The sequence below is a fragment of the Tachypleus tridentatus genome, unplaced genomic scaffold (assembly GCF_004210375.1).
Source record: "Tachypleus tridentatus isolate NWPU-2018 unplaced genomic scaffold, ASM421037v1 Hic_cluster_2, whole genome shotgun sequence".
Classification (NCBI taxonomy): domain Eukaryota; kingdom Metazoa; phylum Arthropoda; class Merostomata; order Xiphosura; family Limulidae; genus Tachypleus; species Tachypleus tridentatus.
In genome coordinates, this window is record NW_027467782.1 from 50156131 (window position 1) to 50219970 (window position 63840).

General features: G+C 32.8%; 3 protein-coding genes and 1 long non-coding RNA gene across 11 annotated transcripts; 3 read left to right on the forward strand and 1 right to left on the reverse strand.

Annotated features, from left to right (window-relative positions):
* Positions 1-1718: 1718 nt before the first annotated feature.
* LOC143242861 (glucose-6-phosphatase 2-like) lies at positions 1719-11936 on the forward strand. Of its 2 annotated transcripts, none has more exons than XM_076486456.1 (7): positions 1719-1848; positions 2604-2708; positions 3586-3750; positions 4747-4862; positions 6381-6474; positions 8826-8947; positions 9103-11936. In XM_076486456.1, the coding sequence occupies exons 2-7, from the start codon at positions 2656-2658 to the stop codon at positions 9621-9623; spliced, it is 1071 nt and encodes a 356-aa protein (XP_076342571.1). In that variant the 5' UTR covers positions 1719-1848; positions 2604-2655; the 3' UTR covers positions 9624-11936. The 2 variants fall into 2 exon arrangements, with proteins under 2 accessions (XP_076342571.1, XP_076342572.1); XM_076486457.1 differs by having other exon boundaries at positions 1776-1848; positions 2531-2708.
* A 4692-nt stretch (positions 11937-16628) lies between these two features.
* LOC143242931 (neuropeptide SIFamide-like) lies at positions 16629-30244 on the forward strand. Of its 6 annotated transcripts, none has more exons than XM_076486545.1 (5): positions 16629-16740; positions 26659-26786; positions 27751-27786; positions 29269-29406; positions 29820-29946. In XM_076486545.1, exons 2-4 carry the CDS (start codon positions 26666-26668, stop codon positions 29370-29372), a joined length of 261 nt encoding a protein of 86 aa, XP_076342660.1. In that variant the 5' UTR covers positions 16629-16740; positions 26659-26665; the 3' UTR covers positions 29373-29406; positions 29820-29946. The 6 variants fall into 6 exon arrangements, with proteins under 6 accessions (XP_076342660.1, XP_076342659.1, XP_076342661.1 ...); XM_076486544.1 differs by lacking the exon at positions 16629-16740 and adding an exon at positions 17988-18226; XM_076486546.1 differs by lacking the exon at positions 16629-16740 and adding an exon at positions 17988-18218.
* Positions 20653-29071, reverse strand: LOC143242934 (uncharacterized). Its single transcript, XR_013023471.1, has 2 exons — positions 28862-29071; positions 20653-20957 (listed from the first exon to the last, which is right to left on the reverse strand). It is a non-coding gene; the product is annotated as an uncharacterized LOC143242934 (long non-coding RNA).
* Positions 30245-37792: 7548 nt separating the features above from the next.
* Positions 37793-51478, forward strand: LOC143242627 (short neuropeptide F-like). Of its 2 annotated transcripts, none has more exons than XM_076486103.1 (3): positions 37793-37918; positions 42486-42607; positions 50739-51305. In XM_076486103.1, exons 2-3 carry the CDS (start codon positions 42502-42504, stop codon positions 50921-50923), a joined length of 291 nt encoding a protein of 96 aa, XP_076342218.1. In that variant the 5' UTR covers positions 37793-37918; positions 42486-42501; the 3' UTR covers positions 50924-51305. The 2 variants fall into 2 exon arrangements, with proteins under 2 accessions (XP_076342218.1, XP_076342219.1); XM_076486104.1 differs by lacking the exon at positions 37793-37918 and adding an exon at positions 41395-41460 and having other exon boundaries at positions 50739-51478.
* The last annotated feature ends 12362 nt before the right edge of the window (positions 51479-63840 follow it).

The window sequence follows — 63840 nt, forward strand, 5'->3', positions numbered from 1 at the left end:
GTAATGTGCCAGTGAAATCACCTTCTGTTGTGTCTCTGTCTACGTGGTGACACAGTAATGTTCCAGTAAAACCACCTTCTCTTGTGTCTCTGTCTTCGTTGTGACATAGTAATGTGCAAGTAAAACAACCTTCTGTTGTGTCTCTGTTTACGGTGTGACACAGTAATGTGCCAGTAAAACCGCCTTTTCTTGTGTCTCTGTCTACGTTGTGACACAGTAATGTGCCAGTAAAACCACCTTTTCTTGTGTCTCTGTCTATGTTGTGACACAGTAATATGTAAGTAATACCACCTTTTGTTCTGTCTGTGTCTACGGTGTGACAAAGTAATGTGCCAGTCTAAAAGTTAGTGATGTTGACTTTCCTTTAGTATATTGTTTGTTTTAAACTATTAGGGACAACTATCTCAGATATACGTCGAGTAGCTGTCCCACCATTCATTGATAAAGAGAGTCTAAAAGTTAGTGATGTTGACTTTCCTTTAGTATATTGTTTTGTTTTTTTTAAACAATTAGGGACGTATATCGCAAATACACGTCAAGTAGCTGTCCCACTAGTCATTGGTAAAGAGAGTCTTAGTGTATTTTTTTAAAACAATTAATGACAACTACCTTAGATATACGTCGAGTAGCTGTCCCACTATTTGTTGTTAAAAAGAGTCTAAAAGTTAGTGATGTTGACTTTCCTTTATATATTGTTTTTTTAAACAATTAGAGACAACTACCTCAGATATTCGTCGAGTAGCTGTCCCACTATTTGTTGGTAAAGAGAGTCTAAAAGTTAGTGATGTTGACTTTCCTTTAGTATATTGTTTTTTAAACAATTAGGGACAACTATCACAGATATACGTCGAGTAGCTGTCCCATTATTCATTGGTAAAGAGAGTCTAAAATTAGTGGTGTTGACTTTCCTTTAGTATATTGTTTTTTAAACAATTAGGGACAACTACCTCAGATATACGTCGAGTAGCTGTCCCACTATTCATTGGTAAAGAGAGTCTAAAAGTTAGTGATGTTGACTTTCCTTTAGTATATATTTTTTTAAACAATTAGGGACAACTACCTCAGATATACGTCGAGTAGCTGTCCCACTATTCATTGGTAAAGAGAGTCTAAAAGTTAGTGATGTTGACTTTCCTTTAGTATATTATTTTTCGAACAATTAGGGAAAACAATCTCAGATATACGTCGAGTAGCTGTCCCAGTATTCAATGGTAAAGAGAGTCTAAAAGTTAGTGACGTTGACTTTCCTTTAGTATATTATTTTTTGAACAATTAGGGTCATCTATCACAGATATACGTCGAGCAGCTTTTGAGGGAAACTCAAGAAGCAAACAATGACCAACCATGAAAATACACTGGTGGAGCACGTGATGAAAGACATTCATTTATCACGCCAGCACGTTTTAACATGTCACAAATCATTGTATGTCAATAAGGTTGATTATGCTCTTTTTGATTAACAATGAACCACTTTATTGTATGCGCATGTATGTGACCTTGTAACCACAATTGATTTTCATTCATTCAAATCCCCTAGTTGAAAATGACTAGATAATTATCAGCCGAATCTATTCAATTTTTGGACGTACAAAGATCATATTATAAATCCTATTTCTAAAAGACAGTTTTAATTAACACATTAATTTGTTAATTAAACTAAAATGATCATGTCTAACAACCTTTCTTAGGCTTTTCAACATCCCTGCACCAGATGTTACGTCATCATGTCGTATGAGTTTGGACCAATAACCGAAAATGTTGGACGAACAAAAAAGTGTTTATTCAAGTCAAGAGTCACCACAGAGCAAGTTCAAGTGAATAGGATAGGACCTGGATCTCGGCTCATGGGTGTGTAGTATATCTTTTAACATATAGAAGTGTTTTAGTTGTTTTCAATGTTGCTTTGTTATTTGTTCAGTTCACTCTTCTATTGACAGAATTAACTTTGATATTACATAGAAGTGCTTATTTATCTTCATATTACTTTGTTATTTGTTCAGTTTACTCTTCTGTTGACAGATTAAACTTTGATATTACATAAAAGTGTTTATTTATCTTCATATTACTTTGTTATTTCTTCAGTTTACTCTTCTGTTGACAGAATAAACTGACAAATAGAAGTGTTTATTTATCTTCAATGTTGCTTTGTTATTTGTTCAATTTACTCGTCTGTTGACAGATTAAAGATGTTCCTGAACTTGGAAGGATGTAATATATTTGAGGTTATTCGTAGCTCAATGTTCACAAGGAAATCATTATATCATTGTATGAAAAGTTTATTATTACTGTTTAATATTTTATTATTTTTGTTGGTTGTAAAGAATGTGGAAAAATGAATAAAACACGTTGGTTTTAATCTGATGTATTAATTTTTCACTTCATTTAAGTGTGTATATTTATACTTTTACGACATTTCGCTTTCTTAAAGAAATTATAAACACACTTTTGTGGCTTTCCGCCTCAAGATCGTGAGTAAGTAAAGCAAATCTAAGTTTTAGCAAACTCATCACTGTCTTATCTGTAATTACAGGTTGAATACAGAATGTCACTCAAGTTAGACATATAAAAATTCTATATTTATAATCTGAACTGTGACTCTACAGGTAATTGCTATTCACCGCTCTGTTTGTGACCAACTCAGTACCAGCGAATGAAATGGATTTTTTGCACAAAAATAGCATTTCTGCAATCGAGATGCTCCAAACAAGGTTAGTTAATTTTTCACAGGTTAAAGAGCAACCCAGAAGGTGGTATTATTAAACCCAATCATGCTATTCATGGTACTACTCCTAAACAAGGTTAGTTAATTTTTCACAGGTTAAAGAGTAACCCAGAAGGTGTTATTATTAGACCCAATCATGCTATTCATGATGCTACTCTTAAATAAGGTTAGTTAATTTTTCACAGGTTAAAGAGTAACCCAGAAGGTGTTATTATTATCCCAATCATGCTATTCATGATACTACTCTTCAGATATTTTTCAGGCTGGTTTTAAACTGTGAGAACGTTTCAATACGATTTTCAAACTAAAGAATAACAATTTAAATATATAAATCCTGAACATGTATAGCAAATGGAGAGATAGAAAGGACTAATTAACTCAATTTAATACTAAATTGTTCGAACAGTATGGTCTCAAAGATGAGGCTGGAAACGTTAATTATCGATTGTAAAATTATTAGAACACCAATATATAACTTGCAACATTTGGTTCAACAGTATTATTCTTATTATTACAAACTTAATAAAGGTTTTGAAATATTTTTATATCAGCAGTCATTCGTAATAGTTAAATATTGTGTGTGTTTTCAAAAAATCATCTGATTAAGGCAATCCACCGTCAATATAGGAAATGTACTCCAGTTTGCTTCACTTTAGAAGTATCAGAACAAACTTTACTCATTTAGGCCCGGTAGTCAGTAATTATTATATATATATTCTAGATTAAAGAAACGGTGCTTACCAAACGACAAATTTTAGAGAATACATAATAGCTACCCTTAAATTTTATCTTGCCAAAGATCGTGAAATAAATAGCGTTTTACAGGGCATGTAATTTGAAACTAGTATCTTTACTGTTTCTAGGTTTCAGCAACAACAAAACGCATTTTTCACCATCTCCAACCTGGCCGATCCTAGATACGCTTTCCTCATCTATGCACCCCTAGTTTTCTCCTTCGACTGGAAGATTGGAAAACAGTTGATATGGGTTATCATCACCGCTGAGTGGTCCAATCAACTCTTAAAGTGGTAGAAATAACACATACATAAATTTCTTTCTCAACTTAAACAAGTTTATAGCATTAAATACCTAAGTATGAATATATTAAAATGGTGTAAAACAAACATTATTACAATATTATTAATATTTTTGTATCGAAGAAAATAAAACAATATTCTCTAAGTAATAGATATATTGTTAGATGTAAACACTGATATCTTCACAACACAGTTATAATAACAGGTACAACTATGAACCCTGCACAGAAATATCCACTCTCCATACAAGTTTAACTGCAAGTTTCTGCTGATAGCTGTTGGGCCTGATGCCTTTTCTGGAATTGTTTCACAGTTCTAGGACAGTATAATCACACTTGACATTCAATATTGTTCACCAAAATGAGCTATCATTAAAAGCACTTTTAGTTATCTTTTAAAACACTTTGCTTTTCTGTTGCAACACTCATGACATTTTCACTAAAGAAAAACAAAATAAGATGACGTTTGGTTTTTGATTATTTTATATTTGAAACTAACTCTTTGTGTGAAACTTTTATTGATTTAAATGTCATACATTGATAGTTCCATCATAATAAGATAGCACCCATATTATTATATATAAATATAAATCACTATATACAATATAAAATCGTGTTATGTTGTACGAAACCTAGTATTTTGTCTGTATCAAACATTTTACTACATAAAATTGTGTTATTGGGTAATTCATTCTCTAACAAACCAAATGCTGTATAATATTCTATTAATTGCTATTTTGTCTGAGCCAAACCTATTAATATATAGAATTGTATTAGCTGGCATTTTGAGTAACGTGACGTAAATTCACAAGAAATAAATTACACAATAAATGATTTGTAAACAATTGCGTAAGCTAACCTGTGATAAATAATCTCTTCTAAAATAATTAACATTAAATCTAAGAGTATTGAAACCAGGCCTATTATTTGGTAATTTGTCCTGTACTAGTACTATATTTTAGGATGTTTTATTATATTTCTAAACCAGGATATTACACGGTGAACGTCCTTACTGGTGGGTCCACGATACTGATGTTTACAACAAGACTGGCGCTATCACTCCAGTTCTTCAGCAATACTTCATGACTTGCGAAACAGGACCAGGTTTGTACGTCAACTAGTACTAAAAACTAGTTGTAACAGTTGTTAAATTAATGTGTGTTTTTTTCATATTCAGAAACAATGACAGTAACTCTATAATTTTGAAGGAGGTATTAGCCTTGTAATCTAATAAATCATATTGTTTTTTCTCTATCCTACAGTGTGAAAAGACAAACTAGTTCTATAAGTTAAATATCTTACAGTGTTGAAAGTTGGTTGGTTGGTTGGTTTAGTGTTTTATGGCACAAAGCAGCTAGGCTATCTGCACCAATTGCAGTGTGGAAAGATAAACCAGTTTTATAAGTTGGTTATTTATTACCCGTCATTTAATGTCTTGAGAAACCAAGCATTTGATGATTGACCTTAAACGAACAAATAGTATACATAACCTTACATCATTTTACTTTAATATTCAGTGAGGTCACTAACTATGAACAACCTAACACCAATGATGTATGCTTAAAGTCAGAGCTTTCGCTTTCAAGGCCTTTCTAAACCGCTGGGGATTCCATGAAAACTAACAGTATATTCATCGTTGTTCTTGCACTTCAACGATCCGTTACAGTTTAGTAAGAGGTTCATCGAAAATAATGTTTATCGAGCATCTGTAATGTCGTTTGGAAGGATGTATTCCATATACGTTGGGACTCAAGACAGGTGGGCCTGAAACTCACTCCGTTCGACAAATTGCTTTTCCTTCAAGAAACGTTTCGACTAGTTGATAAAGGTTATTTTGTATCAGGCTAAAGTTAGGCCTATTCAACTAACACAACATAGCTCAAATCGCCGAATGTGTAGGACTAATCTTCAGAATATTAGGGTTGGTATGATCTTCAGAATGTAAGGGCTGGTATGTTTACCAGGGCATAGTCCTGTCCAGACCATGCTACCAACACCTCCACGTTCTTGTATGAAAATGGGATTAGATCTGGTTCCAGCTTTTCTGAAAGAATATTTTCTATCTTCTGACGAGATCATCTGGAAAATAAATATTGCTTTAAATTTCATCGGTCTGTTAAACACTGTTCTAACTGTGTGTGAACTGACACGACAACCTGACCTAGTTCAAGATTGCAGACGATGGTGTGTGAAATATATTTATATGAAAAGAAAAGCTGTGTCAGGTACATATAGAATTAAAATGTTGGTAACCAAGAAGAGGGTTCATGAATATTATTTTGGCCTGGTGGTTAGGGCGTTCGACTCGTAATATGAGGGTCGCAGGTTCGAATTCCTCTTCCACGAAACATGCTCGTCCTTTCAGTCGTAAGGGCGATATAAGGCTCGATCAAATTCACTGTTCATTGGGACTGCTAGCGCGGAAAGCCCTCATATAGCTTTGCGCAAAATTCAAAACAAACAAACGTATATTATTTTATCATGTTTTACTTGCAACTAATAAGTGCCATTCGACATAATGCTATTAATCTTTCATGTGATACAATTTCAGAAACTATATTTCTAGTTATCGGCGCTTTAAATTTTATTTGTCTTTTAATTTCTTTGTGTTTATCACAAAAGGTAATCCATCTGGCCATGCTATGGTTACTGCTGCTGTTTGGTACATCCTCGTTAATATACTTCTTGAAAAGTCCGGAGGCGTTTCTACAAGTATGTGAGTGATAAAGACAAATCAAATACGTTGTTACATTTATTAATTACTTGGTTTTGATTTTGTAATTTCACAGGCAATATCAATTACTCTGTCTGATGAAAACTCTAAAAAAGAAAAATTACGTTCTTTGTTCGATTGTTTATTTCCTCTTGACTGGTTAGGTCCGATAACTGAAAAAAAAAGTTGTCTTAGTTTTATATTTTAGCGAAAATACACTCCTGGCCAAAATCTTAAGGCCAATAAGCATAAAGAAAAAATATGCATTTTGCGTTGATAGACTCAATCACTTATTTGAGTAAAGCTTCGAAAGATGAAAATAAGAAAAGGGAAAATAAAAATAAAAACTGTTTTAGCATTTAATAGGGAAAATGTGAATACTACGAAATTAGCCTAAATACTAGCTGGTCAAAAGTTTAAGACCATGCCAAAAAGAAGTCCTAAACAGGATAGGAAATGCCCAACAAGAGGTCTCAGTAGTGAGTTGCACGGCCGTCATTGCGAATAACTGCAAACATTTGCTTTGGCATGGTCGAGAAGCGCTTGCAGAAGGCTGGCTAGAATGCTATTCCACGTGGTGAAGATGGCTTCACGAAGATCATGCACTGTTTCTGATTGACGTTCATTTCTATGGACTTCCCTGGCCACCTACCCCCAAACATTTTCAATGGGGTTCAGAGTTCGGGCGAACACGCAGGATGGTCCAAAAGAATCACGTTATTCGCCATGGAAATTTCCTTTGTCCTGCGGGCATTGTGGATTGTAGCGTTGTCCTGCTGAAATATCCAGTCATTTCCACACAAGCGAGGGCCTTCAGTCAATAAGGATGCTCTCTCTAACATGCCAATGTAGCCAGCTGCTGCTTGACGTCCCTATATAACCTGAAGCTCCATTGTTCCATTGAGAAAGCACCCCAGATCATGATGGAACCTCCTCCACTGTGTCATCTAGAAAATGTCTTTGGTGGGATATCCTTATCGAACCAGTAACGTTGGAAGCCATCTGGACCATTCAGGTTAATTTTTTTCTCATAAGAGAACAAAATCTTTTTCTACTTTTCTACGTCCCATGTTTGGTGCTTCTCAGCAAAGTTTAACCGAGCTGTTTCGTGGTGTGAAAGGAGGCGTGGCCTTTGAAGACGTTTACGGCTTTTAAAGCTCTCGTAGATACCATCTGATTGTTCTTGAGCTGCATTCTTCGTCCGTGAGGGCCTTAATCTGGTTCAACGATCGGCTGGTGTCTTGCCGGACAACCCGTCGAATTCTCCTGCTCAACGCCGGCGAAATTTTATTGGGCTGGCCACTTGAAATTCTCGTTCTGTATCCCTTAGGGTCTTTTAAGAAATTTCAACAGCAGTTTTACTACGCCCAATCTCACCGGCGATGGCACGTCGAGAGAGAACTTCCTTTTGCAGCTCGCCAATTCTGCCACGTTCAAACTCTGCCAACTTTTTAGCCTTTGTCATGTTTTTACCCAATGTAACACAGGAGATATCGGTGGGAGATGTTGACAACGCTAATGCTTGAACATAAATGGCTAAATTTCGTTACGTGTTTACCAATTAACGCTTCGTTTCATTATGGTCTAAACATTTGACCAGCTAATATTTAGGCTAATTTCATAGTGTTCACATTTTCCCTATTAAATGCTAAAAAGTTTTTTATTTTTATTTTCCCTTTTCTTATTTTCATCTTTCGAAGCTCTACTCAAATAAGTGGTTGAGTCTAACAACGCAAAATGCATATTTTTTTTTTTTTATGTTCATTGGCCAGCAGTGTATATACCTGTTTCAGTATGTGGTTCATAAACAGAACTTTTGTTTAGCAAGAGGCATGTTGCTGGCCAGAATAAAGCTATTTGACTTTTTTGGTGTTAACGTTTTATTTAAGAACGAGCTCAGGAGCATGAAGATGGACTCCAGTAATAGACATATTGATGTAAAATCACATGAATGGTCAATGGTCACTTGGTATGTACACAAATAAACTAAAGGTATTCTTTCAGTTATTCAATAACAGTAATCATGTTTTTCATAACTGAAAGGCTACCAGCGGAAAATCGGTATGTCTGCGAACTCACGTCGCTAAAAAGCGGGTTTCGATATTCGTGGTGGGCAGAGCACAGATTGTCCATTGTGTAGCTTTGTTCTTAATTCTAAACAAACATAGTTGAAATATACAAAACTCTAAATATCAGTTAGTTTTCCAATAAGAACATATTAAGAACCCACTATAGATTTTAAGTTTTCAATAAAATCATTTTAGAATCTACTATCGATTTTAATTTTTTCACTAAGAATATATTAACTGGACAGTTCGATTCTCGCAGTGAACACAACCACTGATTTTTTTCAGTAAGAACCTGATAACATCTGTGTGCTGGACAGCCTACACCCTCCTCTTATGTGTAGTTAGCCTTTCCCGGGTCTACATTGCGGCCCATTTCCCTCATCAGTGTTTTCTAGGAATAATATTCGGTAAGGAAAAAGGGTACATTTTCTTTAATAATTGTTTATACGTAGTAACTGTTCAAGATCTTTCGCCGAGTTTAAAAGTTGAGAAGAGAGTTTCAACATTTCAGTATTTTGTAGTTATTGTATATCAAATAAGTAAAATTTTGTTTTATTTTCAGGGTTCTACCTTGCTTTAACGATGACAAAGATTTCGTTGGATGGTCTGAAACTGAGACACTACGTGATGATGACAATAAGTTTATTTGTCAGTGCTTTGTCCACCTACTTTGCTCTGTGGGTAGTAGGACTGAACCCTCTCTGGTCAGTGGAAAGAGCTATGAAGTGGTGCGTGAAACAAGAATATATACGTCTGGATACCACTCCTTTCTTCTCTGTGATGCGTTATTGTGGTTATATGCTCGGATTAGGAGTCGGTCTCAATAGCCGTTTCAACAGAGAAGCAGCCAAAGTCCATTTTACTCCAGTTATGAAGCTCTGGATGATGGTTTTATCTGTCACGCTGTCAATGATGTTGGGTTGGATACCTCTCCCCAGATCAAGCGCCGTTTTCTTTTATATTTCAACATTTTTGATAAATATATTCTTGCCAGTATTGTTTGTGGCCCTGGTGCCTTATGGCATTATAAAAGGAAAGTCGACTTTTTATTGTTTGTCCGAACAATTTAAGAAGGAAAAATAAAAAATGTTGCAAACTACTCAAACAAACAGATGTTTGTGAACAATTTATGTTAAAAATGACGTTTTTCCTTTAGATACTAGCAAAGTAAAAAAACTTCAGAGTTTCTGTAATAATACTCAATTCTCGGATATTATTTTGAAATATAAAACAAAACATTCTCATAATTCGTAAGCTTGAAAATGGTTATTTCTGGCTTTGTTAGAAATAATACTAATCGGGTCGAAATTGATTACCATAGATTTTAATCCAGTTAAGTACGTCTCCAGGAAGCACACCTAATTATTTTTTCTCTGTTTTTAAAATTTGAATCTCCTGGTTTTATTACTCTCTAGTTTTCAAAAATGGATTTTCCACTTTTACAAATTTAAATGAATTACACGTAATTGTATGTTTGAAATATCTTAAACAGTATTACAAAGAGCAATTTGGACATTGTTTTAAATTCTAATTAAAATATTAACATTAGAGTTAGAGGTAAACCAATCTAAAAAGACTAAATGTGTTTGCTAGTTTGTTATATCTCACCAATTAGTAATTACTTATAGAATAAATTTGTAAATAATTGATCATTTTATATTCTGATAATACCATGTCTTTAGAATGTGTGGGAAATGATACATTTATTAAATCTAAGCTGTTTTACAATCTTTTTAAAACCTAGTGGTGCAGATAGTAGGTCTAACTTGCATGATGTTCTATTTAAAACCTGTAATTTAGACTGTCTAGGAAATGGTGCAAATAAGTCTAAGTTATATGATGTACTATTTGAAACCTGTAGTTTAGACCATCATGGAAGTGACGCAGACTAAGTTATATAAAGTTCTATTTAAAACCTGTAATTTAGATCGTCTTGGAAGTGGTGAAGATAGTAAGCCTAAGGTATATGATGTCTTATTTAAAACTTCTCGTTTGGAGCGTGTGTGATGAGGTGCAGAGAGTAAGTCTAAGATATTTATGTTATAATTAAAACTTGTAATTTAGACCACCTGGGAAGTGCTGCAGGTTATTTTATGGTTTACTTGAAAAATGTCAATTGTTTTGGTGGACACAAAGCTGATAAATATCGCCTGTTATGCACCTTAATTCTACCGTTGAATGTTGTGTTAAGTAATGAAAGACACTTTCTATTCTACTTGTTGTTTCACTGAATAATGAAGGACACTTTCTATTCTACTTGTTGTTTCACTGAATAATGAAGGACAATTTCTACTCTACTTGTTGTTTCACTGAATAATGAAGGACACTTTCTATTCTACTTGTTGTTTCACTGAATAATGAAGGACACTTTCTACTCTACTTGTTGTTTCACTGAATAATGAAGGACACTTTCTATTCTACTTGTTGTTTCACTGAATAATGAAGGACACTTTCTATTCTACTTGTTTCACTGAATAATGAAGGACACTTTCTATTCTACTTGTTGTTTCACTGAATATTGAAGGACACTTTCTATTCTACTTGTTGTTTCACTGAATAATGAAGGACACTTTCTATTCTACTTGTTGTTTCACTGAATAATGAAGGACACTTTCTATTCTACTTGTTGTTTCACTGAATAATGAAGGACACTTTCTATTCTACTTGTTGTTTCACTGAAAAACGAAGGCACTTTCTATTCTACTTGTTGTTTCACTGAAAAACGAAGGACACTTTCTATTCTACTTGTTGTTTCACTGAAAAACGAAGGACACTTTCTATTCTACTTGTTGTTTCACTGAATAATGAAGAACACTTTCTATTCTATTTGTTGTTTCACTGAATATTGAAGGAAACTTTCTATTCTACTTGTTGTTTCACTGAATAATGAAGGACACTTTCTATTCTACTTGTTGTTTCACTGAATAATGAAGGACACTTTCTATTCTACTTGTTGTTTCACTGAATAATGAAGGACACTTTCTATTCTACTTGTTGTTTCACTGAATAATGAAGGACACTTTCTATTCTACTTGTTGTTTCACTGAATAATGAAGGACACTTTCTATTCTACTTGTTGTTTCACTGAATAATGAAGGACACTTTCTATTCTACTTGTTGTTTCACTGAATTAATAAATATGAATAGTTTAACTAGAACCAAAGGTGCTGGAATATATATAAGTTGTAACACGGCAATAAGCTACTCTATGGTTGCATCTTAATCTACGTTTAATGATTTAATATACATATGTTTATTAAATGTATTGAGCTTTTTGAATTATACCAAGTTGAATTAGTTGATGTAAACTGTTCTTTTTATCAACAGTTTTCGTCCCATTGATGTCTAACTGTCATTACATGTGTCAGTTCATGTCTACATTATGGTAATCAAAGACAATCCTTTAAAATTGGCTTAAATTATTTATTTCAATTACAATAAACTTAAAGTCGACTATGACGTAGTATATAGAGCTGGTTTTGTTGTCATAATATTGTAAGAAATATTAAATTTTATTTTGTATTTGACTCATGTTACATTCTCTGACAAGTTTGTGAGGGAAGTTATTTGACGCAGACGTAATTGTCCATAGTAAAAAGTGTTGCCTTATTATATATTTATGTAGACGGTAGTTTCATATAATAAATTCTATAGCATATATTTAATCTTCGTTGTTAGTGTTTCTTTACCCTTCGGATATACACAGTAGTTACTATCGCAATCAACATACAATTATAACATTTTGACGACCACTGATATATTTGCTGTATCCGAACCTGCCTGATGGCATACGGTACTGAGCAAAACGTGTCGCCGACGATGACCACAGCAGACAAAGTGTAGTTGAAATACTGTTAAAAATTTCAAACAAATTTTATCGGATGTACAGAGTTAAACTTTTGCTAATACTGTTACAACATTTCACTAGGTTTATCTGCCATTAAATACAAGAAATTAGGTACACACAAATTTATTTAAGATAAAAAAAATACTAGCATGTGCCTTTTAACACCCGTTGTATTGTTTGATGTGGTACCTACTAATGTTGCATAAATCTGTTTTAATACAATTTAAATTGTCATTGTCATTATTAATATCATTTTTAATTTCTAGAATATTTATCAAATCTAAGGTAATATGTTAATTCACTTATTGCCTCGCTGTTTTATATATTTTTTACCTTATACGTCTATTTTGTATTTTTATATCAGTGGAATTGTATTATACAATAGATTCCAACTCTTATTTCATTCTGGTTTTTAATATAACAAATGGATGGTTTCAAATGGTATCAAACTATAGTCTTATTTACTCTATACTTGATGACACAACTCTTAAACTTTATTTACTGTTTTCATTTCAACAGAAAATCATTGTGCACTCAAAGGTGTGTGTAACTTAAACAAATTAAAAATCAAATTCACAGAAAGATGTGTGTAACTTAAACAAATTACGAATTAGTTATCCACAAAGGTGTGTGTAACTCGAATATATTATTTTACCCTGACGTAGTTACCGACGTAAGTAACTTGTTATGATATATTAATTTACCCTGACGTAGTTACCGATATAAGTAACTTTAATAAGTTATATATAACTTATATATAACTGATCATTTTAACTTAACATAACCCATCAGCTTTATTAGTTTGACAAATAAACTAATATTGATTTATGATATAGTTTTTACTCAACTTCAAGTGGATTGATCTGATATCTGTCTTTCAGATTTTGTTCACTTTTAATTTTCATCTACTTTGATTTACGGAAGTAATATTTAAATCAACGCACGTTCTAGGATTCCAAATAATTAGTATGGAAAGGATGATACGAAGAAAAAATCTATTTAAGAAGATTAAATGTCGACTTTGTACATTCTCTCAGTAGCGAACAAAGTTAACGTGATGGATTAAAATAACAAACACTCAAAATTGAATGTTGTGATAAGTCTTGGAGAACGCTGTAGCTGGTTTTATCACAAGACCTGGTGTCAAGTGAACTGGGAAAACTGACTACTACAGTGACGACCTCTATACAGATTTTATTTAGTACTTTCTTTCGCTAAAGTGATGAATTATAGAATTAATTAAAAGATAGAAAGCCAAAGAAATAAAAACTTGCGTGGCTCGGCCGTTACCATGTGTATTTAATTAAGTACAGTCTGTTAATCATTGCCTGATTAACATGACCCTACAATATCCTGCGATTTTATTATACTCTGAAACTGTCATTATGATACTTTCAATTAATATTAATAGCATACTAAATGAAATTTTTCTAACGAGTTTTGTCTTTATTTACGTTTATCTAAAATGAATAATATTTTTGTTCGCTTTATTTAGGTAAACTTCTCAGAACCAAAGAATCAGTGACATTCGCTATGAGGTGATTAAATCACTAATAAAGTAAATACGAAAAAGATTTATGAATGTTATGGTTGTTAGATATAAAAGGCCCGCATGGCCAAGCGTGTTAAGGCGTGCGACTCGAAATCTGAGGGTCGCGGGTTCGCATCCCCGTCACGCCAAACATGCTCGCCCTTTCAGCCGTGGGGGCGTTATAACGTTACGGTCAATCCCACTATTCGTTGGTAAAAGAGTAGCCCAAGAGTTGGCGGTGGGTGGTGTAATAGTTGACTAGCTGCCTTCCCACTAGTCTTACATTGCTAAATTAGGGACGGCTAGCACAGATAGCCCTCGAGTAGCTTTGTGCGAAATTCAGAAAACAAAACAAACAAAACAATTAAACTAGTAATAATCAGAAATTAAATTTATCAAAATAAAAAAAGACCCAGCATGGCCAGATGGTTAAGGCTCTTGACTCGTAATCTGAGTGTTGGCGTTCTGATTCCCCGTCACATCAAACATACTCGACTTTTCAGCCGTGGGGGTGTTTTAATGTGACGTTCAATCCCACTATTTGTTGGTAAAAGAATAGCCCAATAGTTGGTGGTGGGTGGTGTAATAGTTGCCTTCTCTTCAGTAATACACTTCTAAATTAGGGACGGCTATGGCAGATAGCCCTCATGCTCATAGCTAAAATGAAAAGGGTTTCTTTATTCGCTGCTTTTTTTGTTTGTTTGTTTGTTTTGGGCCTGGCATGGCCTAGCGCGTTAAGGCGTGCGCTTCGTAATCTGAGGGTCGCAGTTTCGCGCCCGAGTTGCGCTAAACATGCTCACCATGCTATATAAACATGCTATATAAAAAATGTGATTTTACGGTCATTTTAAATCTTTATAAATTAATTCATTTGTAAAATTTTGCAGAGTTATCTGTTCCTCATCTACCGATACTCAACAAGTACCACATACACAGTTATCTGTTCCTCATGTACCGATACTCAACAAGTACCACATACACAGTTATCTGTTCCTCATCTACCGATACTCAACAAGTACCACATACACAGTTATCTGTTCCTCATCTACCGATACTCAACAAGTACCACATACACAGTTGTCTGTTCCTCATGTACCGATACTCAACAAGTACCACATACACAGTTATCTGTTCCTCATGTACCGATACTCAACAAGTACCACATACACAGTTATCTGTTCCTCATCTACCGATACTCAACAAGTACCACATACACAGTTATCTGTTCTTCATGTACCGATACTCAACAAGTACCAGATACATAGTTATCTGTTCCTCACCTACCGATACTCAACAAGTACCAGATACACAGTTATCTGTTCCTCATGTAGTAATACTCAACAAGTACCAGATACACAGTTATATGTTCCTCACCTACCGATACTCAACAAGTACCAGAAACATAGTTATCTCTTTCTCATGTACTGATACTCAACAAGTACCAGAAACACAGTTATCTCTTTCTCATGTACTGATACTCAACAAGTACCAGAAACATAGTTATCTCTTTCTCATGTACTGATACTCAACAAGTACCAGAAACATAGTTATCTCTTTCTCATGTACTGATACTCAACAAGTACCAGAAACATAGTTATCTCTTTCTCATGTACTGATACTTAACAAGTACCAGAAACACAGTTATCTCTTTCTCATGTACTGATACTCAACAAGTACCAGAAACACAGTTATCTCTTTCTCATGTACTGATACTCAACAAGTACCAGAAACATAGTTATCTCTTTCTCATGTACTGATACTCAACAAGTACCAGAAACATAGTTATCTCTTTCTCATGTACTGATACTCAACAAGTACCAGAAACATAGTTATCTCTTTCTCATGTACTGATACTCAACAAGTACCAGAAACATAGTTATCTCTTTCTCATGTACTGATACTCAACAAGTACCAGAAACACAGTTATCTCTTTCTCATGTACTGATACTCAACAAGTACCAGAAACATAGTTATCTCTTTCTCATGTACTGATACTCAACAAGTACCAGAAACATAGTTATCTCTTTCTCATGTACTGATACTCAACAAGTACCAGAAACATAGTTATCTCTTTCTCATGTACTGATACTCAACAATTACTAGAAACCCAATTATCTGTTTCTAATGTACCGAAATCCAAGAAGTACCAGAAACACAGTTGTTTCTCATGTACCGATACTTAACTAGTACCAGAAACACAGTTATGTTTTTCATGTATCGATATTCAACAAGTACCAGAATCATTAGTTATCTGTCTCTCATGTACGAAGATTTCTCTTTCATCAAAGAAAGAGTTCTTAGTTAACGTATTATGACATTCAATCTTAACTAGAAAGAGATAAAATTATTTTGAATTTTGTAATTTTTTGAGATAGAAAATAATTGTATGTAATTGTTGTTTGTTTGCATTACGTTTCTTTTAATTTTATAAACATATTTATTCTCACCTGATTAACTTCTCGAAGTTAATTTTACCACAAGTGAAGTGTGGGAGAGATTGTCATGAAAGAACCGATGCCGTAGTTTCGATTAGAACTTAAACTTTACTGTTTTAGAAACTATAACATGAATTAAATAACTTGTTTAAGAGAAAAACATAACCTTATTCTATTCCGCCTTTCTATTAAGTGTAATCAGATTTCTTTAACGAAGAAGAGCTTTCTGATTGGCCTTTCCTTTATCCCTTGCAGGTCACGTGGTGAGCTCCACTGTTATTTATAGAAAAGTGAGTGGAATATCTAGTGTATATAAGATGTGGTATCAGGTTTTCACCAAGCAAACCACTAGAAAGACATTGCAAGCCCCTGAATAGAATAAAACTGGTAAGTACCATTTAAATCACACCAGAAGTCTACTTGGCTGAAAGAGGGAACTCGGTTGATTTTGGGAGGTTCCTATTTGTTAAAGCTAAAGAAGGAAAGTCCACATTTCATAAAGGTTTTGATTATTTGAATGCTCTCAGTGATAAGGTTCTGTGCATATATAACACTAAAATTTGGGTTTCGTTTTCTGCAACACACGCAGATTAAATAGATCTTCCCATAAAATAAATACGTACACATGCATTGAATTATTTTATCTTGGATTCATCAGTAGTAATCTATATTCAATTATTTATGGATTCACCTGTAATGACTATACTTTGTTGTTCATGGATTCATCTGTAATGACTATACTTTGTTGTTCATGGATTCACCTGTAATGACTATATTTCGTTGTTCATGGAATCACCTGTAATGACTATATTTCGTTGTTCATGGATTCACCTGTAATGACTATATTTTGTTGTTCATGGATTCACCTGTAATGACAATATTTTGTTGTTCATGGATTCATCTGTAATGACTATATTTCGTTGTTCATGGAATCACCTGTAATGACTATATTTCGTTGTTCATAGATTCACCTGTAATGATTATATTTTGTTGTTCATGGATTCATCTGTAATGACTACATTTCGTTGTTCATGGAATCACCTGTAATGGCTATATTTCGTTGTTCATGGATTCACCTGTAATGACTATATTTCGTTGTCCATGGATTCACCTGTGATGACTATATTTTGTTGCTCATGGAATCATCTGTAATGACTATATTTCGTTGTTCATGGATTCACCTGTAATGACTATATTTCGTTGTTCGTGGAATCATCTGTAATGACTATTTCGTTGTTCATGGATTCATCTGTTAATATATAACATTTTTATTATCTAAGAATTAGGTGTCTAGTTACAGAAAAGTTCACTTGCACATGTTCATGTATCTTACGCAGTTACAAACATTTTGATTTCAAAGCATGTTATGCAGTAAAATAGAACAAATAGGATAGAAAAGAAACCCGAAATGTTGTAACGAGAACCTCAAGGCTGACTACTTCTTTTACCCAGTCACTCTGGAAGTGCATAAATAAAAATACAAGAAGATTATAATATCCACCTGAGTTGTCATGTATGAGAAATTGAGTTTCTTATCTGCACTGTATTCAAGTACTTTATGAACTCTGGAACCATACCACAAATTAATCGTCAACAAATCCCGCGTCCTAAAGGATTTGTTTTATTTCATGTAGAGACGACTAGAGTGAGTGATATTGTTGTAGTAAAGAGTATTAATTTGGTATGTTCTTTCATAGTTTTAAGATTTTTCTAGTTGTTTACGGAATTTCTATAAAGTTACATCACACTAACGTCTCGTGGCTTCCTTTACGAAGACATACGAGTTCTCAAGACGTGGAAATGTTTAATTGTTTGTCCTGATTATATCCACTTAACTGTGGGACAGAGAAGGCAGCCTTGCTCGTGTACGTAGGTAATTACATTAAGATGAAGACGAATGCCTTATTCAATAACAACAGAGTTGCTGCTTTAAGTGAATACTTTATTGTATATAAATCTGAGTTAATGGTGTTATGCTTATTATTCAATGTCGTTAGTGTATCAACTATGTTTATTAAGATAGAGGATGTTTTGGTAAAATCCTTAAAGAAATATTTGGATCTAACCACGTTATCAAGTTTTCTGAAAGTTAATGTAACCACGTTTTGCAGTATTGAAATAGAATTATCAATTCAGAAAATAATAACAGTTGGTACCAGTTTCTAAAGAAGTGGTTCCAACGAGTATTAAAAATATTTTAAAGTATTCTTCGGTATCGAAAACAGTGGCAGTCCTATTTAACTTACATGGTAGTTCCAGTCTTTTACCAAAGAGTTCAAAGTTTCTTTGAAACTTTCAATATTTTAATTGAAGTTAAATGTTTGAAACTGTCCTTGAGACTTGCTGTTACATCCTCTCTCTAGATCATATGTGTCAAAAATTGTATAATCTGACCAATATACTAAATTCTGTATCGAACTGATATCTGACTTCTAGTTATGTTTGTGTGTTCTAAGATAACCAACTTATTTTACCTCCGCACATGAAAGGTGATATATGCGAGTCTAAGGTTTATTGTTTTGATGCTCTTGCATATGAATAGTTTTATTTTTCTTTAAAGATAGACCCATTGGCTCAGCGACATTATTATATCACTAAAAATGTGGTTCCGATATGTGTGATGATTGTATGACAGATAACTATTAAGTAGCTTTATTCTTAGCTACAAAAAAAATATCTAATCCAAGATTTTGTTAGGAGCCCAAACCAAATACGGCAGTAATCTCAATATTTTGTTGTTAAGAGCCCAAACCAAATACGGCAGTAATCTCAATATTTTGTTGTTATGAGCCCAAACCAAATACGGCAGTAATCTCAATATTTTGTTGTTAAGAGCCCAAATCAAATACGGCAGTGATCTCAATATATATTGTTGTTAAAAGCCCAAACCAAATACGGCAGTAATCTCAATATTTTGTTGTTAAGAGCCCAAACCAAATACGGCAGTAATCTCAATATTTTGTTGTTAAGAGGCCAAACCAAATACGGCAGTAATCTCAATATTTTGTTGTTAAGAGGCCAAATCAAATACTGCAGTAATCTCAATATATATTGTTGTTAGGAGCCCAAATCAAATACTGCAGTAATCTCAATAAACAAAATAATATCGACTTCCATAAGGTACATTTGTTTTTATTTCAGAAATATCATTTGTAATGCGTTGAAAGTTTCAAGTTGGAACCAAATTTACAAAGTTAACATTTCTAAAATTAAATTATCTCAAGTAGAGGCAGCAAATTTGATTATCTTGAAACGTGTATTTGAAGTTAATCAGGGCTAGAAATGATAGAAATAGAGAAACGAAGTCCAATCATGAAATAATTCGAAGCTAATTTGTTTTAATATTTTGCATTTCACAAATTGAATATATCTGAGAAACGTTATTCCAAAAATAAAACATGTGCGTTGTAAAGGTATTTATTTAGTACATTCCGCTAAGAGGTGAACGTGGAAGTTTAAATATAAATAAAATTAAGTTAAGAACAACACGGTTCTATATTTACAGATGAGGACTCATTGTTTTTAAGTTGTATAACGAAATCTCACTATCAAGTTCTGATCCAAATTAGAAACGAGCTCAATGAAGTAAATCCTGTGTAAAACAAAACATAAAAATATCATAAAAAAATTAAAGGTGTTCGAATACATTTAAATAACTCTTGGGAACTATGACACACAAAAAACAACAACACGAGAACCACCATAATTCACTACATAAAAACTAAAACCTGTAATGGTTCGAGTACATTTAATTAACTCTTGGGAACTATGACACACAAAAAATAACAACAACACGAGAACCTCCATAATTCACTACATAAAATTAAAACCTGTAATGGTTCGAGTACATTTAATTAACTCTTGGGAACCATCGTAATAATATTTTCTGTGGTTCGGTTACCAAATAAAGTTGGATAAGTCATTTCCTGTGTGGTCTACTGGTTAGCATGTCTGGTTGTGATCCTGAAGACCCATGGTTCTCGTTTTATTTCACATCAACATACTCCGCATTTTGTAGAGTAACAATGAAATCCCACTGTGTCGATACAGTAGCTTAATATTACGGACGGCTACGGTAGAATAGTTTTTGTTTAGCTTTGCGAGAATTTCGGAAACAAATAGATATCATTTGTGCTTGACAATATCTGGTAGATTAAAATAGCCAAGAGATGGATCATCCTCCCTTCCTTTCTTCTTCAGAATTTCACGTTTATTTACGTTCTAGAGACTTCTGTAATTCAGTTTAAAGGTTTGTGTACGTAATAATGCTTACATTTTGAACACTCAGTAAAAACAAAGTCACGCTAAGGAGTCAAATTTTAATATAAATCAAAAGAAGATAATTATAAAGTTAATATGGATCTATAGTTTGAACCGTATAACATACACGAAGTAGTTTGAGTGTACGCAAATGGTTAGGATACGCCACTACGGCAACAGTTCAGCGTTGTCAACATTATTTTTTTATTCATGACAAAATATTGGTTATCGCAGCATTCAGGAGTCACCCAAACTTGTGCGCTAGTTGCATTCTTCAGTCGACATATGGTTACGTGGTTATATCCATGTACCCGAATCTTCAGAAAAATCTACTGAGCTTATGGCTGTGAACCCGATATTTAAAACAAACTAAAATTAGTAAATTAGCTTGATGGTAAGTACAGAGAATTGTCGGTAGAAATATTAAAAATCAAGCAAGAAAATCATAACATAATGTTTTGGGACAACATACGACCTATTGGTCCATCTCAGCTGTTCCATCCTGTAAACTAAAATAAAACTATTAATAAATAATTTTCTTTTAAAAAACCTAAAAGCCAGTTCTTATCATTCATATACTTACGAAGTTTTTTCTTAAAGTCACTTAAATTTACTTCTTCAAGAATATTCAAAAGCCAACCATCCTGCTAGAAAAATAAAACCATCTTAGCTGAAGATGGCTTCTATTCTGCCAAAATTTATACTTGTGTCCCCTAATAATACTGTTTTCATTATTAAGTATGAAAATTATTCATGAATTAACGTTATAAATTCCTTTTACAATCTTAAACACCTCAATCAGATCCCCCTAACTCTTCTTTTTCCAGCTGAAAACAATTTTAAAAATCTTAATCTCCCCTCATATGGGCCAGGAGGGTTAAGGCGTTCGACTCGTAATTCGTGGATCGTGAATTCGAATCCCTGTCGTACCAAACATGCTCGCCCTTTCAGCCGTGGGGGCGTTATAATGTGACGGTCAATCCCACTATTCGTTGGTAAAAGAGTAGCCCAAGAGTTGGCGCTGGGTGGTGATGACTAGCTGCCTTCCCTCTAGTCTTACACTGCTAAATTAAGGACGGCTAGCACAGATAGCCCTCGAGTAGCTTTGTGCGAAATTCCCAAACAAAACCTTCAATATTTAAATATTTATATTTAAAGATTTTCCACATTTCATTATTAACTCCAAGTAATAACTCAGCCATCCAGTTCAGAACAGAATTCTCGTCACATTTATTGAAAATTTGCTTTTTTGAAATTTGTTACCAAAATATCATTGTTCCTTATTCTCTAAGCCTAATACAGCAAAGAAACATTAACCTAATCCAGCAACGAAACGTTAAACCTAATCCAGCAACGAAACGTTAAAACTAATCCAGTAACGAAACGTTAAAACTAATCCAGTAACGAAACACTAAACCTGATCCAGCAACGAAACATTAAACCTAATCCAGCAATTATTACTTGCACCCAGATGTTCCCAAATTTCCACCATCTCGATCATTTAAAGGTAACAATAAAACTAAACTAATTTAAGGAACTTAAGCTATTACACAAATACATCAGCTAAGAATGACTTTCAGGAAGTTAGAAGTTTATGGCTCACATATATATTAATTAAGTTACTGAACAGAATTTTGGTTGTTAGACTATTGTGGCTCACATATATATTAATTAAGTTACTGAACAGAATTTTGGTTGTTAGACTATTGTGAACTTCCTGTTATTTGTACAATACTTTAGATAATTACTGACATTTATATCAAGGAATTTCTACAAGGATTTACTATTAATTTCACAACAAACATGATGACTTTTACAAAATAATATAATTTTCTTTTACAGATTTACTGTGGATTTCACCAAAAACATACTGATTTTCACAAACTAATATGTTCATTTTCTTTTACAGGTTTAGTGTGGATTACACCACAAACATGCTATTTTTACAAAGTGATATGTACATTTTCTTTCACATCTTTTCTATTGATTTAACAACAAACATGCCAATTTTCACAATCTAATACTTCATTTCATTTTACACTTTTACAATGGACTTTACAAGAAACATGCTGACCTTTACAAAATAATATACAGTTTCTTTCACAGATTTACTATGAATTTTACAAGAAATACACTGATTTTCACAAACTATTATATACATTTTCTTTCACAGGTTTACTGTTACAAGAAACATGTTGATTTCCACAATCTAATGTTTCATTTTCTTTCAAAGATGCACTATAGATTTCACAACAAACATGCTGATTTTCACAAACTTATATCTATATATTTTCCTTTAAAGGTTGACAATGGATTCCACAACAAGTATGTTGATTTTCACAAACTAATATGTACATTTTCTTTTACAAATTTACCATGAATTTCATAAAAAACTTGCCTATTTTCAAAATCTAATATTACATTTTCTTTTAGAGATTTACTATTCATTTCACAATAAACATGCTGATTTTTACAAACTAATATGTTATTTTCTTTTAGAGATTTACTCTAGATTTTACAACAAACTAATATTATATTTTCTTTTACACAGTTACTATGTATTTGACAATAAACATGCTGATTTTCACAATCTAATGTTACATTTTCTTTTATAGATTTACTATGGATTTTTCAACAAATATACTGACCTTCACAAAGTAATATTACATTTTCTTTTATACACTTACTATGCACTTCACTAAAAACATGATGACTTTCACAAAATAATATACATTTTTTTCACAAATTTCCTATGGATTTCACAACAAACACACTGATTAACACAAACTAATATGTTCATTTTCTTTTACAGGTTTAGTGTGGATTACACAACAAACATGCATATTTACACAAATTAATAATTCATTTTTTTACACATTTTTATGAATTTCACAACAAACATGCTGATTTTAACAATCTAGTATCACATTATCTTTTACAGATCTACTATTCATTTCACAACAAACATGCTGATTTTGACAATCTAGTATCACATTATCTTTTACAGATCTACTATTAATTTCACAACAAACATGCTGATTTTAACAATCTAGTATCACATTATCTTTTACAGATCTACTATTCATTTCACAACAAACATGCTGATTTTAACAATCTAGTATCACATTATCTTTTATAGATCTACTATTCATTTCACAACAAACATGCTGATTTTAACAATCTAGTATCACATTATCTTTTACAGATCTACTATTCATTTCACAACAAACAGGCTGATTTTAACAATCTAGTATCACATTATCTTTTACAGATTTACTATTCATTTCACAACAAACATGCTGATTTTCACAAACTAATTTTGAAACTGATTTCCACATCTAATATTACATTTCTTTTGTAGATTTAGTATGGATTTCACAACAAACATGCAGATTTTGAAAATCTTATATGCAAATTTTGTTTTACTGATCTACTATGGATTTCACAATAAACATGCTGATTTTAACAAACTTACATGTACATTATATTTTATATGTTTAGTATGAATTTCACCACAAACTTGCTGATTTCCATTATCTAATATTTCAATCTCTATTACAAATTTAATACGGATTTCACTACAAAGGTGATAATTTTCATAAACTAATATGTACATTTTATTTTATAGACTTATCTATTGATTTTACAATGAACATGCTGAGTATCTCATCTAATATTAAACTTTCTTTTACACATTTACTATGGATTTCACAACAAACTTCCTGATTTGCACAAACTATTTTGTACATTTTTTTACAGATTTATAATGAATTTAACAAAAACATGCTGATTTTCACAAACTAATATACATTTTCTTTTACAGATTCAGTATGATTTAACAAAAACATGCTGATTTTCACAAATTAATATTACATTATTTTTACAAAGTTACTATGGATTTCACAACAAACCTGATGATTTTCAGAAACTATGTACATTTTCTTTTCAAGATTGACTATGAATTTCCCAAAAACCTGCTGATTTTTAAATCTAATATAACATTTTCTTTTACAGATTTACTATGGATTTGACAAGAAATATTCCGACTTTTACTATCTAATATTACACTTTCTTTTACACATTTACTATGCATTTCGCTACAAACATGCTGACTTTTCAAAATTAATATTACATTTTCTTTAACACTTTTACTATATATTTCACAATAAACATACTGATTTTCACAAAAATATTTACATTTTGTTTTAGAGGTTTACTATGGATTTTACGGCAAAGTTGCTGATGTTCACAAACTATTATATACATTATCTTTTACAGATTTAATACTGATTTCACAATAAAAATACTTATTTACACAAACTAATATTATATCGTCTTTTACATATTTACTATGGATTTCACAATAAAGATGCTGATTTTCATAAACTAATATTAAATAATCTTTTACAAATTTACTATCGATTTCACAACAGACATGCTGATTTTCACAAACTAATATGTACATTTTCTTTTACAGGTTTACTGTGGATTGTACGACGTGCATGCTTATTTTCACAAACTAATATAAATTTTCTTTTACAGTTTTACTCTGGATTTCACAAAAAACATGTTTATTTTCACAAAATAATGTGTTCATTTTCTTTTACATGTTTACAATGAATTTTACAACAAACATGCTGATTTTCCCAAATTAATATTTCATTTTCTTTTATAGATTTACTATGGATTTCACAACAAACATGCTGATTTCCACATCTAATATTAAATTATCTTTTATGAATTTACCATGATATCAAAACAAACATGCTGACTTTCAGAAACTAAAATTTCATTTTCTTTTACACATTTAATGTGGATTGCACAACAAACATTCTGATTTTCACCAACTAATATGTACATTTTCTTTTACAAGTTTATAAAATATTTCACAACAAACATTCTGATTTTCACAAACTAATATGTACATTTTGTTTTACAAGGTTGTAATATATTTCACAAGAAACATGCTGATTTTCACAAACTAATATGTACATTTTCTTTTAAGAATTTACTATCAATTTTACAAGAAACATGTTAGTTTTTATAAATTAATATTTCATTTTTCTACAGATTTACTATAGATTTCACAACATACATGCTTATTTCCACTTCTATTATTATATTTCTTTTTACAGATTTACTATTGATTTCACAAGGAACTTGTTGACTTTCACAGACTAATATTTCATTTTCGTTTACAGATTTACTATGGATTTCAGAACAACCATGCTGATTACCTCATCTAATATTACATTTTGTTTTACAGATTTACTGTGGATTTCACAACAACCATGCTGATTACCTCATCTAATATTACATTTTGTTTTACAGATTTACTATAGATTTCACAACAACCATACTGATTACCTCATTTAATATTACATTTTGTTTTACAGATTTACTATAGATTTCACAACAACCATGCTGATTACCTCATCTAATATTACATTTTGTTTTACAGATTTACTATGGATTTCACAACAACCATGCTGATTACCTCATCTAATATTACATTTTGTTTTACAGATTTACTGTGGATTTCACAACAACCATGCTGATTACCTCATCTAATATTTCATTTTCGTTTACAGATTTACTATAGATTTCACAACAACCATGCTGATTACCTCATCTATTATTACATTTTGTTTTACAGATTTACTGTGGATTTCACAACAACCATGCTGATTACCTCATCTAATATTACATTTTTTTTACAGATTTACTGTGGATTTCACAACAACCATGCTGATTACCTCATCTAATATTACATTTTGTTTTACAAATTTACTGTGGATTTCACAACAACCATGCTGATTACCTCATCTAATATTACATTTTGTTTTACAGATTTACTGTGGATTTCACAACAACCATGCTGATTACCTCATCTAATATTACATTTTGTTTTACAGATTTACTATGGATTTCACAACAACCATGCTGATTACCTCATCTAATATTACATTTTGTTTTACAGATTTACTATGGATTTCACAACAACCATGCTGATTACCTCATCTAATATTACATTTTGTTTTACAGATTTACTATGGATTTCACAACAACCATGCTGATTTTTTTAATAACTACATTCTTAATAAACTCAATCGATGCCTCTTTCAAACGACCACTTTTCAATGGAAGTGTCTTTGGAAAAAGATCTGAAGTTGGTATGTTTTTTTGCACATAAATTTGAAAGATGGTTATATATACATATTATATTTTGGTGCATTTGGCAAATGTATCCGATATGTGTTATTTTCTATCTTTTAATACTTTGCTTCTAATGTTAAAACAATCTCAAACATTACTACCCCAGAATAGAAGATTAAAATAATATTTGTTGATGAAAACAGGAAATGAAACAAAAATTGTTATTGCAATATTTGGAGCAAATGGTTATTTTGTTAAGTAATTCCACTCTCCTTTGTAATCGAGAACAAGGTTTAACATTTAAATGTTTTCTACAAATATTATCAATAATAGCAAAAATAATTCTCTTTCTACAATAGGCAGTTTCCATCAATTCAATTATAGTTAAGTTAGATAAATATCTAATAATTCAATTAAAGTTTTTGAACTTAAATTTACACCTGAATTATTTAACTTTATTGAACCCAACTTCATGAACCTCTAAACAAAACAGTTTAACCTAACTTGATAGTTAACATTTTCACATTATTACAGATAGCCCACTGTGTAGCCTTATGTTCAATTATAAAGAAATAAGCAAACCATTAACTTTAATTTGGGTTATCATCATAAGTGATATTTTGTAATTTGTAATATATATAAATAATTATCTCAAATTATACTATTTTAAGTCAAAATCATAATTAACACTGAGAAATCTTAATATCCAAGTATACATATGAAGTAACACAATAATAAAATTATTTAAAAACACAAGTGTATAAATACTGGTGGCATATCTCCAAATGAATTTTTTATATTCTAAAGTATGGCTGTATCTGATAAAAACTCTTTAACAATGAAAAAAATATTCAGCATTTTTAACCTTAGAGCTTTACATATGTTTTCTATGCGTATTAAACTACAAAACGTTTAATGCCTTTTTAAATTTATTAATAAAGTAAATTATCATACAATAATCTCTTCTTTTTTTTTCACAAGAATACCAAAATGGAAATATTTGGAGAAAGGGTTTTGGTAAAGTATAATATTTTTATACAGTTATTAACGTGTTTGTTAACAGTTTTTTTAAATTTCTAACATGAGACTTGTATAACATTTACGACATACCTAATAAAAATACAACATAATACTAAATAGCATTACATGAATTGTACTTATATTTAAAGATAAAATAGTTTATACAGTTTGTATATGAGTAATCAGTGAATGATCTAGGAAGTTTGGTGCTGTGAGTCAATTAGCTATTTGTGTACTTTAAATATGAGTTTGTAACAAAGTATAAGGGATATGAAATTTGTATACTGAAACATTGTGATTTCTGAGAGTTTAATCTTAAGTTATGTAAAACCAAGAAAACAAACATAGTTTACAACAGTATTAGAACACTATAATATAGTAAACTAACCACTTATATACCGTGATAATAGAAGATGTGAATAATGTAACTTTAAGAGCAGTTAAAGTAGTATACTCATGTTTTTAATGTTACTTTAGAAACTTGTTTCTTTTCTTATGTTTCCTGTAACAAATCTCAGAAAAGTGCAAAGACAAAAGTTATTAAATAAAGTGAGTAATGAATTAGCAGTTTGTAGTTCCAGACATAACATGGTAATAAACACAATATTAACTAATTATAATAATAATATTCATATTCGCATCTTATTTACTAGCCTAATGCTGGTTTCTAGTGTGATATCTCTTGATTTCTCTTAAAGTAACCTGTAGAAACTCCAAAATAGAAAGACTGGTCAGACTGTGCCTAGACGGACTCTTAATCAAAATATTGACCACAGGATTGTAAACAATCACAATCTTCATGACAATAACAACAAAGTTAAACACTCGAACAAGTTCTTGTGTGGTCCAACTAAATAGAGAACTTTACTAATGCTCTATTATCGGTGTAGCTCTAACTAAAGTCGATGCTGTGATAGACCTAATCTGTAAATCTAAAGAACTTCTATAGAAACTTTCAATAAACTATAACGCTGCTATTTCTCTATTCTCAATACACATATTAAGATACGAATGCATATTATAAGACGAGTCAAAATTTTATCTTAAACAAAGAAAGAATAATAATATATACCAAGCACTCTTTCCCTAGGCTCACGCACACCTCATTTACGTGACTGAAGAAAACATTCACATTGAACAAAGAACAGATCATACTCCCAAGTAATCTCATGGTAAGATCTTAGATCAAACCACTGCGATTATTCACAGTTATTTTTCTAAAGGAAAAAATAAAAAACCTTGGGAAACTCAGACAAATCCACGAATAATAAAATGAAAGAAACTTACAAGACTTTTACTTGGTCGAATATTACTTTCGTTTAATGACAGCATATATTGTGGATGTAATGTTTTGTGTCTTTGTTTATTTATAGGTAAGATTAAAGCTCTCTGTTCTTACTGCTTCACCACAGGTCAGAAAGTATGATGTATTTCAAATATTAAATTAGATTAGCTGCAAGTACTTATATTTGTCAACAGATGGCGCATCCATTGAAACAGAGGTTCAGTATGTCATATGTAAAGCTGTCTGGGAGACATGTACTCGGTGGTTTTCCAGTTACATTGAAACTGTAAAGAAATGACGCTACTGGATCTGTCTTAGCTCTTGAAAGTACAGTAAGTCATAAATTCCTAGAGAAAATATGTTTTAAAACATATATGCTGTAAATATTTTTATAGTAGCTTTGCCGAAAGCAACATAATGCTCATAACAAGCCAAACATTAAACACTAACCAGAACTTGATAGCAATGGCAAAATAACAGAGAAAAACTGAATTTTATGTTGAGTTTACTGAGATGACGATGTTAAAATATGTAATTTGATTCTATAAACAACTACAATAAACGAGGTAACAACACTAATACCATTTTTCTATACATTTTAATTTAATAATGTAATTTATAACTGTACTCTTTTATATAATCAGTGTGTAGTTTAACACTTATACCATAATTTAAAGACATGTTTTAATTTTTGCTAGTCTAAACGATCCTCGATGTAAATAAAACTATTACTTTTTCTCAACAGATGGCGCAAAAACCAGCTCTTCAGATTTGATGGTTCAACAATCTTGACTTTATCTAAATAATTGTAATACTTTAACATTATAGTTCTATTAAAACTTGTTCTTGCATTATTTGTAAACTGGTAACTGAGTTATCACTTATTTCAGTATCTTACTTAATGTTCATTTTTACTTTTTATTTATAACAGTAATCCCAAGAAAAACAGATACAGTGGTATCTAGGTTCTCGAACGACTACCTTCTCGAATAATTCGGTTTTCGAATATTGTTTGAGAAAAAAATGTCTCGGTTGTCGAACATAAACTCGGTTTCCGAACCTAGCTATCGTGGCCCGAAACCCTGAAATAACCCGACTGATGACCCGAACAACCCTTCGACCATTTTCGGCCCACGCCTTGCCCAAAACATTTTACCTTCACCAGTCGCTCAGTCCAAACCCCACTAAAATCTGCTGTGAACGTTATCGTTTTTTTTTTCTTTTGTTGTTTTTCTAAATATTCTGATTAAATAAGCCACCATGGGGTCAAAGATGGATAATGAAAGCAGCAAACCGAAAAGAAAAGTTGTTAGAGCTACAATAGAGGTGAAAAAAGATCTCATAGCGTAGCAGTTGCATGCTGACCTCCTGATAAACACCCCTGGAAGAAGTGCTGATACAAGTGATGCCTTTAAGGCTAGTAGGGGTGGTTTGAAAAATTTAGGAAGAGAAGTGGCATACATAGTGTGGTGAGACATAGGGAGGGTGCCAGGCAGAAACAAACCTCATTAGACAAGTGTTTAGTGAGAAATAGGTCCAGTGAGTCTCAAGCAGGTTGTAGCAGTGCAAAGAGACAGAAAAGAGAAAGAACCCCAGAAGAAGAGTTACCTGACGTTTTTATGGAAGGTGACTCCCCTTCCAAACAATAATAACCCTCCTACTCTCCACGTTCCTCACCACCTTTCACTTACACCATCAGCTCTCCTCAGCACAGGTCAAGTGCAATTAAATTTTCATTTATTGTGTTTATAGTTTTTGTGGTTGACTTTATACATGCAAGTATTATCATACAGGTGCAAATAAGCAATATTCTTACTTAAAATGCTTCATAATGCGTAATTTTTGGAGGTCTGTAACGGATTAATTTAATTTACAGTATTTCTTATGGGAAAAATTGATTGTTTTCGAACAGCCTCTTCTGGAACGGATTAAGTTCGAGAACCGAAGAACCACTGTATACGCTTCAAAGCAAAACAAAATAAGTGACATAATAAGAATATAACTCCCTTTTTATACAGAGGTCGAAATTTGTGTTGTAATCTAAATTCACATAATGAAATTAAATCATAGTTTAAATTTTTTCACAAAATTCAATATAATTCATATGAACCAGGAAATTATAGGCAACAATACATCTACCCCAACATCCACACAAACATCTACACCAACATCCACACAAACATCCACACAAACATCTACACCAACATCCACACCAACATCCACACAAACATCCACACAAACATCTACACCAACATCAACACAAACATCCACACCAACATCTACACCAACATCCACACAAACATCCTTTTACAAAATCTGCATCATATAAATTTATTTATTACTAAGATTTCTTTAACACGGCGCCTTGACATGGCCGAGTGGTTAAGGCACTCGACTGGTAATATGAGGGTGGTAGTTTCGAATCCCCGTCACACCAAACATGCTCGCTCTTTCAGCTGTGGGGGTGTTAAAATGTAACAGTTAATCTAAATATTCGTTGGTAAAAGAGTAACTCAAGAGTTGGCGGTGGGTGGTAATGACTAGCTACTTTCCCTCATGTCTTTACATTGCTTTATTATGGACGACTAGCACAGATAGTCCTCGCGTAGCTTTGCGAGAAATAAAAAAAAAACAATCCTTGAATATCACCTGTACTTATTGTTATAGAAAATTTCATAAAGGACACGGCCTGGCAAGGCCAGGTGGTTAAGGCACTCACCTCATAATCCGAGAGTCGCGGATTCGAATCCCTATCACACCAAACATGCTTTCAGCCGCGGGAGCGTTATGATGTGACGGTCAATCCCACTATTCGTTGGTAAAAGAGTAGACCAAGAGTTGGCGGTGGTTGATGATGAATAGCTGCCTTCCTCCAGTAATACACTTCTAAATTAGGGACGACTAGTGCAGATAGCCCTCGTGTAGCTTTACCCGAAATTCAAACCTAACCATAAACGACACTTGGGTTTGAAAATATTCGTTTGGCTTAAGAAATCAGTTAAATGTTTTCTTTGGTTCCTCAATAATATCTATCATTTAAACAGTCGTTGAATAGATTTTAATGTAGTTTTTCATAAGTCACATTTCAAACAGTAATAAGTCTTGAGTATAAATGTAAAATAGTTAGAAACGAAAAAAGTACGTAGTATTATTAATTTAAAAATCAAATTATATCTAAGAATATTGTGGTATTTAATCTGTTTATGTGATTACTAGGTAAGAAGATTGCGGTATTTAATCTATTTATGTGATTACTAGGTAAGAATATTGTGGTATTTAATCTGTTTATGTGATAACCAGCTAAGAATATTGTGGTATTTAATCTGTTTATGTGATAACCAGCTAAGAATATTGTGGTATTTAATCTGTTTATGTGATTACTAGGTAAGAAGATTATGGCATTTAATCTGTTTATGTGATTACTAGGTAGGAAGATTGTGGTATTTAATCTGTTTATGTGATTACTAGGTAAGAATATTGTGGTATTTAATCTGTTTATGTGATTACTAGGTAAGAAGATTGTGGTATTTAATCTGTTTATGTGATTACTAGGTAAGAAGATTGTGGTATTTAATCTGTTTATTTGATTACTAGGTAAGAAGATTGTGGTATTTAATCTGTTTATGTGATTACTAGGTAGGAAGATTGTGGTATTTAATTTGTTTATGTGATTACTAGGTAAGAAGATTGTGGTATTTAATCTGTTTATGTGATTACTAGGTAAGAATATTGTGGTATTTAATCTGTTTATGTGATTACCAGCTAAGAATATTGTGGTATTTAATCTGTTTATGTGATTACTAGGTAAGAAGATTGTGGTATTTAATTTGTTTATGTGATTACTAGGTAAGAAGATTGTGGTATTTAATCTGTTTATGTGATTACTAGGTAAGAAGATTGTGGTATTTAATCTGTTTATTTGATTACTAGGTAAGAAGATTGTGGTATTTAACCTGTTTATGTGATTACTAGGTAAGAAGATTGTGGTATTTAATCTGTTTATGTAATTGCTAGATGATGTATAGCATGAAAAGTGAATTGATTTTGATGATGTATAATATAAAAATTCATTGTTAACGATCTGTGTTACATAAACATGCATTGTTATAACAAAGCGTAACATGGAGAATGAACAACGAATGATACTGCATGACATAAAAGTTTGCTAGTAACAACACTGTATAACAAGAAGAATATAGACTCTCTCTTAGAAAGACCTTGTGTTGTTACATTAAATTATAATGTTAATAAACCTGTCTTCCTTTCAGTGGAAAAGCCTGTTGCTACATTGTATTATAATGTTAAGAGATATATTTCCTTTTGTGTCCTGTTGCTAGTACCATCTGAGGATATCTTGAATGGGATTTGTTACTGTCTTCTTGTGGTAAAACAAAGCAGATTTGAAACTTAAGATATTCACACATTTAAGCACGGAAACATTTCATAACAAACTACATTTTTTTATTAAAAGATAAGACTACCATTCTTAAGGATTTAAATTACACAATGTTGCTATAGCTACCATAAAAAACAACAACACAGGTTACATCTATGTTTCATCAACCATCTAGCAACTGCCATTCATTCTAATTTTGGGAAAAATGTTTGAAATGAATAAATAAGCAGTCCTTCAAATGATCCTAAATAGGATTTATTGTAAAATAGACTACAACATTTCCGTTTGTCATTATCTCTCGATTGTTCATTGATCCGTAGATGACTATTATAGGCAAAGACGACTTTCTCGTTGTTGATGACAAATGATTTCGGAAGACTGCACAAAGTTAGTGAACAAAATGAGATATATAAATTTTATTTTGGTCTTTCAATCAATATGAAATCATATTGGTAAAAGATAGTTCGGTAGCTCTGTAACAGGTGGAAAATATTCAGTATGTCAATATATAAATAAAGCAGTATTAGTGTTGGGGTACTAATAGTAGACTTGAAATTAATTATTGATGTATGGAAAGGCCTAGTGAGCAAATATATTGAAAGATACACAACTTTAGGTTTTAGTTACAACTTATGAAATAAAGTTTACGTTTTTGATTCGGTTTCTGTTTTCCGTATATATATAACGCTCTACATTGTTTATCAGTCACTTTTAAAGTATTTATTCCTTTTTCTCTGTGCAAAATATATTTTTAATAAGCATTTAAGTAAATACACTTAATCAATCAGAACAGCGTTACATGTAATATAAATATTAAATTATTGAAGTAATAAGGGAAGTTCTTTTAGATGTAATTGTGGACAATGGTCAACTCAGGGTGGGCTGAACATCATAGCTCTAACTTACTGAACACGTCTTTGCAATATTTAACAACACGAAGACAACATTCTTAAGCTTATTTACGCCTGTTGTCATTTACAAAATTCAGTAAAACGAAACAAGAAGTACAATTGTAAAAACGAATCATGTGGTCTTCATAGACGTTTTGATGTTAGCAAAATCATTTTTTCTTCAAAGAGAATGAAATATTCAAAATCTATTAATTGTTTCTCAATGAGGATTATTAATATCGATATTAATAATAATTCAAAATAATAATACAAGTCATAAATATATTGTTAATTAAAGTAGCATAAAAATATTAATATTTAAAATAATAACACACAAAACAGTTGGTAAATAAAATAAATATTTATATTTCTCATGTGAAAATAAGTATACGATGAAACAGAAATACAATGAAGGTTGAATATAATGACTCTGGTAAGTGAAAGTTGAAAATAAAAATAATTCTACAATGAAGATCGTTCAATATAAAGAGCAATGTTTCCAAAATGGCGAATTCCACATGAACTTAATACTTTATCTATTTCAGTTCCAAAAATTTCCATACCTAAAATAAACAGCTTGTTCGTGAAATCTTTTTCCTCGAACACATGTTAGGCAACAAACTATTTTATTGTTCCAAGTAATATATAAAATATTGGACAAAAATATTTTATTGTTTCATGTAATCTATAAAATATTGGACAAAAATATTTTATTGTTCCAAGTAATCTATAAAATATTGGAAAAAAATATTTTATTGTTCCAAGTAATCTATAAAATAGTGGAAAAAAAATATTTTCATATTCCAAGTAACCTATGAAATATTTTATGTTCCAATTAATCTATGAGATATTAGACTTTATTGATGTATAAATATTAGGGACGTTTAGACACATCTGCTGTATTATTGTTCTTTTTATAGCATGGCGAATAATTTGAATTAGTACTAACGCTTTGTTCGTTTATTAAAAGCAAAAATTATTAATGATGGAATATTATGTCATCTTAACATTGTGAAACTCCTTAGAGTTTTGGCACTAGAATTATAAAACAAAATAGTAACATAATATAAAACACTATTGTAAAAGTACGTCTGAGGATTACAAATGAGGCTGCACTGATTTGTTTCATATATATTTGGGGTCCTTTTTTTAAGCCTTTGTTGTTCCATTTTATCCTTGAATTTGTAATAAACAAACCTCAGTTTTTCGCTTAAAATGTGTAGAATTTGTCTCAATGCAGCGCTACACAGATCATTTGGAGTTTGTGTCGAAGCCACTAGATTTCGTAGCAATAAAACTCATCAGGTGTCTGCACGCTTCTCATCCGAGTTATGGTTTGTTATCTTTATCAATTATCGAGCGGTTTGTGTTTAAAGAACCAGAAGCGGACTAAATACCGAAAACGTTATCGTTCAATATGATTTTTACAGTGAGGTTATGGTGCAAGGAGACATTATCATGAACGGGCGTATTGTGTTTCTAATAAATTGATTTACTTTTAACGATATAGTCATGTCGTACCTAGTTGCACAACCCTTCAAAAGTTTAACCTGACTAAGGTCATTTCTGGTTAAGGATAATCGTCAATATCATGATTGATATGGTCAAGGAGGAATTTAAAAAACAAACTTTAACATAAACTGATCCAAAAGGTGGTTTTATATATCATGAATGGACCAACATTATGATGACTTGTTCTAAACCACATAGAATAATACTAGAACCACCGAGGAATTAGACATCATCATTGTTCTAAACCACATAGAATAATACTAGAACCACCGAGGAATGAGACATCATCATTGTTCTAAACCACATAGAATAATACTTGAACCACCGAGGAATGAGACATCATCATTGTTCTAAACCACATAGACTAATACTAGAACCACCGAGGAATGAGACATCATCATTGTTCTAAACCACATAGAATAATACTAGAACCACCGAGGTATGAGACATCATCATTGTTCTAAACCACATAGAACCACCGAGGAATGAGACATTATCATTGTTCTAAACCACATAGAATAATACTAGAACCACTGACGAATGAGACATTATCATTGTTCTAAACCATATAGAATAATACTAGAACCACCGAGGAATGGTACATCATCATTGTTCTAAACCACATAGAATAATACTAGAACCACCGAGGAATGAGACATCATCATTATTCTAAACCACATAGAATAATACTTGAACCACCGAGGAATGAGACATCATCATTGTTCTAAACCACATAGAATAATACTAGAATCACCGAGGAATGAGACATCATCATTGTTCTAAACCACATAGAATAATACTAGAACCACCGAGGAATGAGACATCATCATTGTTCTAAACCACATAGAATAATACTAGAACCACCAAGGAATGAGACATCATCATTGTTCTAAACCACATAGAATAATACTAGAACCACCGAGGAATGAGACATCATCATTGTTTTAAACCACATAGACTAATACTAGAACCACCGAGGAATGAGACATCATCATTGTTCTAAACCACATAGAATAATACTAGAACCACCGAGGAATGAGACATCATCATTGTTTTAAACCACATAGACTAATGCTAGAACCACCGAGGAATGAGACATCATCATTGTTCTAAACCACATAGAATAATACTAGAACCACCGAGGAATGAGACATCATCATTGTTCTAAACCACATAGAATAATACTAGAACCACCGAGGAATGAGACATCATCATTGTTCTAAACCACATAGAATAATACTAGAACCACCGAGGAATGAGATACTACCATTATCATGAAGTGATAAGAATTGTGTCCCACATATAAAAAGATTGTATCTGTATGATAGATATTCATACTTGTTCACCAGTTTACCAACACTTGCTGAGGATCGAAGCAGCATCCTTACACTGTCATTAATCAGCTGATCAGAAGTATATCCTCATATTAAAAGATTTTATCGACGTCACAGGAATTAGTACCCTGTTAATGAATTTGTTTTTGTTTTGTTCTTTTATCTAGTGTGGGTGTTCAATCCTTTAGATCTATCCACTTGAAAGAGTAACTTCCATAACACTTATTGTGAGTGAAATTAACTTGTTTCGGTCAATATTTGGTGCTTATAAAGTATAATATAACTTCAGCCTTGTTGTTTACATGGTTGAAGGATATTCAATACCTAAGTTTCCTTGTTGTGTACTGTTAAACAGACAAGAATACTTAACTCTGTCTTAATTTGAAGCTGTATTTTGTCATTTCATTTTCGTCTCTTTATTTATTAAAATACCTAACGGTAAAAAGTTTATTGCGCTTGGTTGGAACACAAGATAGATATCCTCTATAGTTCCTAACGCATGTAGCTCACATTTTCTAAAGTCGAGGGTGAATTCTTCCTGGGGCGGAGCTACGCTTCTATGTACTTACATTTTGGGCAATGACGTCAGAATTAGACGGTGGCAGCAGTGTGCTGTAGCTATAAAACATTTCTCTGACAGCCAATAGGATCGAAAGCTCTTGAGTGTGAAGAAAGTCAGTTTCTCCAAGAACATAATCTGTCATTGCTCTTGGTGAGTAATTCTTGTTTGTATTTCAACGTACTTAATGTGTAGCTCAAAAATTCCTTAAATATATATTTAGGTATTTACAGCTGCATAAGTATTTGTATTTCTTTTAGTATCTCAATTATTTTATCCTTTGTTAATTGTGTCAACATGAGTACTTTAATCCACCTGCACTTTATAGGTAAGACGAAAAAGAAACGTAACTGTCTGACAAACATTATGAAACTCGATAATGAGAAATATTTTTACCATTTCAAACAATCTGACTTTCCATCTGGTGTGTTGTTTAATTGAAATTTGCTGAGTGTTTTTTCTTTCCTTCTAAGCTCAATCGTCCAATAAACTGTGTCTAATCACAGAATATTCAGGACACAGTAGTACAAAGATGCCCTCTAACCTTGAGGAAAACAGGTCCTTTTTTAAAAAACGTTAAAGTTCCATTTGGTTTCTTTGAACTTACTGACTTCATAGTAAAAAGATAAATTTATTTTTTAACATACTCTTTCGACGATTTCTAGATACCTTCTGTTTGTTGTGATCCAAAGCTTTAATATCAGGAAGAGTTCGGCGTTACATTTAGTGTATTGACCTTTGTAAAACCCTACTTTACACCAGGTAAAATAACCGAATTCGTCACAAGATGTAATGTACTTTCATCGAACTGTAATCAGTACTCTGCACGTCCAAACGAATGTCAGTATTAGTCCAAAATAAAGAAAGATAGCTAAAACAATCGGGTGGTAACACTAGTCCAAATAGAACAGTAATAGTTTAAAACAATAGGAATGCAGAATTAGTCCAGATAGAATATTGGCAGGTTAAAACAATTGGTTTGCAGTATTAGTCCAGATAAAAGAGCGATAGCTTAAAACAATCTGTTTGCGGTAATAGTCCAGATAGAAGAGTGATAGTTTAAAGTCCAGATGGCAATATTGTTCCAATTAGAAGAGTGATATCTTTAAACAATCCGATGGCAGTATTAGTCCAGATAGAACAGTCATAGTTTAAAACAATTCGTTGGCAGTATTAGTACAGATAGAACAGTCATAGTTTAAAACAATCAGATGGCAGTATCAGTCCAGATAGAACAGTCATTGTTTAAGACAATCAGATGGCAGTATTAGTCATAATAGAACAGTCATTGTTTAAGACAATCAGATGGCAGTATTAGTCATAATAGAACAGTCATTGTTTAAGACAATCAGATGGCGGTATTAGTCATAATAGAACAGTCATAGTTTAAAACAATCAGATGGCAATACTAGGCCAGATAGAACAGTGATAGTTTAAAACAATCGGATCACAGTACTGGTCCAGATAGAGCAGTGATAGTTCAAAACAATTGGATCACAGTAGTTTAAACAATCGGGTTTCAGTATTAATCCAGATAGAAGAGTTATAACTTAAAACAATTCGATAGCATTAGTCCAGATAAAAGTGTGATAGTTTAAAACATTCGGAATGCACTTCCAGTACAGATAGAAGATTCATAAATTAACATAATTGAATAGCAGTATTAGTCCCTATAGAAGTGTCATAGTTTAAAACAATCGCATGACAGTACTGGTAAAGATAGAACAGTGATAGTTTAAAACAATCGGATGGCAGTATGATCAAGATAGCAGATTTATAGTTTACAACAATGGGTAGCAGTATTAGTAAAGATAGAAAAGTGATAGCTTTAAACAATCGGATGGTGGTATTAGTCCAGATTGAACAGTGATAGCTTGAAACCATCTGATGGCAATACTGGTCCAGGTAGAACAGTGATAGCTTGAAACCATCTGATGGCAATACTGGTCTGGATAGAACAGTGATAGCTTGAAACCATCTGATGGCAGTATTGGTACAGATAGAACAGTGATAGCTGGAAACCATCTGATGGCAGTATTGGTACAGATAGAACAGTGATAGCTGGAAACCATCTGATGGAAATACTGGTCCAGGTAGAACAGTGATAGCTTGAAACCATCTGATGGAAATACTGTTCCTGATAGAACAGTGATAGCTTGAAACCATGTGATGGTAGTACTGGTCCAGATAGAAGAGTGATAGTTAACAATATCGCCTGTGTTACTATGATTTTTTTTTTTAAATATGGAACGTATTTTATTAGTTTACTTATAGGATAAAACATAATCTTTGCTCCATAAAACAACTACTATTATTAAACTTTCCTATAATATTTATATATTATAAATTGGCCATCCAAAAATGTATGTCTGCAGTTAAAGAAAGTTCGAAGCTACACAAACATTTACGACAGATGGTTGCAACGTGTGGTACCATTACCTAGACGTATAGCATCTATAAATTGGAGGTTTTGACTTTGGAAAACACAATATATTTACCCCACTTTCTGACTGTAATGACATACAGTTAGGGAAAATTATAATGTTCATTATTCTAAATTACTCAAAAGTAAAACATTTGTATGGCATAATTTTCCTTTCAGAACTTAATAATGTCCGTAAATGTCCTTGTTTTTATAGATTAAATCCTCTGCGCATTTTGTTAAGTTACACAATTTTATTTTATGTTTATAACTTTAAATATGGTTTTGCAGCTGTTTTATAACGCATCTCTAAGCCTTCGTGCCTTTCGGAACTAGTGCAACATAAAAAAAATTGTTTTCTAATTCTAAATTCTAAATAATTATATTTAGAATATAATCCAATGAACTTATTATGTTCATATATTATTATCATAATTGTTTATGATTTTATTTTAATATAAATTTGTCTTGAACTTTCTACAGAAATAAAATATTTTATTTCACTTCTAAATATGTAATCTACTTTTGTTTACCTATTTCATATTTTGATTAATGAATATTTAAAGTTAACTGAAATTGCTTAACTTTCTTCATACTTAAATCGTACATAACCAACCATAAAATTTCGGAATAATTCCGTTTATTTCTTTAAGACATATTCTACATTTTACTGAAGTAAAAATATTACTTTTTAACAATATTACTTAAATTCCGTTTATTTCTTTACATATTCTACGTTTTACTGAAGTAAAAATATTACTTTTTAACAATATTACTTACATTCCGTTTATTTCTTTACATATTCTACGTTTTACTGAAGTAAAAATATTACTTATTAACAATATTACTTAAATAGTATTTTATTTAGGTTTAGCCGTATGGTTATAACTTCCATCACATTTATGAAGATTCTAGTTGAAACACAAAGCCAAAATTTTGTAAAACGTATACATAAAAGTTTACCTATGTATTTATGCTAATGTTCTTTATTCATAAAGTTCATATTTTTTATTATTATTAAGCTAATTTTATTTAATATTACTTAATACTATTTTTCCCCAGTTTCTCAGTTTTTATACATTCGCTATAAAAAACTGCTTTGTTTCTACATGTTCTTTAATATTTTTATTTCTTGTTTGCGGGTCTTAGTTTGACCACAACTCTGCAGAAAAATGTTCTTTGTTTGCAGGTTTTACTTCATTCAAGTTTCGTTTCATTAATGTGTTTGTCCAAGCCTTATATCAAAAGTAGATTGTATCTGCAGTAGCAAACTGTGAGTAAAATATTATTGCTAATTAGAATTGCATCATTTGTTAATATTGTAGTAAAAATACTGTCCTCTGAACCTATTTAGTATCAAGCATTGAGAAAGGGAGATATGAAGGTACATCTACTTGTTTTTTATTATTATTCTCTCTAAGCCAATGTTCAAATCATCACCGAGTGCCACACTTACAAGAACAATAACTTATAGGAAAACAATTTTTAATTCTGAGCATGCCATTACAGTTAATGTCGCCACGTCTAGTTATGTTGTACGTAAAGATCATGCACCTTGACAATAATCATGTTACGTAGCCATTAAAAGGCTTCGTCGGAAGCTTATATTGTCCAAACCACACAACTCTTCACTGATACTTTCCATAATCCATCCAGTGGAAGAGAACAACGGTTTCCTAGCACCATTGTCAACAGACTAATCGTATAGATTAGTCGCATTGAGTAATTTAACCTATATATCCTTCTGTGGAACAAAATGAATAATGGTTTAGTTACACAGACGCTCTAGGTATACGATGGATTGAGTGGGAAGTATAATCGGAAGCCTTATTTTTCTGAGCCCATTTCTTGTTGGCCTTATTTTCAGTTAGAGAATAGTCTTGGTTGTGTTGCGTGTACATCTTCTGTCATTGATCTCTTACTTAACACAGTTGGAGTATGACTTGCTGCAGATAGGTCTCTTTCTGAATTGTCCTGGGTTCACAAATTAGTCAGTATCTCTAATGCCACCTAGTACAACAGTTATCCCCTCTTAGAAATTCTAAATTCCGATCTAAATACATCTTGATGATCTAAGTGTAAGAATATTTTGCGTCGAAATGAGCTTTTACATGCCTCTAACGACACTGATCAACTTTCGATTGTGTCGCGTAACCTAAATAGCACCAAATAATGTCAAATGCATTTCTAACACATCGCGTTACAACGCGATTTAAATCGGTCGTGGTTGTCATGTAACTTTCCAATTTTTACATTTAAAATATTTTAATATAACCGTTAAAACTCTGTGTTTTCTAGGATTCCATTTATAAAAATGTTGACAACCAAGCTTGTGGCATTATGTTTACTGTTCTACTGTATCATGGTAGCAGTTGATGAACTGGTGAATGCCAAGCCAAGTTTCTATACTAATTACGAAAGTAAGTTGTTTATACTTTATATTGATTGGTTTTAAAACGACTTTAGGGCACATGTTTAAGATGTTTACCATAATGTGCACCTTACCATAGGACATGCTCAGTGACATATCTTATATCCAGCGATGTGTTTTATACCCAATGACATATTGTATACTCAATGACATGTTCTATACCTTATTACGTGCCCTGTATTTTATACTTAATAGTGTACTCTATAGCTAATAACACACTTTACACCCCATAACATACACTATACTCAATAACATACTACATGCTAAATGACACTTTATACTATGACGTACACAATACCCAGTTATACGCCCCATGCCCAATAACACACCTTATACCCTATAACGTACATCATATTCAATGACATACTCCATGCTAAATAACACACTTTACACCCTATAACTTACACTATACTCAATGACATACTACATGCTAAATGAAACTTTATACTCTATGACGTACACTATACCCAGTTATACGCCCCATACCCAATAACACACTTTATACCCTATAACGTATATCATATTCAATGACATACTCTATACCAAATGACACTTTATATCCTATGACATGCTCTACATCCTCTGACATGTTTTATATCTTATGGAGTATACCCTATGACATGCTCTACATCCTCTGACATGTTCTATATCTTATGCAGTATACCCTATGGCATGCTCTACATCGTGTGGCATGTTCTATATCTTATGCAGTATACCCTATAACATGCTCTACATCCTCTGACATGTTCTATATCTTATGCAGTATACCCTATGACATGCTCTACATCCTATGACATGTTCTATGTCTTATGCAGTATACCCTATGACATGCTCTACATCGTGTGGCATGCACTATAAACAGTAACAGGTTCCATAGTTCTGACGTGCTTTATATCACATAACATGCGCTGTGTTCTAGCGCATCTGTGTAAATCCTTTGACATAATATTAAGCAATTTGAAATGCAAATACTAAATACTATTCTAGTCTTACGTAGATGAAGTGATGAAAACAGATCTTAACAGTTTACTGCAACAAACAAACTGTCAGCCTCACTTTAACCTCACAATATTTACTACATGATCTTAACCGTTTACTGCAACAAACAAACTGGTAGCCTCACTTTAACCTCACAATATTTACTATTGTTCAATGAGTGTAACATGATCTTAACCGTTTACTGCAACAAACAAACTGGCAGCCTCACTTTAACCTCACAATATTTACTATTGTTCAATAAGTGTAACATGATCTTGACAGTTTACTGCAACAAACAAACTGGTAGCCTCACTTTAACCACACAATATTTACTATTGTTCAATGAGTGTAACATAATCTTAACAGTTTACTGCAACAAACAAACTGGTAGCCTCACTTTAACCACACAATATTTACTATTGTTCAATGAGTGTAACATGATCTTAACAGTTTACTGCAACAAACAAATTGGCAGCCTCACTTTAACCTCACAATATTTACTATTGTTCAATGAGTGTAACAACAAACAAACTGGCTGCCTCACTTTAACCACACAATATTTACTATTGTTCAATGAGTGTAACAACAAACAAACTGGCAGCCTCACTTTAACCACACAATATTTACTATTGTTCAATGAGTGTAACAACAAACAAACTGGCAGCCTCACTTTAACCACACAATATTTACTATTGTTCAATGAGTATAACAACAAACAAACTGGTAGCCTTACTTCAACCACACAATATTTACTATTGTTCAATGAGTGTAACAACAAACAAACTGGCAGCCTCACTTTAACCACACAATATTTACTATTGTTCAATGAGTATAACAACAAACAAACTGGTAGCCTCACTTCAACCACACAATATTTACTATTGTTCAATGAGTGTAACAACAAACAAACTGGCAGCCTCACTTTAACCTCACAATATTTACTATTGTTCAATGAGTGTAACAACAAACAAACCTGCAGCCTCACTTTAACCACACAATATTTACTATTGTTCAATGAGTGTAACAACAAACAAACTGGCAGCCTCACTTTAACCACACAATATTTACTATTGTTCAATGAGTGTAACAACAAACAAACTGGCAGCCTCACTTTAACCACACAATATTTACTATTGTTCAATGAGTGTAACAACAAACAAACTGGCAGCCTCACTTTAACCACACAATATTTACTATTGTTCAATGAGTGTAACAACAAACAAACTGGCAGCCTCACTTTAACCACACAATATTTACTATTGTTCAATGAGTGTAACACCAAACAAACTGGCAGCCTCACTTTAACCACACAATATTTACTATTGTTCAATGAGTGTAACAACAAACAAACTGGCAGCCTCACTTTAACCTCACAATATTTACTATTGTTCAATGAGTGTAACACCAAACAAACTGGCAGCCTCACTTTAACCACACAATATTTACTATTGTTCAATGAGTGTAACAACAAACAAACTGGCAGCCTCACTTTAACCTCACAATATTTACTATTGTTCAATGAGTGTAACACCAAACAAACTGGCAGCCTCACTTTAACCACACAATATTTACTATTGTTCAATGAGTGTAACAACAAACAAACTGGCAGCCTCACTTTAACCTCACAATATTTACTATTGTTCAATGAGTGTAACAACAAACAAACTGGCAGCCTCACTTTAACCACACAATATTTACTATTGTTCAATGAGTGTAACAACAAACAAACTGGCAGCCTCACTTTAACCACACAATATTTACTATTGTTCAATGAGTGTAACAACAAACAAACTGGCAGCCTCACTTTAACCACACAATATTTACTATTGTTCAATGAGTGTAACAACAAACAAACTGGCAGCCTCACTTTAACCACACAATATTTACTATTGTTCAATGAGTGTAACAACAAACAAACTGGCAGCCTCACTTTAACCTCACAATATTTACTATTGTTCAATGAGTGTAACAACAAACAAACCTGCAGCCTCACTTTAACCACACAATATTTACTATTGTTCAATGAGTGTAACAACAAACAAACTGGCAGCCTCACTTTAACCACACAATATTTACTATTGTTCAATGAGTGTAACAACAAACAAACTGGCAGCCTCACTTTTAACCACACAATATTTACTATTGTTCAATGAGTGTAACAACAAACAAACTGGCAGCCTCACTTTAACCACACAATATTTACTATTGTTCAATGAGTGTAACAACAAACAAACTGGCAGCCTCACTTTAACCACACAATATTTACTATTGTTCAATGAGTGTAACACCAAACAAACTGGCAGCCTCACTTTAACCACACAATATTTACTATTGTTCAATGAGTGTAACAACAAACAAACTGGCAGCCTCACTTTAACCTCACAATATTTACTATTGTTCAATGAGTGTAACACCAAACAAACTGGCAGCCTCACTTTAACCACACAATATTTACTATTGTTCAATGAGTGTAACAACAAACAAACTGGCAGCCTCACTTTAACCTCACAATATTTACTATTGTTCAATGAGTGTAACACCAAACAAACTGGCAGCCTCACTTTAACCACACAATATTTACTATTGTTCAATGAGTGTAACAACAAACAAACTGGCAGCCTCACTTTAACCTCACAATATTTACTATTGTTCAATGAGTGTAACAACAAACAAACTGGCAGCCTCACTTTAACCACACAATATTTACTATTGTTCAATGAGTGTAACAACAAACAAACTGGCAGCCTCACTTTAACCACACAATATTTACTATTGTTCAATGAGTGTAACAACAAACAAACTGGCAGCCTCACTTTAACCACACAATATTTACTATTGTTCAATGAGTGTAACAACAAACAAACTGGCAGCCTCACTTTAACCACACAATATTTACTATTGTTCAATGAGTGTAACAACAAACAAACTGGCAGCCTCACTTTAACCACACAATAGTTACTATTGTTCAATGAGTGTAACAACAAACAAACTGGCAGCCTCACTTTAACCACACAATATTTACTATTGTTCAATGAGTGTAACAACAAACAAACTGGCAGCCTCACTTTAACCACACAATATTTACTATTGTTCAATGAGTGTAACAACAAACAGACTGGCATCCTCACTTTAACCACACAATATTTACTATTGTTCAATGAGTGTAACAACAAACAAACTGGCAGCCTCACTTTAACCTCACAATATTTACTATTGTTCAATGAGTGTAACAACAAACAAACTGGCAGCCTCACTTCAACCACACAATATTTACTATTGTTCAATGAGTGTAACAACAAACAAACTGGCAGCCTCACTTTAACCACACAATATTTACTATTGTTCAATGAGTGTAACAACAAACAAACTGGTAGCCTCACTTTAACCACACAATATTTACTATTGTTCAATGAGTGTAACAACAAACAAACTGGTAGCCTCACTTCAACCACACAATATTTACTATTGTTCAATGAGTGTAACAACAAACAAACTGGCAGCCTCACTTTAACCACACAATATTTACTATTGTTCAATGAGTATAACGACAAACAAACTGGTAGCCTCACTTCAACCACACAATATTTACTATTGTTCAATGAGTGTAACAACAAACAAACTGGCAGCCTCACTTTAACCTCACAATATTTACTATTGTTCAATGAGTGTAACACCAAACAAACTGGCAGCCTCACTTTAACCACACAATATTTACTATTGTTCAATGAGTGTAACAACAAACAAACTGGCAGCCTCACTTTAACCTCACAATATTTACTATTGTTCAATGAGTGTAACACCAAACAAACTGGCAGCCTCACTTTAACCACACAATATTTACTATTGTTCAATGAGTGTAACAACAAACAAACTGGCAGCCTCACTTTAACCTCACAATATTTACTATTGTTCAATGAGTGTAACAACAAACAAACTGGCAGCCTCACTTTAACCACACAATATTTACTATTGTTCAATGAGTGTAACAACAAACAAACTGGCAGCCTCACTTTAACCACACAATATTTACTATTGTTCAATGAGTGTAACAACAAACAAACTGGCAGCCTCACTTTAACCACACAATATTTACTATTGTTCAATGAGTGTAACAACAAACAAACTGGCAGCCTCACTTTAACCACACAATATTTACTATTGTTCAATGAGTGTAACAACAAACAAACTGGCAGCCTCACTTTAACCACACAATAGTTACTATTGTTCAATGAGTGTAACAACAAACAAACTGGCAGCCTCACTTTAACCACACAATATTTACTATTGTTCAATGAGTGTAACAACAAACAAACTGGCAGCCTCACTTTAACCACACAATATTTACTATTGTTCAATGAGTGTAACAACAAACAGACTGGCATCCTCACTTTAACCACACAATATTTACTATTGTTCAATGAGTGTAACAACAAACAAACTGGCAGCCTCACTTTAACCTCACAATATTTACTATTGTTCAATGAGTGTAACAACAAACAAACTGGCAGCCTCACTTCAACCACACAATATTTACTATTGTTCAATGAGTGTAACAACAAACAAACTGGCAGCCTCACTTTAACCACACAATATTTACTATTGTTCAATGAATGTAACAACAAACAAACTGGTAGCCTCACTTTAACCACACAATATTTACTATTGTTCAATGAGTGTAACAACAAACAAACTGGTAGCCTCACTTCAACCACACAATATTTACTATTGTTCAATGAGTGTAACAACAAACAAACTGGCAGCCTCACTTTAACCACACAATATTTACTATTGTTCAATGAGTATAACGACAAACAAACTGGTAGCCTCACTTCAACCACACAATATTTACTATTGTTCAATGAGTGTAACAACAAACAAACTGGCAGCCTCACTTTAACCTCACAATATTTACTATTGTTCAATGAGTGTAACAACAAACAAACCTGCAGCCTCACTTTAACCACACAATATTTACTATTGTTCAATGAGTGTAACAACAAACAAACTGGCAGCCTCACTTTAACCACACAATATTTACTATTGTTCAATGAGTGTAACAACAAACAAACTGGCAGCCTCACTTTAACCACACAATATTTACTATTGTTCAATGAGTGTAACAACAAAAAAAATGGCCTCATTTCCTTTATTGTTTATCAAATACGCAATCACTAAAAAAAAGAAGAAAACTTCAATTATTCACGATAACCTTAATATTTCCGTTTTAGTTGTTTTACTGAGAAAGATAACCAACGTAAAATGCTTTGGTATCTTTGTTAAATTCCGGTCAAAGATAAACAACAGGTATGTGTACCAACACTGCTCTGATTTTAAAGTGATAGATTAGGGAAGAGCAGATAGTCTACATTTAATTTGGCGCAAAGCTACACGAGAGCTATCTGCGTTAGCCCTCCCTAATTTAACCGTGTATGACTATAGTGAAGACAGCTAGTCTTCACAACCCACCACAAACTCTTTAGCTATTCTATGCCAACAAATAGTGAGTGGGATTGATCGTACATTATAACGCTACCACGGCTGAAAGAATGAGCATGTTTGGAGTGACGTTAAACGATGTTTAATTAGAAGAATTTCACAGACTTTAGCAAATGGATAATGAATAATAACCGTACGCCAATACAATTCTTTTAAAAACTTGAGCTAGAAAGTGTTAATATATTTTGCTAGCCTAACTAATGCTATTGATGTTGTATCCAGACGTGCTTACATCCTATAGGTTTGCTTTCCGTGTTCTTTATCAACTGTCTTTAATCTGAATGACAAAACTAAAACTTCCTACCTTTCCTCTTACACGAAATCGTAGTAAATATTTCAGACCGATACCACACGTGACCTTTTGCGTAGGCGTGGGTAAAATGTTTGTTCAAAGTTGAACGGTTTTTGTTGAATACTTTTGCACATGTGACTAATACTTAAACCAAATTTGAAACCTTTTTGTAGGTTGTAAAGAATTATTAGTGTAAAAAGTTTGAAAGTCAAGTATGTTTTTATATTACATAATGTGTCCATACTTTCTGTGGGAACAAAAAAAGGAAGAAATTGAATTTAAAATGGAGATTTTATATCTCGTGTATTTTTTTAAAAATTACCTCGAAATTTGGTAAGAATTAAGATTAACGCAATCTGAGCTACAGAAAGTGTAAAACACATTAAGATTAACACAGTCTGAGCTACAGAAAGTGTAAAACACATTAAGATTAACACAGTCTGAGCTACAGAAAGTGTAAAACACATTAAGATTAACACAGTCTGAGCTACAGAAAGTGTAAAACACATTACGATTAACACAGTCTGAGCTACAGAAAGTGTAAAACACATTACGATTAACGCAGTCTGAACTACAGAAAGTGGAAATGTGTAAAACAATGTGTTTCCTAAAGGTCGGTTTGGCCGCATGACACATTACTGTGTGTCTTGAATATTCTCCCTTCAGTTTTACCTGTTAGTGCAAGATTGTATTTACCCTATCTTCCCATAATGTATTCTAAAGGTCGGTTTGGCCGCATGACACATTACTGTGTGTCTTGAATATTCTCCCTTCAGTTTTACCTGTTAGTGCAAGATTGTATTAACGCTATCTTCAGATAGCCCTCGAGTAGCTCTGCGCGAAATTCGAAAACAAACAAACTTTAAACAACATGTCATAAACTGTATAATCGAATATTCTGGAATAAAATTTCAGTTTAACACCATGTTTTAGACTGTGACAGTGACTGTTCTACAATTAAAACCCAGTATACACTTTTGTATGGTTATCTAATTCAAAGCTGCAGACTCTGATATAAGTTACTCTGTGATTAAAGCTGCCTCTTAAATTGATTCGGAATCAGTAGTTCTATAATAGTAAACATGTGTAATTAAAAGTGTTCTCTGGTGAGTCAGTGATAAGGTAACGGATTTAGGATCCTAGGAAGTGACGCAGATATGTCATCATGCTGTTTTGTACTATAACAAATAATAATTTCACGTATTGATAATTAAATTCTGTGTTCATTTTTAATATAATTTTATCTTTGCCTAAACATTTAAACGCAATGTAATATTGTCTTATACTGCGACAAAACAGTTTGATTGACATGCAACTGTCATTTTTAAAAACTTATCACTTGTATATCTTTCAGATATGCGAGATCTATATGAGCTGCTATTAAGAAATGAGGCCTTACCACCAGTTGCACAATTTACCCACCAGATGGAGCGCAAAGGTGGTCGATCACCATCTCTTCGACTGCGGTTCGGAAAACGAGCAGATTTATTCTGGCCTCCTTACTTTTTAGCTGAGGCAGTGGATGAACCAGAAATTTAACATTTTATATCTTCTCTTTTCTTCACTTCGAAGTTTTGGTTCAAATTAATTTTCAGTAACTTTTCATTTCTTACTTTCGTCTTATTAGCTAATTATAAACTATCGTTTTAAGGATTTTTCTGTGAATATATATTTCATTTATTGTTATTACACGAGAATCAAGAGGTAATTATCTTTTTAGCGCCTAAAGTGCTGTGTTCATATCTTTAAAATATCAAATTTCTGTAAGCTGTTTAAATAAACGGCTGGTTCCCTGAAAATCCTAATCTTCTTTCTTGTGTGTCCACCAACACCGACCCTTTGTCATAAAGATTCTCATCTTTTTCTGTTTAAGACGTGTAGAAATCTTACAAGCAAATAAAAACGTCGAACTGTACAAATTCAAACAAGACAGTTGAACTTTATTAATTCAAAAATGGGACACAAATCGAAGTACAGAAGCAAGTTGAATCAAAATGAAAAGATTATATTTTCAGCCTACAACTGGGGACACTAAACGTAATAAACAAACCAGGTTGTGAATAATGTCTACTTTATTTCCTCAAACTACAAGTCTCTATTTTGACTGTTTGTCTACAGGACTTATCCATTGAATAGAGTTAAGCTGAAAAATATCACAAAAGTTCATCCCACCTTATAATATTTATTCTCATAGAGTGGTGAGTCGCCACGTGTACAGGCGAGTTTAGCAACTATACATTATTTACCACTGGATACATAATGCCGTCACGTATGGATGTAAAAATGGAAAGAGGAATTTAAAACTTATGAAGGCTTATATCACCAATGTTCACAAACTCTCAACGATACTTTGATTTCAACAACTGGAATAACAGCAGATCCATTAGAATTCTGACAAAGAACTTTCATTATTGCGGTCTGCTTAATCGTGGTTGGAGAAAACAGTATCCTTTCCCAGTGGAGTTTTTTAGGAGAGTATATCAAGAGATGAAGTCTAAAAACTTGATACATTGGAAATTGAAATGAGTAAACAATGGAGAAAGCATGGGACCTTTAACCCTAAGTAACACAGCTAAGCTCGAAAACAGGTACAATAAAAAACACAGTGCAGCTTAGCATTTTCCCTATTTAATTTTCAGTTCAATTTATTATGGATTATTTAAAAACTAATTATGATTTTATAATATTTAAAAACAAAGAACAGTTTGACATATGTATTGTTTTTCGAAACATTTACTTAATAATTTTTATTCTGCTTGTGATGAACATTCAGGTATTCAGTATAGTGAACCTTAAAAGTGAATTACTCATTGCAATAAATATTAAACTATAAGTACATTTCTTAAACTGGGTTGATGAGTCAAGTGTTGTTTGATTTACAGTAAAAGTGTAAGAATGTAACTAACCATTACTTCTACATACTGTTTATAAGTGTATGGGTTTAATAAATAAATTACGGTTTGTCATATATGTAAAAACGACTGGTATGGATAGAGAAAGCACTATGTAGAGGAGCGAACAACTTTTCGATCTTCTTCTTCAGTCATTGTCAGGTTCACAAAGAAAGAAAGCTAACTGACCGATACCTAACCACATGTTTGAAGGCAGTTGTGTAATTGAGTGTAGGAATGTAGAGGGCGTGCTCAGATGTAGGATTATATTTATTAATAGAGGTATAAAGGTGTTCCTTTGTTTTGGTTTAATTTGCGCTTGAGTTGTTGTATAAGTAAGGCTTCTTTAATTTTGCGTTTGTTTATGTTTGTTCCAGTGACACAGCAACATGTCTCTGGAGTTTCAGCGCTAGAAACCAGGTTTCGATACCCATTGTGAGAAAACAACAGACAGCCCGTTGTGTAGCTTTGTCCTTAACTTTAAACAACATTACTAGCTTATTTGTTGATTTCTTCAGTTTCCTTACTAAATGAGTGCGACTCGTTATCTGAGGGTCGCGGGTTCGCATCTCCGTCGCGCGAAACATGCTCGCCCTTTCAGCCGTGGGGGCGTTATAAGGTGACGGTCAATCCCACTATTCGTTGGTAAAAGAGTAGCTCAAGAGTTGGCGGTGGGTGGTGATGACTAGCTGTCTTCCCTCTAGTCTTACACTGCTAAATTAGGGACGGCTAGCACAGATAGCCCTCGAGTAGCTTTGTGCGAAATTCAAAAACAAACAAACAAATCCTTACTAGACAAATCTGCATTGTTTCTATATCAGAGAAAAACGTTCTTTCTCTTTTACTTCCATGTTACCAAGCATTAACATTTTCATTACTACTGTTTTTATATCGGAGAGTAACGTTTACTAGCTTTCATTCATATAACTTGTTCCTATATCATTGAATAACATTCTGAGTAAAATGTACTTTTATATGTTTTTAGCCTTTACATCACATGGTCAATTTCAGAAATAAAAGGTGTTGTTATGGGTTCTAGTTAGTTATTCGGATGACTTATTTATTACCATCGTCGACTGAAACTCCTAAAGAAATACATTTGCTACTAATTTTCACCAATTATACCACTTGAGGAAAAGTCCTTTATTTCAAAGCCTTGTTAGCTATAGAGTCCAATTTCTGGTCATTAAAACTCTTTGAGAAAATTAGTTTCCATTCGTTCTTCAGCAACTAAACTTCTAAAGGAATTTTTTTTCAAAACTTTGTCGACTAAAGTGTCTAAAGAAATTACTCATTTTACTTCGGGTCAGGAATTCTTAATACGTATATCTTGCTGTCTATGAACATTTTTCCGCAACTCAGAATGAGATTGCTGTGTTTGCTAAACTTGTACAACAACTTGCGAACAAGTTAAGATAACTCAGAAATTTCTCACAGTAAAATAGTTTAGAAGTAATATAATGTTAGTTATGAAACGCGTTGTTAAGACAATGCTAATGAAATCATCCAAATTCAGCTTTAAGGCCATATAATTCTAAAGTTTGATCAATATACACTATGCATCAAAAATATTAATTTTCAAGATATAGGGAAAAGTTTGTTTGTTTGTTTGTTTTTTGAATTTCGCACAAAGCTACTCGAAGGCTATCTGTGCTAGCCGTCCCTAATTTAGCAGTGTAAGACTAGAGGGAAGGCAGCTGGTCATCACCACCCACTGCCAAATCTTGGGCTACTCTTTTTACCAACGAATAGTGGGATTGACCGCCACATTATAACGCTCCCACGGCTGAAAGGGCGAGCATGTTTGGCGCGACGGGGATGCGAACCCGCGACCCTCAGATTACGAGTCGCACGCCTTAACGCGCTTGGCCATGCCGGGCCCGTAGGGAAAAGAAACCAAACATTTTAAATTACAAAATGTGTTATACAACAACAAACATAAATACAGATGGGCTAAACAGTTTAATAGTATTACGACATAATGGCAAACAATCAACAGCTATATTAAAATGTGTGACAAATAACAACCATGTCAGACTGTGATCTTCTGTGGCATAACTCTATATTCACAAAACTGATTCATTTATGACTATAACCATTGATCTTGAGGAGCGACTTTGGTGATTTCTGATTAAAATCTATCATTTGTTATTATCTACACCTTTCCCAGTGACATTTTATATTTATCAAGCATATTATGAAGATTTCAGAAGAAACCATAACTTCGAAGACGACCTTAAATTCAATAATTCTATCACAATGTAAAACCACAGGACCTACTTCTATATTACTATAACGGTTATCGTTTGCTACTCTATTTTTCTATTATGTGCTTGTCAACAGAGTTTCAAATCACATTTTCAAAAATATTTGAAGACTACTATATACGTAGTGCATGTTCACAAAAAAATAAAGCTTCCATTTTCCCCTTTCCTTCAAAAAATAAAAAAGATCTGAATAACATCTCTTGTGTGTGCGACAAACATATAATTTCGTTCTTTTTACTTGGTATCTTCATGAAACTTGTAGATTTACATTAACACTTGAAAGACTTCTTGGAAAGAGCTATCCTACACAAACATCAGTGGTTAGAAAAGCTCTATAGGCCTTTACACGATGTGGCTCCATAGGCGTTAGCAAACACATTCTCTGAAAACACAAAGACAACAACTTACTTGTGTTAGTTCGTTTCAGAAATAAGCATACAAATGATGCTTTCATATTAAAGGTTTCTTCAAACGTCTTTCACCCATTAGCATCTAACTTATGTTAAATTCTCCGGGATGTCCCCAGAGAATAAACAACATTGGTGTGTACACAACGAAAACTTCGCAAAGGGCAAAAGATTATCCTTTGTTTCTTTCATGGGGGATCTTTTTCATGGAGTCTTTTAACGTCACTACAGCTGCTCCCTTTGACTTGTCAACACTTAGCCGCAGCAAGCATATGGTTGAAATATTCTCGAATAGATAAGTTTTAATCACGTTCTTTGCATTTTCATATTTCAAGAATTTTGATCAATTTTTTAAAAGTTATTATAGAATGAAGCTTATTTTGCAACTTTTATTTATCAATTAAAACCGAAACTTAAGGCACTTGAAAAGTTTATTTAGAATTAAGCACAAAGCTACACAATGGGCTATCTGTACTATGCCCACCACGGATATCGAAAGCCAGTTTCTAGCGGTGTGAGTCCGCAGACATACCGTCGGTCAGTGGAGAGCACTCAGAAAGTATCAATCACGGTAAATTCTATGATTTAATCAGAACTATTTTGACAGGAAATTTTCATAGAAAACACGTTGTTTTAAAAGGCTGATAGAACAGCAGGTGATTGTCTTTTTTTCACGCATTAAAACCAAATTATTGCATTGGATTAGCTATTTCAAATTATTTTAAATGTTTCATCAATATAACAAATTATCCCTAATTGTGTAAGCTTTATCATAATCGTCTTCCATTAGTCTTTCTTTTCATTTAGTAAATATATATAAAAGTAAGTATTGAGACGTAACGTATAGTCCACCAGACTCTTCAAAGTAACTATCGAGACACAACGTATAGTCCACCAAACAGTTCAATGTAACTATTGAGACATAAAGTTTAGTCCACTAGACACTTCAAGGTAACTATTGAGACATAAAGTATAGTCCACTAGACAGTTCAAGGTAACTATTGAGACATAAAGTATAGTCCACTAGACACTTCAAGGTAACTATTGAGACAAAGTATAGTCCACTACACAGTTCAAGGTAACTATTGAGACATAAAGTATAGTCCACTAGACAGTTCAAGGTAACTATTGAACATAATATTTAGATCCCAGCCACTCCTTGGCCACAAACACTGGATGTTTGAGTGATAGTTTGTCCACTTCCTTCTTTCCGTATTTCAATCACCGGAATTTATTACTTTCTCTTTGCCACCTTGATCCGACTGGACTCCTACGGTCACTCTTCTCTGGAACTACTTTCACTACTTCAATCTTCAGTATCAATGGAGTTAAACAAAAACAAGTCTGACCGAAAATTTAATCCAAATTCTCAACATCAAAATCCTTGTGGTATATCAATATCCCTGAAAACCCCTGTTGGGAAGTTTATCTTTCTGTTAAACTAAATACTAGATTTATGGGATTTTTTTGTTTCGGGTATATTTAGTCCACCAGACACAAGTTTTGAGTAAATCAATTTACTAAACTTGTCTTCTGAGACAACAGACTAATTTTTTGAGTAAGATGAGCTTTTGATAAAAGATTCATCGTTTTGAGCAAAACAATTTACCAGAGTAACATGATCTTCGAAACATTATATCTGGAACATAACAGTTGAAGGTGAGAAGGTGCTAAATCCCTTTAACAAGTAAACAAACAAACGAAAGGCTCAAATATCGTAATAAAACGATCTGTTAAGAAATGCAAAACTAAACAAGACTTGCCTCATTGGAACATATACAAAACTAATAAACACCTTCTGTGAAAAGGCGTGGAGGAGAAAGCATAAGAAAAAGATCTCATGTTGCCTTCTTTAATCTCTTTCCTGCATGTATTTAAATCTGCCTTCCATACGTATACTTTAATCTCTTTCCTGCATGTATTTAAATCTGCCTTCCATACCTATACATTAATCTCTTTCCTGCATGTATTTAAATCTGCCTTCCATACCAATACTTTAATCTCTTCCCTGCATGTATTTAAATCTGTCTTCCATACCTATAGTTTAATATGTTTTCTGCATGTATTTAAATCTGCCTTCCATACCTATACTTTAATCTGTTTTCTGCATGTATTTAAATCTGTCTTCCATACCTATACTTCTTTTCAACTGAGCTTCTGTATCTGAAATAGGAAAACTCATTTCATAATATTTCATTCACATATCCAATGAATGCTTCGATGCTGCCATGGAAGAATTAGCACAGGTTTCCTTCAGTTTTTCATCTAACTTCTCTTGGGATCGGAAAGTGGGCTCGGAGTAAGTTTTCCTGCCCTTTGAGTGATTATACAAAGATGTGTAAGAAGCTTTATTTGTGATTATCTCTCTGTATACACACAGAGAACATAAGGGAAACAGTATATTTATATAATCTATAAACAGGCAATTCAGAATCATCATGTACATAGAGTTATAGTAATTTTTACAGCTTTAGATATATTAGTTCTAACTAAACCATTCTGAACTTTTGAATTTAATGAAAAAACGGCAAATTTATATTTACAATCTTTCTGTTCACAAACTGCATTGTACGTTATTTTTTCTTGTTTGTGTTTAAAATATCTTGAATTCAGTGTGCCGTTCCAAAAATCGGTTTGTTTTGTTTTGTTTTTTTGAAATTTCGCACAAAGCTACTCGAGGGCTATCTGTGCTAGCCGTCCCTAATTTAGTAGTGTAAGACTAGAGGGAAGGCAGCTAGTCATCACCACCCACCGCCAACTCTTGGGCCACTCTTTTACCAACGAATAGTGGGATTGACCGTCACATTATACACCCCCACGGCATGGGGTTTGAGAACAAACAAAGGATCCTCGGATTACGAGTCGCACTCCTTACGCGCTTGGCCATGCCAGGCCTATAGGCTGTTCCATCCTTTGAACGAAAGTATAACTATTAATTAAATAATAACACCTTAAAGCCAGCCTGTATCATTCATGTAGTTGTTAAGGTTTCTCTTAATCGATCATACCTACATTTGCCTCTACAACATTTGAAAGCAACCCGTTCCAAATACCAACGAAACTATTTTCTATTCATGCTATATTTCGTTGAAAGGCAAAACGTTATAACCGTAATATAACTAATTTAATTGGCCAACGGTCAAGTACAGTGGCAGTAGAAACTGAGGTAGACTAGACAAAGTTCAGATTATGCTTTCTGCATCTTGTAGGCGCACGTACTGTAGCAGTTAGGAAGAGACGTGATGTAATGTCATCACGTATTCATGTCATTTATAAAAACGGGAAGTGATACAAGTTAGAGTTAATCTGTTAATGAAATATAGCTATAAATCGTAAGATATTGTTTGAATCCCTAATTTAGTATTGTTAGGCTAGATAGCTTGTCATCACCGCCAACTCTTTTTACCAACGAATAATGGGATTGACCGTAGGTTTATAACATACTCACAGCTGAAAGGGTGAGTAGTGTGGTGTGACAGGGATTCGAATCTGCGACTCTCAAATTACTAATCAAGTGCCTTAACCATCTGGCTATGCCAGGCAAGGTATTATTTTTTTCATAGAATATTTATATACATATAATTAACCGATTTTGCGCATGGCCAAGCGCGTAAGGCGTGCGACTCGTAATCCGAGGGTCGCGGGTTCGCGCCCGCGTCGCGCTAAACATGCTCGCCCTCCCAGCCGTGGGGGTGTATAATGTGACGGTCAATCCCACTATTCGTTGGTAAAAGAGTAGCCCAAGAGTTGGCGGTGGGTGGTGATGACTAGCTGCCTTCCCTCTAGTCTTACACTGCTAAATTAGGGACGGCTAGCACAGATACCCCTCGAGTAGCTTTGTGCGAAATTTCCAAACAAACAAAATCTTTGCAAAATAATGTTCGGGGTTGAACAAGATTTCTACGAACGTGTGGCATCAGCCTTTTACGGCTAATTTAAAACATGACTCATTACCGAACACGTTATTTTACAAGGAGTTTGTTATTATTTCTTTTCTTCTTCACAACATGAATTTTAGTGATAAATAATGGACGTCAAAACGAAACTACAAGGATTCTACTATACAAAACGTACCTTGTTAATTTGTTCAGAAACAGCGCTGATAAGCTGTTAATAAACGAGAAACTAGCTCGTTTCAGCGGAAGTAACGAATCTAAGAACCGATTAGACCTCTACGTCGTCTTTTATTATAATTTAGTCCTTTGAATAATTAATTCATACTGTACATATGCAAGTCCAAAAACAAAATATTCTGTATTTATCAGTGATGAGACCAGGACAATACATGAAACCCAATAAATGACGCTTGTTGCTAATTTTGTGTTCATGTATATATATATCCGTCGATACACCATTTCAGAGAAAGATATTAATAATCATAGAGTTAACTGCTCTTTTTGGATAATAAATTCCTACATTTTAATAGATATGTTACTTTATACAAAGATACAAGTAATCTTAATTAAAGCAAGTTGACGTTATCAGATATATATGTATTCTTACATTTGGCTATGTTTACATTACTTTATATAAAGATATAAATAATCATAATTCGAGCTCGTTGCCAATTGTAGGGGAAATATGCTTAGATATTTTACCGTGTTCATACGTTTGTTTGTTTGTTTTTGGAATTTCGCACAAAGCAACTCGAGGGCTATCTGTGCTAGCCGTCCCTAATTTAGCAGTGTAAGACTAGAGGGAAGGCAGCTAGTCATCACCACCCACCGCCAACTCTTGGGCTACTCTTTTACCAACGAATAGTGGGATTGACCGTCACATTATACACCCCCACGGCTGGGAGGGCGAGCATGTTTAGCGCGACGCGGGCGCGAACCCGCGACCCTCGGATTACGAGTCACACGCCTCACGCGCTAGGCCATGCCGGGCCGTGTTCATACGTAATGAAATTGTATGACGTAATATCTTGTGTTTGGAATATTTATTCAGATTTTCATTTTTTACTTCCGTGTTCCAAGTTTAGCCAATGTTGTTGTTGTTTTTTAAAAGTCTATAATTATTACCAGTTTTGTGGAATGCTAGCCAGGTTTTTTGAACAGAATTCAATATTAAATAATGAACTACGAAAGCTATACTTCGGAGGTTCTAAGCATTCTGGTGTTCAGTAAGACGTGTAAATCCGCACTGAGTTTAGAAAACTTGTCAGCCTTACGTAAGCCTCATTATGTTATACGATATAAAATGTTATATTTCATACGAATCTGAGATTTTCTACTTTCTGTTTGGCAATTTAATAACATGTAATTTGGTGACATCTAGTGGCCAAATAATTAAGTAAAAATATAGCACAAGTATAAACCAAATTTTGACATTTTGAGAACATGTATTACGAAACGAATAAGATTAAAATAAACGACAACACTCTGTCCGCCGTGTGTGTGTGTGTATACTATGACTCCTTTAATTCTAACTTGACTCACAGAAACCCAGGTTAATGATTTTCCTACAATGTAATTAAAGTCACCTATTATTTTGTAAAATGTGATAGAAAAATTAAGCACTTCGAACAGTTCCTCAATAATAAAACTTAATTAACCATCAAAACGTAACGAATCCAGCAGACAGGTACATTGCCTTCTGAAAATATTTAACCACTAAACAGATGGTTTGGCTTCCAGCATCAAAACACTGTGAAGTATGTCTATTCATCAACTCTGATGTGCATTTCCTACAAGACCTTCTGATCTAAAGTCAGCCAAGAAACTAAATTTTTTCAGGCAACAACTTCACTTACTTTGAACTGCAAACAAGTTGCTTTTCATGGGAAAATGATGCTTTTAAACTCAGACCTCAAAATGTTATGTCGACCAAACTCGTAAAGTAGCTACACAAAAATCTCAAATCTGTGGTGATTCTTTGATACACATAGAAAAGTCAACCTTGTTAAAAGTATTACTAAATTGGCCACTTCTCAATTTTTGGGTCAACTTCCAGTTCAAGAAAACTTCATGCTGAAAAATGAGAAACCCAAAGAATTGGTAAGCTTCCAATTGACACTAGCAATAGATCTTCCCATATGACATGAGATGTAATAGCAATATGGTGAAAATAGGATTGGAAAATTTTTGTAAGAAATCCAAATGAAATACATCAAACTGGTATAAATTTGTGATTTTGTTTATTCAACTTTTCAAATCGTACCACATACATTAACGACTGTACAAGAAAAATTATGAGTTCAGAGGTGTTCATCTTCATCCAGCAAAATTAAAATGTCATTTATTTCAATTTTTTATCATTCAGTGTTTGAGCACTCTCGATTTCTAGTGGATACAGCTAAAGCTGTTTAGTTTTTCTGTTAATATTTTTTTCTTTGTTCTGTATATACAATAACAAGTTCTTCTGATAAGTAGGCAATTTATATTATTTAAATAATAGTGAAACGCTAAGTACATTGTTTGTTGCTAAACATAAGTAATGGACAAACTGTATTTTAAATAAAATATGAACCATTTGTTTGTTGGAGTTATGCATAAAGCTACACAGTGGACTATATGCTTCAGTGGAATACAAAAATGACACATTTAAACTATTCTAGTATTTACAAAAATTAAAATTAATGTAATAAAAGAAAATAATTTCTATAGAGCCATATTTTACTTCAATGCAACATCCACATTTCAGTCATACATAAAGTTCCAACATCTAATGGCAATTACAATCAGCATTTAATGCTAAATAAGAAATACAAACTTAAATAAACATAACACTTTTACCTTCATAAATCATCTTCCAAATGATTTGGTTAAATAACTAGTGAACTAGTTATTTTTTAAACTAAGCTTTAACACAGAACAATAAAAATTCCACTGGTTGATACATATATAATACTAAGCCATGTAGTAATATATTTGTCATACTTATGTTGAAACTATTATTATAAACTGTCTTTCACAGTATATTCCCTATTCTACACATAAACAACTCTATAAGCACCTTATAAAAATAGGGCGTATCATTGTTGTGTATATACAATACTATATTCCCTATTCTACAGAAAAATCTAAGCATCTTGTACAAATACAGCATACCTAACTGTTGTGTATATATATATAATGGTATATTCCTTATTCTACAGATAAACAGCTCTATAAGCATCTTGCACAAATGGGGTATACCTCACTGTTGTGTATATAAAACAGTATATTACCCATTCTACAGACAAACAACTCTATAAGAACCTTATACAAGTAGAGCATATCAGTGTTTTGTATATATAACAATATATTTCCTGTTCTGCAGATAAACTCCATAAGCACCTCACACAAATACAGCATACCTCACTGTTGTGCATATATAATACTATATTCCCAATTCTACAGATAAACAACTCTATAAACACCTTATACAAGTAAAGCATATCACTATTGAGCCTATTTAATAGTATATTCCCTATTATTCAGATAAACTCTATAAGCACCTTAGAGAAATGGAACATACTACTGTTGTAGATATTTTCCTTCAAATATTGAGCGTTACATAATTGCATCCATTTAATGTTCTGAGCTCAAGTTAAAATCTGTTGTTATTTCTAGATTTAGGTATTTAAGCTATGATTTACTTTACAAGTGTTCAAAACCTAATAATCAAAAGATGTCAACACAATAATTTCTCTTACTTGATTTAAACAAATTTATTACTCTGTATCATACTAGTCAGTAATACGTAATTTCCGGTCTATTTTCTTCAGTAATGATTTAAATAAATACATGAAAATAATGAAAGAATCCAAACCACTAGAGAAAACAAAGAAAGAAAAGAACTGTGTAGGAAATACAGATATCTCTGCTATAAACACTACAGATCAAGTAAAAAGAATACAGATTCCCTACTGAACAATTCACATTTTAATCAGTACTATACTGTTTACTCTTTAAAAACTGTATCTTCAAATAAACTACAATAATTTATTACAATAAACACAAACACGTGTACATGTAGATATAAAAGTACTACCATACAAGTTTAGAATTGTGTACCATAACCAAGAAAAATATTACTTTTGAAGCTTCTAAATCAATGTTTCATATCTCGTATCATTAAGAAAATATTAAAATGTGTTTCTCTTTCTTTGTATCTGTATCATTTTTACTGGAAGTTTCTTGTCTATAAACATGGCAGTTCAAGAAACCTGTATAAACTTTATTAAGATATTCACACACAATCAACTGTTCGAGATATTACACAACTTAAAATCTCTATTTAAAAGGAAGGTCTCTACTTGTTTCAACATATCCAGGTTATCTTCAATGCTGCTTGTTTATTACTAAAAGTTACTTCTGTAAACATGAAGTTTCTGCCCTATACTAATATTTAAATATGTTGGTGAAGTTACTTTTTATTTTAAAAATTTTTTACAGCATTACCAATTTTGTTGTTGGGATTTTGTTGGCTATGTAACATCTTTTACAAATTTTTTACAGCATTACTGTTTTGTTTTTTGTCATTTTGTTAGCTATATAACATCTTTTTTACAAATTCTTACAGCATTACTGATTTTGTCATTCTCTTGGCTATGTAACACCTAGAAATCCTTACAGCATCACCAATTTTGTCATTCTGTTGGCTATGTAACATCTTTTTTCAAATTCTTACAGCATTACTGATTTTGTCATTTTGTTGGCTATGTAACATCTTTTTCAAATTCTTACAGCATTACTGATTTTGTCATTTTGTTGGCATATGTTTTACATCTTTTTTATGTAACAAATTCTTACAACATTACTGATTTTGTCATTTTCACCAATTTTGGCTATGTAACATCTTTTTACAAATTCTTACAACATTACTGATTTTGTTGGTCATGTAACATCTCAAATTTGCATTCTCTGTAACACCTAGAAATCCTTACAGCATCACCAATTTTTGTCATT

What these genes read in the sequence shown, in the direction of transcription:
- LOC143242627 (XM_076486103.1), top strand. Translation starts at nt 42,502, where the DNA reads ATGTTGACAACCAAGCTTGTGGCATTATGTTTACTGTTCTACTGTATC. An exon ending in TTTCTATACTAATTACGAAA is followed by an intron (nt 42,608 to 50,738) that starts GTAAGTTGTTTA and finishes TATATCTTTCAG; the next exon opens with ATATGCGAGATCTATATGAG.
- LOC143242861 (XM_076486456.1), top strand. Translation starts at nt 2,656, where the DNA reads ATGGATTTTTTGCACAAAAATAGCATTTCTGCAATCGAGATGCTCCAA. An exon ending in TCCAATCAACTCTTAAAGTG is followed by an intron (nt 3,751 to 4,746) that starts GTAGAAATAACA and finishes TTTCTAAACCAG; the next exon opens with GATATTACACGGTGAACGTC. An exon ending in GGAGGCGTTTCTACAAGTAT is followed by an intron (nt 6,475 to 8,825) that starts GTGAGTGATAAA and finishes GATTTTTTTCAG; the next exon opens with TAAGAACCTGATAACATCTG.
- LOC143242931 (XM_076486545.1), top strand. Translation starts at nt 26,666, where the DNA reads ATGGATTTCACAACAACCATGCTGATTTTTTTAATAACTACATTCTTA. An exon ending in TGGAAAAAGATCTGAAGTTG is followed by an intron (nt 26,787 to 27,750) that starts GTATGTTTTTTT and finishes TTTTTTCACAAG; the next exon opens with AATACCAAAATGGAAATATT. An exon ending in TATTTGGAGAAAGGGTTTTG is followed by an intron (nt 27,787 to 29,268) that starts GTAAAGTATAAT and finishes ATTTGTCAACAG; the next exon opens with ATGGCGCATCCATTGAAACA.